The 72,089-nt window shown below is 36.2% G+C and overlaps 1 long non-coding RNA gene across 1 annotated transcript; it reads left to right on the top strand.

Moving 5' to 3' along the window:
- Positions 1-27,689: 27,689 nt before the first annotated feature.
- Positions 27,690-28,493, top strand: LOC149151286 (uncharacterized). The gene is made up of 2 exons (XR_016263715.1): positions 27,690-27,878; positions 28,078-28,493. It is a non-coding gene; the product is annotated as an uncharacterized LOC149151286 (long non-coding RNA).
- Positions 28,494-72,089: the final 43,596 nt, after the last annotated feature.

The raw sequence follows: 72,089 nt of genomic DNA, 5'->3' as shown, positions 1-72,089 counted from the left end.
CTCCATGACGATTGTGTAGCATGATGAATAGTTCTCCTGTGAGGTCTAGATGATGTGTTCACCATGACTATTGCGTAGCAGGATGATTAATTCTCCTGTGAGGCCTGGATGATGTGTTCTCCATGGCGATTGTGTAGCAGGATGATTAGTTCTCCTGTCGAGGCATCCTACCGATGCAGTCTTGGACTCATGGGAAGTACCTCTCATCTGATCAATGAGCATGGAAATGAGGATAGGGACCATAGTAGTACCAATGGACGCATTGTTGTATCTACCATACTCCCTATGCTAGGATGAACTTCATTTATCTAGGATCAATGATACTGGTCTGGGACTAGTGGTAGGAGTTGTACCCACTATGACACTGACTTTAGGTCGGTTGAGGACTAGTCTAGGACCAGTGGTACATATTCTGAGACTATCTTCGAGTCAGTAGAGTACTGGTATGGGACCAGTGGTAGGAGTTGTACCTATTATGACACTTACTTCGGGTCGGTTGAGGACTAGTCTAGGACCAGTGGTACACACTCTGAGACTGACTTTGGGTCAGTAGAGAATGGTATGACACATTCTCGATCAATTCTTCTTCTTCATGATTCAATAGAGCTAAGTTGAGCAGAGTAGAGCCAGCAGAGCTGAGCAAAGCTGAGCAGAGTAGAGCCAGCAGAGCTGAGCAAAGCTGAGCAGAGTAGAGCAGAGCCAGCAAAGCCGCGGAGAGTAGAGTAGAGCCAGCAAAGCTAGCAGAGCTGAGTAGAGCAGAGGAGAGCCAGTAGAGTAGAGAAGAGCTAGTAGAGCTGAGCAGAGCTAAGAAGAGTAGTGCAGGGCACTGATAGTAGAGATAGTACAATTGGACATATGGATCAGCGGATGGAGTTCTCCCTAGTTGAGAGGGAGTGTTAAAATTGGAAGCCAGGGCCAAACTCCATGTGGGTCATATTATTTATGGTCGTTGATAATTTTATTGGATCCCTCTCATTGAGAGGTGTAGGATTTATCTAAAGATCATCCGATTCTGATAAGTCTTTATAAAGTTATGAATTTATTTATGTTATGGACAAATTGTTAAGTCGACCAACAACTTATGTACACTCAGAAGCCCAATAGTCATGTCTATTCAACCTCTACGTTTTAGTATAAGTAGAAGAGTACTTCAAGTCATTTCTACGCAAACTTGGATCTCTTTCTCTCTCTACTTGTCTTTGGGGTTTAGTAGGAAGAGAGATCCTAAAGAAAAGCCAGAAAATCTGGAACTGCTGGAAAAGCTAGAATAGCTGGAAAAGCTAGAACTGCAGGGAAAGCTGGAATAGTCGGAAGATCCAGAAATGCTGAAACTACCAGAATAGCTAAAAAGGCTGGAAAAGTTGGAACTGCTAGAAAAGCCAGAAAAGTCAGAAAATCCGAAAAATTTGGAAGTACTGGAAAAGCCAAAACTGCCAGAACTACCACAATTATCAGAAAAGATGGAATATCTAGAACTGTTGGAAAAAGCTGGAACTGTCGGAAAAATCTGAAACTGCTAGAAAAGCCAAAAATGACAGAAAAGCTGGAAATACCGGAAAAGCTAGAAAAGCTGGAAAAGCCAGAATTGCCAGAATTGTCAGAATTGCCGGAAAAGCCAGATCTGCTGGAAAAGCCAGAACTATCGGGAAATGTAGAAATAGCTGGAACATTTGTCTCTGAAGGAAGGCCACATGATGTATGAGATCATGGGCAACATAGTAGTAGCATGATGATATGCGCATGGGCAGCATAATGATGCATGATGATATGAGCATGGGCAGCATACTGATGAATGACATCAAGAGCATGGGCGACTTGATGATGAATAAGACCATGGAAGATGCAGCATGAAGATGAGAGCAGCTCAGTCATCAAGGTTCAACACATGTGACAGTACAACAAGGTGTCACACAACAATGTGCAGCAAATAGACGAGATGCAACACTATGATAGGTGAACGAGTCACCTTAGAGAATCAGTTGAAGCAATATGTCTTCAACTGATCTCATGCTGATATCAAAATTCAAAGTGATTGCCTGCTATTATAAATGTACTATCTCTCTGACTTTCGTTGCTAAACTTTGAAGAACATAAAAGAAGAATTGTTCAGGGGTTTCCCCACATTGGGATTTGTCCCTGGCTAGCACCACATCTTGTGTCCTCTTGTCTTGGCTTGTCTTCTGCGATTTATATTTATGTTCTATCTGTAGTTTACTTATGCTGAAGTGATTGCTAGTGTGGAAAAGAAATTCAAATAAATTTCTCTAGCATAGAAGATACCTAAAATTAACATGATCCCAAGGGCTACAAACATCGTTTCATTGCCGAAATCGGACCCCATGTTAATGGGACTACCCTGTGCAAACCCAGCAGTTGTGACCTTATAATTGTTCTCTGACTTAGAATATTGGTTTTGCTTCACAGTGGTGACGACCTTCTGCTTTCCCTTCTGCCATTCCTTTCAGGTCTCAGCACAGGATGCAACTTCCAACAATTTTCTTCATCATGCCCCTCTTTCTCACAATGTGTATAGGAGGGCTTTGCTCCCCTTCTCTTGGCTGTTGCGGTTCTCTTTGGGTGGTCATCTCATCCATGTGTTCCCCTGTTTTCCAAATGAATGGCGTTTACACTAGCAAAGTCAATGGTAGTAGTTTCAAACAATAATAATGAATGTCTAATGTAAGTATGTAATGATCCAATATACTTAGTTACTACTTTAGGTGAGTCAAGTGCAATGCCTAAATTAAGTGCTTGTTTTCTAAACTCCTGGGTAAACCTTTCAACATCTTGACCTTTGCCTTGCTTTAAGTATTTCCAATCCATTAAGGCTTTTTTATTATAACCCAAGTGATAAAATTGTTCTTTTAATGCAGAAATGAAACTAGGCCACGAGGAAAGAAGATTACCCACACTCTTACTTATTCGCAATTTTCTCTCCTACCAGACGAAAGCGGTGCCACTCAGCTGAAGAGAGGCCAACTAAATCTTTTCCTCATCCTCTGCGATCTGCTGAATCTTGCAGTAGATCTTAATCTGCCTAATCCAGTTATTAAGCTTTTCTACATTACTTTCACTGTTATACATGGCAAGATCAAATTTTACATCTAGTTTAAAGAAAGGTTGCTTAGAAGCATCCCTTAAATTTCTATGATGATGGTGATGAGAGGAAGAAGAACTTTCACTTGTGGAAGGAGAAGGAGGGGGTTCTTCTCCATTTTCATGCACCGAACCTTGTTCTTTTGCCTTTCTCCCTTTTTCTTTCTCCAACCTTGAAGGTAAGTGGTCGACATTTGATGTCATTGTATAGAAGGTTTTGTAGAAATTGAGCTCCTCTTCATAATGAGCCTCTTCGTCTACCATGTTTATCCTTCGATGTGCACGCCCTGCTTCAGGATCGAAAGACTTTAGTTTCCCTTTGCCTCTTCGGAGCCTGTTTCATGTTAGCATACAAACATGTAATTCACATATACAAAGACCAGCTTTGATACCACTTGATCCCAAAAAATCTTTTCGTTATGATGCATTAAATAATTACATATTAAGCTTGCATTTAACCATGAAATTACAAGTGCATAAAAGAAGAGCAAGAGAAGAATAGCAAGTCATGCATAGAAGACACAGGATTGATATTGGTCTTTGTCCAGGAGGGACTACATCTCTAGGGCCTATCTGAATTAGTGGGGAGGCCTTGTTTCCATTAGATGGAAAAATAATGAAAGTACATCAAAAGTCAAAATGATGACCTTATACCTCCAAAATTGAAGAAGTTTGAAATTTCATATCTCTGATGGAGAAATGAATTGCACCGTTGAGTTCGTGGCATCGAGAAATGCTGAAACCATATCAAATTTGTCGGAAACTGACAAAGTGAAAATCTGGCCCCCTGCAGAAATTGCTCAGATCATGGTTCTGGTCCCCTCTCTGCGGTGCTCATGGTTCCACCTGCATGGAAATGCGTGCCCTCTCCCAGCCTCCTCGTGCACTAGGAAAAATGGGTTTATATGAATTTCATGGGCTGATATGTCAATGAGAAGGTTGTTGGCCTGTTGGTTAAGGCAGAGGTATTAAAGCGGCAGGTTGGGGAATCAAATCCCACCTGCACCATATGTAGCAAAATATTTTAGTGAAAAACAACACATATTTTTATGATGACTGTTACAGTTATTTTTCAGGCGCACAGTTTTGTAATGGTTACATTACATTGTTTGGTGTGCTGTTTGGTTTGGCGGTATGCCACATGGGGCCACTGTGTGGGAAGGGATGGAGGGCCCGTCAGATGTGGGTTCAACTCCCACCGGCTACATCCATATGTTTAATGTATATGGTAAGCGGTTGGGGTGTGGACTAGTCCATCGGAGGTGGCCTGACAACCCCTTTTTAAATGTTTAATGTAATACACTGGTTGAGGGAGGGCCGGTGGGGGTCATGGTGCATTGACCCATAATTAAAATTTTGGTTTTTGATATTATGTGCTAGTCCTTGGGGGTGGTGGGGTTGGTGGCCTGCCACCCTATAAAATATATTTTTTTTATATTTATCAAACAAGCACATTTTTTTTAAATTTGTCTAATATAGGGGATATCAGACAAATTAACGATCCAACAAATTTGCCCGTTTTTCGGAGCCAGGTTTCATGCCCCAAGGTCAGTCAAATTGTAGGACACTTAAACCTGGCCCACTACCCAACTTTGCCCAAAACTTTGACTGGCTCATTCTTCCTCATACGAGCTCAGACTTGAGTGTCGTTCACACTATTGGAATTAGGAAGATGAGATCTACAACCTAAACCTGGTTCGAGAAAATTTCGAGCACTTTGATTTTTGAGCCTTTGTACTAAAGTCACCTTCACTTTGACTTGTACAATCCACCTGGATCATTCCTCCCCATTAAAGAGCTTTTGGCCCCCAAAAGAATTTACACTTAACACACTATTTGTGTCCCTTTCAATCCACACTTTCAATCAAATGCATGTGAAACTGATACATCTTTTGCAATCATGCACACCACACATGACTCAAAAACCCTTCCTTGCCAAGAGTTTACAACACACACTCCTTGCCAAGGATTACATAAAAAGTAAGCAACACCTCAGCTACTGATAAGGAAAGGCCAAAATATCATCATTGCGTTTTGAAGTGATGGGAAACATGCCATCACTTTTACATTTACTTGCAACATATGATTTACAATGGTGGCCATAACAAGCTACTACCTCTAAAAAACCAACTTAATAAGGTAGACCACCTTAAATGGGGTGGCTTCATTTGTTTAACATGTTCACATTTGACTCCTCTAGCGATGTTTCCAGAGCATGGAGCATCGTACACGTGGTTTGTTGGTGTCCCTGTTTGTTTTAATGACTACAATGATTATTTTTCCTCCAAACTTTCGGGGCTACCTTCGGGCACTTTCCCCTGGTGTTCCTCCAATAAGTGTTCATGGAGCCCTCACTATCACTAGACTGTGAGGAAGGAGTTTCATTGTCTATCATTGGTTGGTTACTAGCTGTATTGGAGCTTTCTCACATTTCCTTTCTGACGTATCTGAGTCCTACACAACGTGGAAATTCCTTGACTTTGACGGGGTTTACAATGCCTTGGCCTTTGATGCCGAGGCACTTTCCCTGATACCCCATCCTCTTCAATAGTTTGGATGCAATCACTGTAGTATGATTTTCAAAAGTGGTGAATTCATCATCATGAAAATCATATGAAATCTGAGAATTTCTTTTTACCTCCAGATAGCTATGCTACCACTTTTCCAAGGCCTCATCCTCTGCTTGCAAATGGCGTAGTAACCTTTGTTTTTCTTCCCTTACCTCCTATTGAAGCCCCCTTAGCCCAACATTCTCTGCTTGGATGTGGTGGTTGATCTCCTCAAGTTCTTCGAGTCTTGCTGCAGGTAGTACCCTTTTCATTGTGTCTGTTGAAATCCTTGATTCAATGCTGGAATCAGACCCCAAATCTATGGGTCCTCCTACTCTGATCCTAAGGGTTGCAAATGTTGTTTCATCGCCAAAATCAGACCCATGGGCCTACCTCGTGAAAATCCTGCAGTTGTGATCTTCTCATCTTCATCTGACTCAGAATCTTGGTTTTGTTGCACGGTGATGATGGCCTCGTGATTCCCCTTTTTGTCATTCATTTTAGATCTTAGCTCAGGGTGTAGCTTCCAATAATTTTCTTCATCATACCCCTCTTTCTCACAATGTGTACAAGTGGGCTTTGCTCCCCTTCTCTTTGTTGTTGCGGTTCTCTTTGGGTGGTCATCTTGTCCATGTGTTCCCTTGTTTTCTAAACGAATGACCTTTACATTGGCCGAGTAAATGGTAGTAGGTTTAAACAATAATAATGAATGTCTAATGTAACTATGTAATGATCCAATATACTTAGTTACTACTTCAGGTGAGTCAAGTGCAATGGCCAAATTAAGTGCTTGTTTTCTAAACTCCTCGGTAAATATTTGGACATCCTCACCTCCATCTTGCCTTAAGTATTTCCAATCCATTAAGGCTTTTTGCTTATAACCCAAGGAATAATTTTTTTTCTTTTAATGTAGAAATGAAACTAGGCCACGAGGAAAGAAGATTACCCACACTCTTACTACTTCGCAATTTGATCTCCCACCAGACAAGAGTGGTGCTACTCAGTTGAAGAGAGTCCAACTAAATCTTTGCCTCATCCTCTGCGATCTGTTGAATTCTGCAGTAGATCTCAATCTGCCTAATCCAGTTATTAATATTTTCTGCATTACTTTCATCGTTATACATGGGAAGATAAAATTTGACATCTAATTTAAAGAAAGGTTTCTTAGATGCATCCCTTGAATTCTTATGATGATGGCGATGACAGGAAGAAGAACTTTCACTCGTGGAAGGAGAAGGAGGGGGTTCTTCTCCACCATTTCCATGTACTGAACCTTGTTCTTCTGCCTTTCCCCCTTCTGCTTTTTCCAGCCTTGAAAGAAAATGACTGCCATTTTCTGTCATTGTATAGAAGGTTTTGCAAAAATTTAGCTCCTATTCATAACGAGCCTCTTCATCTGCCATGTTTCTCCTTCTATGTGCATGCCCCGCTTCAGGATCAAAAGACTTTAGTTTCCCTTCACCTCTTCGGAGCCTACTTCTTGTTAACATACAAACATACAATTCACATGTACAAAGACCAGCTTTGATACCACTTGATCCCAAAAATTATTTTCGTTGTGATGCATTAAAGAATTACATATTAAGTTTGCATTTAACCATGAAATTACAAGTGCATAAAAGAAGAGCAAGAGAAGAATAACAAGTCATGCATAGAAGACACAGGATTGATATCAGAGTTCATCTAGGAGGGACTACGTCCTCGGGCACTTCTCGAATTAGTGGGGAGGCCTTGTTTTCATTAGATGGCAGAATAGTGAAAGTACATCAAAAGTAAAAATTGAAGAAGTCCGAAAATTGTAGATCCCTGATGGAGAAACAGACAACACCGTTCAATTCGTGGCATCGAGAAATGTTGAAACCGTATAAAATTTCTTGGAAACTGACAATGTCAAAATCTGGCCCCCTGGAGCAATTGCTCAGATCATGGTTCTAGCCCCTTCCCTGTGTTTCTCATGGTTCCACCTACATAGACATGCGTGCCCACTCTCGGCCTCCTCACGCATTGCGAAAAATGGGTTTATATGAATTTGATGGGCGGATATGTCAATGAGAAGGTTGTTGCCCTATTGGTTAAGGTGGAGGTATTAAGGTGATAGGTTGCGGGATCAAATCCCACCTATGCCATATATAACAAAATATTTTAATGATAAATAGAGTGGATTTTTATGGTAACTATTACAGTTCTTTTTTGGGTGCACAGTTTTGTAATGGCTACATTGTAGTGTTGGGTGTGCTGTCTGGTTTGGCAGTACACCACATGGGGCTTCTATGTGGGCGAGGCCTGCCGGCCATGGGTTCAACTCCCATTGGCTCTTTCCATATGTTTAATGTATATGGTAAGCTATTGGGGTCTTGGTCGGGTCCACCGCAGGTGGCTTGCCCACCCCTTTTTAAATGTTTAATGTAGTATGATGGTTGAGGGGGGGGTCGGCAAGGGTCATGGCCCGTCGACCCATAGTTAAAATTTTGGTTTTCGATATTATGTGTTGGTTGTTGGGGGGGTTGCGGGGTTGGTGGCCCAACACCCCATAATTTTTTTTTTTTTAATCAAACAAACATATTTTTTTTAAATTTGTCTAATATAGGGGATATTAAATAAATTAGCGATCCAAAAATTTCACCTACTTTCAGAAGCTAGGTTTCATGACCCGAGGTCGATCAAATCGTAGGACACTTAAACTTGGCTCACTACCCAAGTTTGACCAAAACTTTGACTGGCTCATTCTCCTTCATACGATCTCGGATTTGAGTTTTGTTTTGCACCATTGAAATCAAGAAGACGAGATATACAACTTGAACCTAGTTCGAGAAAATTTCGAGTGCTTTGATTTTTGAGCCTTTGTACTGAAGTCACTTGTACTTTGACCTGTATGATCCACCTGGATCAAGGATGAAGCCAAAATCAAGCACAAGGTTATAGGTATGATAAATCTAATGTCCAGTGTCGTTACAGTAAGAAGTATGATCATTATGCAAATGAATGTACAAAGAAGCAATATGACATTAGTAACAAACCAAGTGAAAATTTCACAAAGGAAAATCAGAACCATGATAACATGTTTTTAGCTTGTAATGTAGCACAAGAAAAGAAAGTGATATATGATATATAGATTGAGGGTGTACCAACCACATGTTAGGGAACACATAAATGCTTTCCAATCTAGATGAAAGTGTGAAATCTAAAGTGATGTTAGGGATCGATAGCCAAGTCTCTGTCATGGAAAAATGATGAGTTAATATGTTAATAGAGAAGGGAGAGAAGAAATACATCTCATATGTTTACTTTGTCCCTCGTTTGAAGCATAACCTGATAAGCATTGGACAACTCATGCAAAAGGGCCACAATTTTTTTTTTCAAAAATGATGAGTGCACAATTTTGGATAGGCCTCTAAGCAAATAGTTGGTTGCAAAGGTTCAAATGACAAACAATAGAATGTTTCACCAAAAGATAAGATCAGATTTGAAGGAATAATGTGCGCAAGCACAACTATCGATGAATTCAAAAGAGGATGGAAGAAAAGATGAAGTTGTCGTAGAAGTAAACTTTCAAGCAGAGGTCAAAGATGAAAATTGGTTGTGGCATTTGAGATTTGAACATTTCAACTTTGGAGGTTTGAATTTGCTGCATAGGAAAGGCACGGTGAAGGGATTGCCACTCATAGAAAAACCAGACAGCCTATGTGAAGGATGTATCTTGAGCAAGCAACATAGAGAGACATTTCTAGCAGGAAAGCTAGCAAGGGTAAAGGAACTTTTGGAGATCATCCACTCATATTTATGTGAACCAATGTAGACACCATCAATTGGTGGCATCCACTATCTATTGGCCTTTATAGATAACTACACAAGGAAGACATGGGTCTATCTCTTAAAACAAAAAAGTGAAGTGTTTGAGTGCTTTTGCCAATATAATGCTCTTATTGAGAAGCAAAGCAGATACTACATAAAAGTCCCCAGGACTAACAGAGGTGGCAAATACATCTCGAATGACTTCCTTCAATTTTGCAGGGAGCATGGAATTCACAAGTAATTTACAACAATATATATACCTCAACAAAATGGTGTGGCAGAAAGGAAGAATAGGACCATCATGGAAATGGCAAGGGGTATGTTGAAGGAAAAGCATTTGCCAAATTATTATTGGGTTGAAGTTGTCCCTTGTGTAGCATATATCTTGAATAGATGTCCAACCAAAAGCATCCAAAATGTAGTTCCTGAAGAGGCATGGAGTGGAAGAAAGCTTAGTGTCACTCACATGAGAGTTTTTGGATGTGTGGCATATGGACATGTCCTGGACGAGTTGAGGAAGAAGTTGGACAACAAGGGGGAGAAATGCATATTTCTTCAATATAGTGATGAATCCAAAGCATACAAGCTCTATAATCTATCAACCAAGAAGGTCATAATCATCAGAGATGTGCAGTTCATAGAAGAAGAAGCATGGGATGGAAGTTTAGAGAAGACATTGATTATCAAAGCCAGTATACCACATGAGGATAAAGAGGAATTTACGACAGCAAACAATTCCTCAACAATGACTCCCCCTACTCCTATTCAAGGGAAACAAAGCAAGAAATAAGCAACGCCATTAACAAATAATAGGACACTGTTGCACAGTGAAGCAAGTGATTCTGCAAGCACGCCACAATGCACAACACCAAGTGACATGTGAAGCCTATCTTCAACAAGCACAAGAAGACCAAAATTCAGAAATTTAAATGAGATTTATGAGCAAGATGAAGTTGATAGCAACGATTGTCTCAATTCCTTATTTGCATTATTTTATCATGTAGATGAACTAATCCATTTTGATGATGCAGTCAAAGAAGAAAAATGGGTTGCAACAATGGAGGAAGAAAAAAGAAACAATAGAAAAGAACGCCACATGGGATTTAGTGAACCTTTCGCAAGGAAAAGAAATCATTGGAGTGAAGTGGGTCTATAAGGCCAAGAGCAATGTCAACAAGAAGATTGAAAGGCATAGAGTGAGGCTAGTTGTCAAAGGATACAAGCAGTAACATGGAAGAGATTATGCAGAGAGACTTGAGCCAATTCCGAGGATGGAGACAGTGTGTATAGTTGTGGCGACTTCCACGCAACATAAATGGAAAGTGTATCAAAATGACGTAAAATCAACGTTCTTGAATGGAGTACTGAAAGAGGAATTGTATGTTGCACAACCGCCTGGTTATGAAGTAGAAGGCCAAGAAGACAAGGTTTATAGGTTGAGGAATGCTCTTTATGGGCTGAAGCAAGCACCGTGTGCATGGTATAGTAGGATAGATGCTTACTTGTTGGACAATGGTTTCGACAAATGTGACTGTGAGCTTACTATTTACATCAAATAGAGTGTCAGTAAGATTCTTATTGTCATCTTATATGTAGATGATTTGATTTTTACAGGCAATGATGATTTCCTCATCGTTGATTTCAAACAAGTCATGAAGGATGAATTTGAAATGGCTGACTTGGGGTTGTTAAGGCATTTTTTGGCCATAGAAGTGAGGCAAATAGAAAATGGAATTTTTATCTCTCAAACAAAGTATGTAGCATACATTTTGGAGAGGTTTAATATGTAGAACAACAGGCCCGCACCAACTCCAACTATCATGGGGTTGAAGTTGAGCAAAGAAGATTACAACAATAATGTCAATTTGACATTATACAAAAGCATGAAGGTCAGCTTGATGTATTTTACCACCACTATGCCGGGTATAATGTATGTAGTGAGTTTGGTGTCAAGGTTCATGGAGACACCCAAGGAGACACATTGTCAAGTAGCCAAAAGAATTCTAAGGTATGTCAATGGGACAAAACAATAGGGTATTTTGTATGCCACAACAGATGATTTCAGGCTAGTTGGTTACACTGACAGTGATTGGGCAAGAAGTGTCGATGATAGATAGAGGACGTCAGGATATGTTTTTCATTTGGGTTCCAGAGTGGTTTCATGGGCTTCTAAGAAGCAGCTGATAATTTCATTGTCAACAGCAAAAGATGAATATGTCGCCGCAGCAGGAGCCGTCAGGCAGTTTGGATGAGAAAGATGTTGAGGGATTTTGGCCACGACCAAGGGGGAAAGACAATTGTTTTCTACAACAACACATCTGCAACTGCATTGTCAAAGAATTTTGTTTTTCATAGGAGGACCAAGCATATTGATGCTAAATATCATTTTATGAGAGAGTTGATTAAGAATGATGAAATTGTTCTGCAACATTGTAGGGCACATGAATAGTTTGCTAATATTTTCACGAAGTCATTGCCACGTGAAAATTTTGTTTATATTAGAGATTGTTTGGGAACTGTTAATGGCGACAGTGGTTATTAAAGAGGAGTGTTAGAAATATTAATGTCAATCACCACCTTAAATACACTGACAACCACCATACTTGCCCAATGAACTTTTGTAGGCGGAAGGACGGAAGTTCTGAACAATAATACACTGATGACCATTCCGCAACACATGATATAGTTAAACCTCCATATATGAAGCGAATGTGTTTTCCTATATTTTGAAATATAATTTAAAGCATGCATGGTTTGGTACAACCTTTTTAGTTTTTCACTATCTATAAGTTAAATTTCTGTTTCAATTAAACATCTTAAATTTCTGTTTCATTTAAACACCTTAAATTTCTGTTTCAATTAAACATCTGTGTACTTGCGATATCCTTAGTGCAAGTGAAGTTGACTTTGCCACAACATATTTCTGAGCCAGACTCCTCTCCTCCGCCACTTGAAATTTTTCTAACACTCTCGTCACAAATGCTGGAATGTATGGTCATGCACGCTCATTCTATGATATATATGGTTCCTCAGCCCGACTCTCGACCTTCAGGATTCGGCTTATAACAGAGAGGATGTCAATGCTAAGGTTGTCGATCTTGGACCAGTGATGACTTCCCTGTATGGCTCCTTCACACTGGCGATTTAGAAGATCCACCGCATTCCCACTGCCACGGTCCACTTTGTTCACGATGCGCCCGGGTAGTGCGACCATATCCCTCGCCCTCAAGGCCCACACGGTTTACAAGGCGCCTCTGCAAAACGTGTTCAACACTCCAGGTACCGACCCTCGCAATCATAGCTGCGCTCCAGGTACTGGCCTCCGCATCGACTGCTCTTGAGACCAAGCGATGCTATCCATGTGTGATGATCGAGCCCACGATGCAATCTGGATGATTTCTTCAAAATCTGTAAGATTCCCTTCACTTTTGCGCTTTAATTTTGCAGTGGATTCCCACTTCACAGTAGGTCCATTCAGTGAGTGTTGAGTCCGATGCAGCTGCGCTATGCCGGACATCCAGAGCGATGAATAGTCACCGCACCTACCATGGAGAAACACTTGAGCCATAAATTGGAATTTTCCTTCCCTGCACACAGAGTTTGGCGTTGCAACAAATAATTCCAGTTTAGATGCGAGCCACTGTGAATACCGGACAAGTGAGATCTGGTCTGCGACTTAGGAATCCACAACCTCTCCTGCTGTGTGCTGAGACGTCCCTCAGTGCTCGGCCCTCTCCTCAACGAAATTTTCTAGAATTCCCAACGGTCGCTGGATCTGCTTTTGCGCATAGGGGTTTGGGCTATCGGCCTTACCACTAACCATAGAGAACAATAACTCCTTGATCAGCAAGACGATTTTTAAATACGAAGCATTGGGTTCCTCTTCAACGCATGGGAATCAGTCTGATGTAATAGTCTCCTACAACCTTCATGAAGCTGACGTTGTTCACCCATATTGCCTCATGGCGCCCGAGGGATGCTGTCAGACCCTTCTGCTTGGCAATCCTTTCTGCGCTATATTAATTTGCTTTGGTCTGCTAACAATGTAGATCTCGATCTATAGCTCGGCCTTTGGATATTGACGAGATCTGGGCTATAGATTTAACCTTCAAGGAACAACCTTTCGACTTTTGGATCTGAAAATTACAGAATGGATTCTCGGTTTCCACTAGAGGAAGGCTCTGAGATTACACCAAAATGCACTTAGCCTACTTGGGGTCTAAACTTCGCCTCCAAATATAAATTGACCCTTTCAATGATAAATGATTTGACGTTGCAAGGAAAAATTTACTCCGCGTACTTACAAAGTTAAAGTGGGCTTTTTTTATGAATATTTCAAATTTAATTCTACGCCCCTCTAAATAATTTGACTTTGGAAAGATAATAATATTTGGCCTAGGAAAAATAATAGCCAAAGAATAATCTTGGGCTGAATAAATAGTTAGCCAAATTTTCTTTAATAAAATATGGCCTACTTATCTGCAAAATGATGAACGCCGGAAGGATGATAAACTTATTAGGGTGGGTATAAAAAACCACCGAAATTTTAAGATTCTAGTTTGGGTTTGATAAACTTATTATGGTGGGTATAGAAAACAACTGAAATTGTAGATTCTAGTTTGGGTGATTATGGAAGATCACTGTATACTTTCTCATAAAATTTGTAATTTCTGATATTATGGTAAGATTTGAAATAACTAAATCATGAATAGATCTTGAACATTTCAGTGTTATAATTAAAATGTTAAGAAGGGAAATACAAAACACAAGGGTTAAAAAAGGATGCATCTTTTTATTTATATTATTAATTAAAGAAAATAGTACATGCCCATATAACAATATCAGAGTAGTTGCAATAGTATGCACTTATGTTCATCAAAGAGAAAAAAAAATACTATGGTGCATCTTTGATAGATCCACTAGATAGATTACAGCCATGAGGTTTTAGTCTTGGGAATCAAATTATAAATGGCAATGTCAAGTTCTCAACCTGGACAACCAAGGATGCTCCAAAAGCCTAACTCTTATTTCATTTTATAAATTTGATAAAACTTTATTTTATTGTTTTCTCTTGAAAAATAAAAACAAATACCATACACAGATACCAAAGAAAATACCATGAATAAATTTAGTACATTTTAACTATTTAAAAAAATATAGTTATTGAGAATAGAAACCATGTGAAAGACACCATAGCAACCTCGAATAACTGTAAGCAAGATCTAGTAATCAAGAATGTATGCTTTGACAAGTTCAAGCCGGTCCATTGCTGCTGCCGACTCTCTCAAATGCTCATACTTCCCCATCATCTACACTCATGTCAAATCTCTTCAGAAACTCTACTTCGAGGCATGATGTTAGAGTATATAGCAATATACATATTCCATGCAAAAACAAATAAAATAATTAATTTATGTGATGTGGTAAGAAAAGTGGCAATCAGTGTACAATAAATATACCAGCTGGGTTGGTGCGAACTGCTCCTCTGATGATATAGCCTTTGGTGAGGTGAACATTGATAAGCATAGTTACACGGGTACAGTTTCTATGCATTGATGTACTTGAAGTCTTCTTGTTTTTGGGAGTTTGGGGGCTAATTGGAAACACTTCAAAATTGTCGGGAGTTTCAACAGGTACTTTAGAGTTTTTAGGTAGTTTCACAGGTACTTTAGAGTTTTTAGGTAGTTTCACTGCAACCGATTTTTGACGTTTTGGGAGCTTCACTGCAATGAATAAGTGCAAACTTAGGTGTATTTGACATTGCAAGCTTGGGTGCTGCTTAAATTGATGGAACTGTGTGAAGGAAAGGGTATGCCACTGGGTTTAGATTTGTATATGTGTCTGGAACTAGATTTGTATATGTGTCTCGAACTGAGAGAAACAACTTGTTTATGGAAAGCCCTTCTATCCCAATGAGGATGAGTCATCTGGCCAATCTTGATCTTTGTCATTAGAAAGCTATTCATTCTCCTCATATACTCGGATGGCTGATGGATATAAAAGAATTTAGGAAGATTGTTGCCACTGGCAAAACCATCATTATTAAGAAGATTGTTGGCCAGCAAAACCATCATTATTGCCAGAGCTTAATGGACAAAAGATGTAATGCTAATAAAAAAAATTGAAATTATGAAATATAAATATTATTAAAAAACAATTTTTAATTTAATTTTCATATTTATTTAAGTATAAAATATATATTAATCTGGAAATTTATAATTTTATTATACACACTCTTTTTAAAATAACACTGGATTTAAACTCTATTGTTTTAATAATATTGGTGAGGCTATATCAAGGGTGAAGAATTGGACCATTGACTAACATACAACATTGTATAAAATCACATAATGATCCAGTAATAACAACATTTTTTTTGGTTTGGTAGTTCTGGATGTTTCTTTACTCGGAAAGAATTTGATTGAGAAATTGTTGATGGATTAATATTTTGATTTTTTTTTGGGCGATGTTTCAAAATTCAATCTTTTACATATTTATTTAAAAGATAAAATTTGATTGACAAGTTTTGATGAAAATAAATAAATTATTTTATTTTTATTTTTAATATATATTAAATTTTAATATATTATATTATTACCATTGCTATTTTGACTTTTCTTATAAATTTGACTTTTCTTATAAATTTGAGCAATACTTCTAACAAGTACCAGAGTACCAGAAACTTATTCAACATAGTAGTTGATAAGCCATGACGCAATGGAACACCCTGCAGCTGTAGCGCAAATTATTTTATCTCTTTTCAGATAGCATGGTTTATATCAGAAGCCGAAGGTCGAATCTCTGAGATGAATGGGATAAGTAGCGCAATGAACTGCGGAAATGAAATGGAGATGTAACATTTTAACGCTTCCTGGATGGGTAGGCGAGAGAAAATTTCAGTAGGCCACATCTACGTAGGAATAGACCTGAAATTTCAGTTGTACATGAAAGAAAAGAGGATAACCACGGAATTTCAGCCGTACAAGAAAGAGGAGGATAACCATGGATTTTTTTGTTTGTTGTTGTTGGAGTATTTCTCGCATTTAGTTAAGTGGGATTCTCGTGGGAATCTTGGATTGATGGCAACGTTGGGCATGTAGATCAGACAAGTGGATTAATGGCCATTTTGAAAAAATGGGATCTTAGAGGACAAACACGTGGGAGGAGCTGGACAACATCGGCCATTTACACGATGTGGTGAATAAATGATATCTACAAAAGTCTTATTTTCACGCCATGATATTCACGGAGTTGTGGAGGCCCATTGGCTGAGCTGTGGAGCCCAATTGAACAAGGATTTTAGCATGTAGCAGGTACAGATGTCAAAAGAGGATGAAAACTACACTAATAATTAATTTTAAATATTTTCAGTATAAATATATAACAATAAAAATAATATTAAAAAAAAACTTATTCCCAAAAATATTATTATTATGATTAAAAAAATAATTTTTATAAATTTAATATTTATTTAGATATTAAATTTAATGCATACATGTCATATACTAAAATGCGATACCAATTTCAAATTATATTTTGATGTTAAAATTATTTAACTATACATAAATAACAATAAATAAATAGAATGTGTTAGACGCATCAAAGAGATTACACTTACTTAAATATGGCTTTGAACAGTAACACGTCTCTGATGCTCTTAAGCATAGGGGTCTGTTTAATTTTCCATAAATTGGGTTCTCGAACTATTTTCGAGAATATCAATTACAATTAAGCTATGGTTGTGTGCATTATTAAATATCTCTGCGAAACAGATATTACATTGCAAATACCGGTTCTCACATATGACACGCACTAATTAAAACATTCATGAAAAGTTTTATATTAAAAAATATGAAAAAACATGGTTTATCTTAAAAAATTATAAAATTTCCGTATTAAAGATCTGCAGTTACATAATTGTGGATGTTTTTATGAAAAATAATATTTTTTTTATGAAAAGGATAATTTTCATATTTAAAATATAAAACAAAAATTTTAAAAGTATTTTTCTCACTGTAGCTATTATGGTCAACAGCAAAACAAGGGATCAATGGTGTGAGATTCAATTAGAGGGGTTAGTTTTTTGTGTTTTACATAAAAGATAATTTTTACACACATTTATAGATAAATAAATATCAATAAATTTGGATCTGATAAAAATAGTGGTTGGGATAAATTTCTTTCATATGCTGAGACTGTTTCAAACCTACTTTTAATATGGAGTGTCTTATTCTTTACATCAAATTTCATATTTGAGATTTTGTTTTTCATGTTATTAGATTTAATTATATTCTCTCCGATACTAATAAATTTAATACATTTTTCTCTTCATTATTTTTAGATCATCTTACATAAATATGAAATGTTAATATTTTAGATAAATAAATAATATATCAGATCATCTTACATAAATATGAAATGTTAATATTTTAGATAAATAAATAATATATCATTATGAGAGAGATTTAATTTTTTTTGAAGTTTTAAATATAATCATCAATCAATTTTTTAAAATTAAAAATTAAATTAAAAATTAAAAATAAATTTTTTAGATGTATATTGTTAATTTTTTATTATTATTGAATTTTATATAATTGAATTTTTTTGGTATCCAATCGAAATGGAGATTGGAATTTGGTTACTACGGTCGTAATGTCTCAATCAAGAAATCCTCAGCAAGTGATTATGCATGGTAATTCACACTATTGTGCTTGATAATTCACAATTTAAAGAAACTGAGGTGTGTCGATTATGGCTTTGCGCCCTACTGCTTTTTGTGAAAATCTGAATAAACTTCCAATCAGAAGATGGTCAAGTCTACTTGTGAAAATCATTTTTAATAAATTAAGGAGATAATATATGTTTGTGTCATTTAAATTTCAAAATTTGCAAAATCAAAACCAGAGCTGAAGCAAGAAACTGAAAATTATTTATAAACCTTAAATGATGTATCCAAAAGAAAATTTTAACTATTTATTTAATAAAAAATCAAAATTCTCCACATCCAATTCAAACACAACCCATTTTATAATGATTACAAAAATAATTTTTACAATGATTAATTATAAAAAGTTTAGTAAATATAAATAAAAATATTATCTTTATTCTACATTTCTAAATGTGCTTTTTTGGAAAGAATATAACCAATCACATAAATCAGCAATGCATTGTTTTCTATATGTATATGTAGGGTTGAGTTTAGAATTTTCCACTTATAAAATTGTGTTAATTGTTTTCAATGATTTGAATATAATTACACTAGAGAAACTATATAAATTAAATGGTTGATGAATGTGATAGACATCAATCCATAATAAGTATCAAAACACTTATTTCATCATACATTTGAAATTGTTAAAACTAGCAATTGCACCATATGTTGCAAAGGAAACGTTGTAAGACAATAGCATATAACACTAATTAATGCTTGTTTCAAAACTGTTGAAAGATAGGAAAATATCAACAAAAGGCAAGAACCATGCTACAATGAAATCTTTCCACTGCTTCCTTGAGCCTTACAAATCATGAGACCTATGTTCAAGTTAAAGACCTTGTCTGATTATGCCAACATGAATGCCTCGTAAATAAAGAAATAGATCGTGATTTTCTACCTTTGAAATTAGAGGTTGTTAGTACAATTCCTCCATATTTCTTCTTGAAATGGGTGATTGTGCTCTAGATTTGCTTGCTATAAAAGATAAAATAAATAGTTTTATCAATTACTTAAATCTCCAATGGAAAATCCCAATAGTGCTAATCAAAAGAGACTTAATCTGATAAGAAATGGAGAGACTCAAACTCTCGTCTCCTTAAAGAGAAATAATTTTCTAAATCATCTGTCAAACTTTGACCATGCTTCTAGCCTCCAAGAAAATGATATATATACCAGTTGGAAGCTAGCCCAACAAGCTTACATTGTCATTACCCAATTATCCTTTGCTTCTTATAAACCCTTGTAAAATGCAAGAGTTTAGACATTTAAAAAGACAATAGAAAGGAGTACCTGAAGTCATAATTAGGATATATGTGGTTCATAGTAAGAATGAGATGAATCAATGTCCTCTTACTAAGGCAGAAAAATTGGTTACTGTTAGTTGTTAGAAATTCCACCTTGTAAACCAAGTTTTGTAACTAGAATGAAATTTAACTCAGAAAAATTATCATAAAATACCTTGTTGTACTACATAAAGGCCCCATTGGAGAGGATGCACACTCATCAAGAGATTGTGCAAGGTACTCCAGGACCTAGCAGACCAAAATTTACATTTCTTGGTAAAACACTATGGCTAAAGGCTAGTGTTATAAAAGTCAAATTACTCCAAAAAAGTAGTCTAACATCCCTAATATTAATAAGATCTATGTCTATAACCTATCATATTGCTTGCTAAAGCTACCCTTGCTTTGATAAGTTTGTAACCTAGGATAATGGATAACATTGGACATCATAATGAACACAAATAGGTTCATGATAACATGAACTTATAAAATTTAGTCAAACTATAGTGCATAATAATGAATTGATACCAAATCACAACAAGAATAACAAACAACTTGTTTTTCCAAGCTATGAGAGAGCTTCCTATCTACCCCAACAAGTTTTCCTATAATACAATTAGGTAAGTACAATGCTCATACACCACAAAAAAAAGATGGAAAATGAAATTACACAAGATACATATTAATTTAAGAGAATTATTTTAAGTTTGAAATATTCCAAGGAGTCATAATGAGTTAGATATTTTTGTTATGATTATAATTTATTATGTATAACTCTAAAAATTTAAGTAACTTGCAATTTCATCCATTAATTTTTGTGTCAATCACAAGTTGGCTAAATGCACAAATCGTTATAAGATAATCAAATATGGCTAAATATCAAAAGAAATTTTCATGTCTTTTTTATAAAAGGTCATTCAAACAAATCAAATGTAAGGAAACTTGACCATTAATTAGCTTGTCGATACAAATTTGACAAGTAACAGTATTAGCATTCTACTTGCCATTAAACCAATGGATTCACAAAAAAATCTAAAGCTACTAGCATGACTACCCCATCTACAACCTTTATATACATGACTGAGTTGCTCCTAGTGTTGTACATGGTTGCACTAGGTTCAGACATGAATATAGAGTGGACATGGCATGGCAAGGGCGAAAAGTTTTAATAGGTGCAATGTAGATCAATTTTTCTTCATACAATAGGTCTTTAGGTACAAGTGTATGTTATTTACAACTTTCCAGATGCGATGTAGAAGGTTATAACCCTCATTTTCTGCAAACCACACTTGTAATTCATGGCATAAAAATAAATAGCATTAAGTTACTTGAACAAAATGTTTGATACATGCAAAAAAAAAATTAAAACAAAAAAAAACTCTACATGTGCATTTTTGTACCTTCCTTGCTTTAAGAAAATAATTTTCAATTTTCTGCTTCATGTTGTTCAATCCACACTTTTTGGAAAATTTATGAGCTTGTACCATGTTGCATGGGGGAAAAAATTAAAAGGAACAAAGAAAAAAAGTGAATATACATGGAATCTTTGTTTTACAACAATCTAAGTTAGAAATTTGAACCTTGAACACTTTCAGGACCACAGTTGGCCATCCAAGATTGATGAGGTAGCCTCTCTTTCAAATCCCAATAGTGTTAATCAAAAGAGTCTTAATTTGATAGGAAATGGAGAGACTCAAACTCTCGGCTCCTTAAAGAGAAATGATTTTCTAAACTGTTTGTCAACCTTTGACACCACTTTCAATCTTGAAGAAAATGATATATACACAGGTTTCCAACTCTCCCAACAAGCATACATTGGCATTACCCAAGTATTATTCCTTTCCTAACAACCCTTATAAAATAAATGAATTCAAGAATTTAAGAAAATATAAATGAAGTACGTGAAGTAATAATTAGGATATGTGTGGTTCATAGTAAGAATGAGATGAATCAATTTCCTTTGACTGAGGCAAAAAAATTGGTTACATCAGTTGTTAGAACTTTGAGCTTATTAACCAAGGTCTCTAACCAACATGAAATTTAACTTAGAAAAATTATCACAAAATACCTTGTTGTACTACATAAAGGCCCCATTGGAGAGGATGAACACTCGTCAGGAGATTGTGCAAGGTACTTTAGGACCTAATAGACTAAAATTTACATTTATTGGTAAAACATTGTGGCCAAAGACCTTTTAGAGTGTTGAAGTCAAATTACTCCAAAATAGGTCTATAATCTATCATATTACTTTCAAAAGCTACCCTATACTTGTAAAACCTAGGATAATTGATAACACTAGATATCATAATGAACAAAAATAGGTTCATGATAACATGAACTTATAAAATTCAGTCAAACTATAGTGCATAATAACGAATTGATACCAAATCATAATAAGAATAACAAACAACTTACTTGTTGCTCCAAGCTATGAGAGAACTTCCTATCTACCCCAACAAGATTTCCTATAAAGCTTCCTATCTACCCCAACAAGTTTTCCTATAAAATAATTACACAATGCTCATACACCACGAGGATGGAAAATAAAACTCCATGAGATATATATTAAATTTTAAGAGAATTCTTTTATGCTTGAAATGTTCCAAGGAGTCACAATTTGTTAGATGTTTTGGTTATGATTATTATGTATAAAGGCAGTTTACATGCATTAAAAAAATGAACTAACTTGCAATTTCATCCATTAATATGTGTCAATCATAAGTTCACCATAGTTATAACCAGGGGTTAGCTCAACCAGTTGTTTTTTTCATCAATGTCACATATTTTATGGAATTGCAATTAGAATATACATGATGTGATGGGATCCTTAAATCTCCAATACATAATCCCAACAATGTTAATCAAAAGAGCCTTATTCTGATAGGAAATGGAGAAATTGAAACTCTCGTCTCATTAAAGAGAAATAATTTTCTAAACCATTTGTCAAACTTTGAAAACACTTCTAATATCCAAGAAAATGATATATAAATGGGTTGGCAGCTATCCCAACAAGCGTACATTAGCATTACCCAATTATCCCCTGCTGCTTAGAAACCATTATAAAATGCAAGAATTCAGACATTTAAAAAGAAAATATAAACAAAGTACCTGAAGTCATAATCAGGATATATGTGGTTCATAGTAAGAATGAGATGAATCAATGTCCTCCTACTAAGGCAGAAACATTTGCTACTGTCACTGGTTAGAAATTCCACCTTGTAAACTAAGTTTTTTAACCATAATGAAATTTAACACATAAAATTTTTCATAACATATCTTGTTGTACTAGATAAAGTCCCCATTGGAAAGGATGCACTGTCATCAAGAAATTGTGCAAGGTACTCCACGACCTAGTAGACCAAAATTTACATTTCTTGGTAAAACACCGTGGCTAGAGGCTAGTGTTATAAAAGCTAAATTACTCCAAAAGAGTAGTCTAACATACCTAATATTAATAAAATCTATGTTTATAGCCTATCATATTTCTTGATAAAGCTACCATTCCTTTGATAAGTATGTAACCTAGGATAATGGATAACATTGGACATCATAATGGATACAAACAAATTCATGATAACAAGAACTTATAAAATTGAATCAAGCTATAGTGCATAATAATGAATTGATACCAAATCAAAACAAGAATAACAAACAACATGTTTCTCCAAGCTATGAGAGAGCTTCCTATCTACCCCAACAAGCTTTCCTATAAAAAAATTAGGAAAATACAATGCTCATACACTAGAACACAAAGATGGAAAATAAAATTCCATGAGATATATATTAAATTTTAAGAGAATGCTTTTATGCTTGAAATATTCCAAGGAGTCATAATCAGTTAGTTGTTTTGGTTATGATTATAATTTATTATGTATAAAGGCAGTTTACATTCATTAAAAAATTGAACTAACTTGCAATTTCATCCATTAATTTGTGTGTCAATCACAAGTTTTCCAAATGCACAAATCATTATTAGATAATCAAATCCTGCTAAAATCTCAAAAGAAAATTTCATCTTTTTTATAAAAGGCCATTCAAACAAATCAAATGCAAGGCACTTGACCATTAATTAGCATGTCGATACAAAGTTGACAAGTAACAATATTATCATTCTACTTCTTCCCATTAAACCAAAGGATTCACAAAAAACTCTAAAGCTGCTAGCCTGACTACACCATCTACAACCTTTATATACATGATTGAGTTTCTCTCAGTGTTGTACATGGTTGCACTAGGTTCGGACTTGAATACAGAGTGGACATGGCATGGCAAGGGTGAATTTTTTTTAATAGGTGCAATGTTGATCAATTTTTGATTTTACAACAGATCTTCAGGTAGAAGTGTATCTCATTTGCAACTTTCCAGATGAAATGTAGAAGGTTATCACCCCCATTTTCTACAAACCACACCTACAATTCATGCAATAAAAAAAAACAGATTAAGTTACTCGAACAAAATGTCTAATACATGAAAAAAATAGTAAAATGAAAAAATAACTCTACATGTGAATTTTTGTACCTTCCCTGCTTCAAGCAAATAATTTTCCATTTTATGCTTCAGATTGTTCACTACACACACTTATAGAAAAGTTACTATCTTGTACGATGTTGCATGGGGGCAAAAAATTAAAAGGAACAAAGACAAAAATTGAATATACATGGAACCTTTGTTTTACAACACTCTAAGCTAAAAAAATTAACCCTGAACACTTTCAGCAACATAGTTGGTCGTCCAATACTGATGAGGTAGCCTCTTTTTTAAAGCCCAACAATGTTAATCAAAAGAGTCTTAATTGGATAGGAAATGGATAGACTCAAAATCTCGGGTCCTTAAAGAGAAATGGTTTTCTAAATTGTTTGTCAACCTTCGACACCACTTCCAATCTTGAAGAAAAGGATATATACACGGGTTTCCAACTATCCCAATAGGCTTACATTGGCATTACTTACATTGGAATTACCCAAGTATTCTTTCCTGCTTAACAACCCTTGTAAAATAAAATAATTCAAACATTTAAAAAGAAAATATAAACGAAGTACATGAAGTCATAATCATGATATGTGTGGTTCATAGTAAGAATGATATAAATCAATTTCCTCTGACTGAGGAAAAAATATTGGTTATGATAGTTGTTAGAACTTCGAGCTTATTAACCAAGCTCTCTAACCAGCATGAAATTTAACTTAGAAAATGATAACAAAATACCTTGTTTTGATGCAGAAAGGCCCCATTGGAGAAGATGAACACTCGTAAAGGAGATTGTGTAAGGTACTTTAGGACCTAACAAACCAAAATTTACATTTCTTGGTAAAATGTCGTGGCCAAAGAATTTTTAGAGTGTTAAAGTCAAATTACTCCAAAAGAGGTCTATAACCTATCATATTGCTTTCTAAATCTACCCTAAGTCTGTAAAACCTAGGATAATTAATAACACTGGATATCATAATGAACACAAATAGGTTCATGATAACATGAACTTATAAAATTTAGTCAAACTATAGTGCATAATAGCGAATTGATACAAAATCATAATAACAATAACAAACAACTTACTTGTTGCTCTAAGCTACGAGAGAACATCCTATCTACCCCAAAAATATTTCCTCTATAGCTTCCTATCTACACCAACAAGTTTTCCTATAAAAAATTTACAAAATCCTCATACACCATAAGGATGGGAAATAAAACTCCATGAGATATATATTAACTTTTAAGAGAATGCTTTTATTCTTGAAATGTTCCAAGGAGTCACAATTTGTTAGATGTTTTGGTTATGATTATTATGTATAAAGGAAATTTACATGCATTAAAAAAATGAACTAACTTGAAATTTCATCCATTAATATGTTTCAATCATAAGTTCTCCATAGTTATAACTAGGGACTAGCTCAACCAATTTTTGTTGTCATCAATGTCAGCTAAACTAATTTATATTGTCACTACCATTTGGCCAGTTCACTACTCAGCAGAGAATGCCCTTGGCTCTTTGCTAAGGGCACACCAACTTATTCAAGGTTCAATAAGGATGCCCCCCACCAATGCAATAAGAGGTTTTCCAAAGGGACAAATAATTTTATTAAACATACCTCAAAACAAAAATAAAATAAAATAAGAGAGTTGTGGATTTAAGAGATCTGTGGCTTGTATCTTTTGAATCAGTGACCGGAGAATCCACGGTATGAACATTTTTATACCAACGTTTCAAATCCCAAATGGGATCCATCATCACTACCTATAAAATGATTCTAATGGATTATATTTGATCATATTCTATAAAATGCTTCATTTGGGACAACACATAATGAAAGCTATGAGATAAAGGTACATTGTTGCTTGATTCAAGTTCATGATAACGAAGCTAATATAGTGTTTCTTTGGAATATTAAGGTGTAAAATATTGTAGCTATATGGGGATACATTTACTCGATACACAAAGTGAAATTTTGAAGTAGATGTCCATAAACCATACCTAGGATGTCATAAACATGAGACCAAAACCTTAATTCAATTCATTCATGACATAACATAGATAACGAAGCAATATAATGTTTCTTTGGAACATTAAGGTGTAAAATGTTGTATTTATAAAGGGATACATTTACCCAATACATAAAGTGAAATTTTGAAGTAGATGTCCATGAACCATACTTAGGATGTTGTAATCATGAGACCAAACCCTTAACTCAATTTATTCTTGACATAGCATAAAAATCAGGAAAGAATAAGGGTACAAAAATTCTGATTTTCCAATGCATTTTAGATTACGAAAACCTACGAATCCCTATTCATTTGTTGAAAAATACTCCTAAAAAACCTAAGGTCTGAGACCAAACCCTTAGTTCAATTCATTCATGACATAGCATAAAAATAAGGAAAGAATAAAGCTACAATACTTATGATTTTCCAATGCATTTTAGATCACTAAAACCTAGGAATCCCTATTCATTTGTTCCAAAAATAACCCTAAACAAACCTAAGGTATCTAAATTGCATTCGTGGAATCGAAAATTATTTTTAGACACAAGAAAATCAACTACCTAAACAAACCTAGGGTTTGTGAAATGCATTTGTGAAATTATCCTTTAAAAATATATAAAAAAAAAAATTATAAAAACTTTTAAATATAATTTAAAAATATAAATTTAAAACGAAAGAAATAATATTCTTTACTATTTCCTATATATTCATTTTTAGATTTCTCAAAAGTTCCTTATAATTAGTTTCCTTTTAAGAATATGAGATGTTTAATAATATGAAAACTTCCTTATGATTAGTTTCCTTTAAGAATATCATATGTTTAATAATATGAAAATGTTATTTTAAATTTAAAATGTAGATATGATTATGTTGAATGTTATTTTTATTTTTTTATTTTATTTTATTTTAAATGAAAAATTTGATAATTAATATGAAACATAATATGGGATTTTGCAGATATCTTTTCATTTCTATTTATAGTCAGTATCCTTAAAAACATTTTCAATTCTATTCACAATATGATTATTAATAAATGATTTTTAAAAACTTAGTGTAAAAATATTAATGATGATGGAACTTTATACTGCTATATATATAATACGGGGTAAATTTTACTACCCTACCTAAAATGTTTGTGGCCCCACCTTCCGACTGACACTTAACCCCGGAATCCGCAGGCAGGTGGTGGAGTCGAATGATGGTGTATGCTGGACGAACTGAACTCTCAAGTACTGCCATTTTCTTCTATATTGATAGCTAGAGGCACCCGCCAAGGAAAATAAGTCCGCCAAGTCTGTTGTTTGAAACTCAGAGCCTCATGCAATGGTGCTACTTCCCATGGTCTTGTATTTAGATGATGTGTAATTCAATTCATATGCAATATAATGAATTTTTTTTTTACCAATAGTTATAAATAATATAATTTTATATCATTTTTATATAAAAATAAATTTTAAATATTTTTTTTCCAAATATTATATATAGATATTTTTTTCCTTCTCTTTAATTTAATTTAAACTATGATAGAGATTTTTAATTCTTTCAATATTTAGCCGGATAGGTCTTTCTATGCATCAACAATCGTCAACACTTTTACCCTGCGCCGTTGGATCAAGTGAGACACTTTCAACCGTTGATTTGAAGTGTCATTTGAAGTGTCATATAGCAAGCATGCACTGCACTTTGACTGCTTTTTCCAAATATAAGTTGAGTTCCCTTCTTTTCTGTTGTGCATTGAACCTGGCCCTTTAATTCTGCGTGCACTGAGGACAATCCTCCGAAAATGCCGATAATTCCCACCTAAGACCATAACAACCGCAAGCTGCAAATCAAAGGGCCTGCGATAAAATATTCGAAACTATTAAATTCTTAGATTGCCTTCCTTCCTCTACTCTGCTTCTGTTCGAGACATTCCTCACCAGAACCATGGCGGAGCCGAAGCAGCTAGCTGATTGTAACGGTGTCAAGGTAAAGGCAGTCCCCTCACATGCGTTTGGGTTCTCTTATTTTAAGCTCAAGTTCAGTGTGAGATTACTGACCAGCCAATTTGTTAACACTTACTCTGCTAAATGAGAGTGAAGTTTTCTTTAAATTTGTTCATTCTTTACTTTTCCTTGTATTTCAAGATTGTGCCCCAAATTTGACGTGAAATTTATTGTTTATCAAGGATGAATGTTTACAGACAGCCTGCACAGGCTCCAACAAGTGGAATTTCAGTCCAAGTGATGTCGTCATGGGATGTAACCATAACATGTTAGGAATTCGAGGTGTTCTGGACTATGTGATGTCGCATTTGAATCCTGACGGTCATTTTGGTTTAAATTCTGCTTCTATGTTTTGAGCGATCGGAGTCATTTCCCCTGTTTATTGCTGCATTTTGAGTTTTGCAAGGCATTCTGGTTTCCTCTAAAAATAAGGTTTCATTAAATTTACGCTTTCTGGTAGTGATTTTTGAGATGTTGGGGTAAGGGTTTGGTAGATTAAGACATGCAGACAAATGTGCTTTGTTTGATCTTTTCTGATCTATTCGCAATTTTTTCAAAGGTTTTCAAACACATTGAGCTTCCTTTCATTGTGTAGAAATATTATCCTTCAGATCTCTATATTGTCTTCTAGGTTTTAAGTTAGTTTTTAGAAAAGGCGTATATATTTTGATTATAATTCGCCCATAGGCGTATATATTTCAACCTGGGGATGGATCAAGGCTTGGGGAATTATATATATATTTTTTAATCAACGAACCGGATTGAATGTCCTGGGAATATCCTACGAATATTCTTGGAAATATCTTACGAATATCCTTCGTCTGAGTGTGCAATGGACGGATGCGATTTCACATAGGGTAGTCGGAAGGGTTACTCTTTTGCGTTACAATCTGTAGAAATTAATTTTTAATTAATTAAAACCCTGAGTTGAAGCGTTTCCATTCTCCCCCTAATCGTTCCGATTATGTTTCAATAGCAAGTCCCAAGTTACAATGAATTTACCTGACTGTCTGTTCCAATTCATTCATTCATCCGTCGTTTGAGGAATTAGTGCAAATACGAAACCATTATTCTCATTGTTTTGTGGTAATAGCAGTAGTGGCGGGAAGACCTCTCTGGGTTAACCTTTTGGCTCAACTTACCCTCCAATAGCTCATGCTACAAAAGAAAACCCTTTAGTGATAAATCTGGAATCACAACTAAAATTTCCGATTACTATCATCAGGTTGATGTTCAAACTGTGGAAATTTCATTACGGTAAGTGGTTTACTGCATGTGTTTTGTTTCATCTTGTGTTTTTAGTCTCAAAGACTAGGGTTTAATGTTTTTTTTGGTTCATGGCGTCTCCTTTTGTTCTAAGAACAACCTTCAGCAAAAGTGTTGTCTGCGCCCTGAGGAGGATCATCGCTTGGGTTTCTCCTCGGAGAGAAAAATTTAGAAGAGTAGTGTTTTATATTTATATATATGTGTTTGGGGTAATAAAGAACTTATAATCTACGTTTATGTAGTTAGAAGAACTAGGGTTTCTAAATTGTAATACGAATCGTTGATGGAATTAAAGTTTGACAAATTGTTTGCCGTGGTTGATATGAATAGATGTAAAATAAAGCCGATAATCTCCTCACTCGCTGTTGTCTTAGGTTGGATATCAATTCTTCTCATTTATCACACTCATCTTACCCTGGAATAAAATGTATGACTTAAACAATGGTCCTTGGAGGATAACTTTTTAGTTTGAGATTATATTTGACACAATTTTTTAATCTCGTGGCAATTATAATTATCAAAATTTATAATTGCCATGACATTGCCTTTGTTTCTTTCATTTTAATAAATGTTTACATGCTTATCATGACAATTAATGATTTCTACGTGAAAATGCTAGAGTATGATGTACAATGCATGAGTATCCATTCTACAATCAGTATACATTATTTTTTTTTTGAATTAAGAGTGTCTTTAAAAAAAAAAGGTGGAAAAGAGATCGCTTGTTTCCTTTAAATCACACTCTCTTTAAATAAAATAGAGCTATAATTCATTGGGGATAGGCATAACTGTTTAAAATGCCGAGGATAATGTATATATTCTACAATCATATACATAAATTTATTTTGAATTAAGAGTGTCTTAAAAATTATACAATGTTCATTGGTTGTTTCGTTTCAATTGCCCTGCATTTAAAAATAAACTTGCAATTCAATGCGATTGGAATGAGTCCACTCAGACACTTGTAACTCTACGCCAAGTGAGGTATGACAAGCCACCTATGGTATAAGCGGAGAGTATGACAAACCACATATGGTATAAGTGGAAGAGGGCATACATTAAGTCATTCTATTACATTGGGGTTAATTTCTCTGCATTCGAATGTGTGAACCATCACCCTTTGGCCACGTGTGAAGGAATAGTACATCTTGAGAATCCATCGCCTTGTCTACGTTACGGTGGTTAAGTAGTGATGAGCATGTTGCAGTATTGGTGTTATTTGGCTTTTTGAGGGAAACAAACTTACCATTGTTTTCTTTTCTTTGGGTTGTGTGGCCGCTTTTGGTGCCATAATAAGGTAACAACTCTTTTCATTCTGTTCTGGGTGAAACTTTCTTTTTCATTTCTTGGTTGGAGGGTGTGTTGTTTGAAGAACTAGCTGGTGTAGCGGTCTTTGATCTAGGTGAATACGTTTTTTGGCACTCCAGCTGGTGGTTTACATTACGAATTTGAATACGTGCACGGTGGTTATCATTGACCTTTTTGGTTGGCTTTTGAGCTTTGAACTTACCGGGATGTACACTAATATGAAGGTGAGGACTTTGAGCAAAAGATAATGGAATATTTCATCAAATTGATCAAGAAAAAGCACGGAAAGGATATTAGTAAGGATAGCATAAATGAAATAAGACATTCAATGTGTTCCTTGTAATATAGATATAAACAAAACATCTAAAGAAAAGTAATTGCACAATGATCCAGTCCAAGAAAACAAGGTTTTCCACAAACCAATTAACTTTTCTAGAAAAATTCAACAATTCCAATTTAATAATCCTATTGGCTTCTCTTTGTACCTTTTGGGACAATTGCTAGTTAATACATAATTGCCATGTATTATTTTAAAAAATAATACATAGAAAAATAGTTCAATATATAACGTGTACATGTGCGAAAGTATATATATATATATATAGAGAGAGAGAGAGAAGCATATAACATTTAAAAAAATATTAATAACAAAATTTTTTATAACAAATTTTTCTACATATATGTAACATTTTTTTAGTGTTGTTCAAATTTAGCAAAGACTTATCAAATCTCTCAAGATAGAAACCTTTATTTATGTTTTGGATGGAAAAAAAATTACATTTTGAAAATTTTAATTCCTTTAAACAATTAATAAAATAAATCTAGAATTACAATAAACCCAGTTTAATAATCATAATAATAATAATAATAAGATGACCTTCAAATACTAAATGAAATATCTATTGTAAATGGTATCAAAATTATAAAAAAAAACTCGTCAAAATTAAAAAAAAAAAAAAAAAAAAAAAACGTCAAAATCTAAAATACAATATCAACATATTCCTAAAAATAAATACAAAGCTAAAGCATTTTGGAGAGAGAATTGATATTCAAAAACTGAAGCAGTGACAGTGACAAAATTGATGGGTATGCTTTTCATGTCAATGCCAAAAAATATTGAACATTCTAAAATAATGCAATATAATCAGAACAAAATCAATGGCTCAAACTATATTTCAATTGTCTAACAACAAAATCAATGGCTCAAAATGGCGTAGGTGGTATGGAAGGGGAGTTGTTTTCAAAGGGGACATATAATCAGAACAAAATCAATGGCTCAAACTATATTTCAATTGTCTAACAACAAAATCAATGGCTCAAAATGGTGTAGGTGGTATGGAAGGGGAGTTGTTTTCAAAGGGGACACCTTCGACGTAATTAAGTAAATTACAAATTTATTTAATATAATAATAATTATTATTACTAATAAAAAAATTAATATATAAGTTAAACATATATACATTTAAAAAAAATGTAACAAAATTCTTAACTATGGAGATTCATCTCTATAAATAGACCTTGAGACAATACCTCAGTGAACACCATGACTTATCAATACCAAATTCCCAAAAATCTATAACTTATTTCACATGGCACATATTCATATCACATAATTTTTAATTAATAAATTTAATTAAAGGGAAAAAGAACCATAATTTTTTAAAAATATTCTAAAATATTCTATCATCCACATAATAATTATTATTATATTGATAATTAAATTAAATTTTTGTGAACCTTATTCCAAAAAAAATATACCTATGAGTATATAGCTTGAGTGGGCCTAATGGTTAAGGGCATGTGTTTCATCCTAAGAGGTCGCATGTTCAAAATCAAAGTGGGGTAGAGTATGTATGCCTTCGTAGACTTAGAAAAAAACTACCACTTAGAAAAGCATCTCCCACATCCTTGAAATAGGTTTGGGAATTGGTGTATCTTTGTTTTAAAATTGGCCTCAGCCTTGAAATATGTTTGGGAATTATTGTATCTTTCTTTTAAAATCGGCCTCAGTCAAATCGCTGTGTGGAGGTGGGTCTCTTGTCCCACAAACAAGGGGGTCTCATACACCAATTTGGTATCTAATTGTATGACTTTTTCTTATTAATTAAATTTTATAATATTTTCAAAATCTAGAATCAACATAAAAAAAATTACCTCTTAGAAAATCATCTGCCACATCCTTGAAATAGGTTTGTGAAATAGGGCTTTTTTGTTTTAAAAATTGACATCTTCTTTCAGTGTGCTCGTCGATCACACATAATCTAGATTATTACTTGGAAATAATGGAGAAATCTAGTTAGTTCTAGATTAATTTATTATTAGCCACTTGTTGGAGAGTATTATGATTGTGTGTTTATTTAGGATTCAGATGCTATTTATTAGGGAGTTGTTGAAACTCCGCAATAGACATGTAATCATTTAAACATATGAGCTTTCTTCCTGGTGAATTGTATGTGGTGAGTGCAGGCACTCTCCAAGTTGAGTTCGTCTTACCTAAGAGGTGCACATTTCATTTCATATTTTTTTTCCTTATTTTTATGTTTGTATCATAGCTCAAGAGATTTGTTGGCATTATGAAATAGTGATTGTGTGGCCCTTTAAAGTTGTGTTGTGCATTATTGGAGCATTATAGTGTTGTTACATATGTGTTGAACTGTCGAGAAATGGCAACAAGAAATTCTAGTTTAATTTGTCCTTGAATTAAATAGTGAATTAAAATCAAATTCTATTCTCATAGAAACTTGTAAATAGTTAATTAAGTTCAATCGACTTAATTAGCTTAGGAATTTAGAGTTGGAAGTCTTTATGTAGTCATGTATATGTTCTCCCTAAATTTTAGTGGTCCAAGATGAGTTTATTTGAGTTGTAATTAGATAACTTAGTTTGACTGAGTTATAGTCAGCTCAACTAATTCTAACTGTTTGTGGAACTAACAAAAGTATAGTAGTGAGTTGGTGCACTGGTGAATCCTCAATGCTACTCCATTTAATTGAAGATTCCCTCATGATAAACTCATGCATGTCAGTTCAGAGAAAGACCCAGTTGAGACTAGAGTGTGGGGATAATGTATTATCAGTTGTAGAATGATATGAGTTGTATAGATCATGCATGAAATCAGAAGAGGACCTAGATTTGGATTGCACGGTTATGGAAGAAGGAATTCCCAATTAAATATGGGCTATTCCTCATAAGAATTTCTCAAGGAAATAAGGGCTTGATAGGAAACAAAAATTGGCTAAGTGTTGGTTAGTGCAAGCTTGTGAGGCAGAGAGTTGATTATACTTATGCAGGAATTTTTCTTGTGAGAACAAGCTTTGTATTATCACTCAAATTTCTGATTAATGTAATAGATAGTAAGTTTTGAGTAGTGGATTTCCCTATAGAAATAATAAATTGTGTTATGTGTCTTTGATTATCTTTCTCTTGTCGATTATTGTTTTCATCGATCATTGGTTTTTGTTGTTTAAAGAGTAGAATAGATTCTTGTCTTGTGTTTTAGTACATTGCATGAGGTGTGAATATACAGGAAAATCTACATAGTATTAGAGTTGAAGACATTATACTAGAGGAGATTTCTAAGTTTTGAGTTTTGGGTTACATGTGAAATTCGAATTTGCAATACATACTTCAGGATCGACAAATTTCTTTCTATGGTTTGAGGCTCATGTATGCCTTGGAAGGAAACTCGAATTATATAGCTTGGAATGATAGGATGGAGGTTTTTCTACAGGATAATGGCCTCAACAAATTCATTGATCAAGACATTCCTAAGCTAACAACATCGGATGCATAGAATCTGGCTCAATGGAAGAAGTGTGTGGTGAAAGTGAGACGGATAATACTTGAGGGAGTTTGAGACCACATTGTCTCAAGTCTCCATGGAAGGGAAACTCTGTATGATATGTGGAAAGCATTGACAAACCTATTCCAAAAGAACAGTGACCATAGGTAGTTGCATTGAAAGACAAACTTCGAAAAATCAAGATGGAGAAAGGCGAGAGCATTTGAAAATACTTGACCAAGTTCACTCACTGTCGTGATGAGCATGGAAGTGTTGGAATAATTGTTGTTGGGGATGATATGGTGAGCTTATCTCTCATAGGCCTTCCCAAGAGTTGGAATAACTATTAGGACTCTATCAATGGGAGGGAGAAGCTGCTAGATTGGGAAGGTCTATGGTCAGATTTGATGGAGGAGGAGATCAGAAGGAACACTAAAGATGGTTCCTCATTAAAGAATGATGATGAAGAAAATTGTGCCTTAGCGACTAGGGCATGGAAAGGGAAAAGGAAGGTGTCACATTCCAAATCATATTCTCACCATGGAGGTAAGAAGAAAGACATGATGAATGTTAAGTGCTTTCATTGTCACGATTTGAACCATTTTGCTACAAATTGTTTGCTCAAGAAGTCCAACAAAAATTCCTTGGGACGAGCAGTAGGTGAGGCCTTGGCCTCTCAATTCGAATTGGAATTTACTCTGATTTTATGCATGGTGTCATCAATGATGGGTAGTGTATGGTACCTTGACAATGGAGCTTTATTCCACATTATTAGTGATAAGGATTTGTTTAGTGATCTCGAGGAGAAGGATCTCCATATGCATATCGAGATGGGTGACAATGGGAGGTATAATGCTACTATATTAGGCATGGTTACTTTTTATAAGGATCAAGGTGCTCCTCTCACCCTGGGTTGAAGAAGAAATTAGTATTAGTCGCCATGCTTGAGGATAGAGGATATGATGTGATTTTCTCAAAAGGAAAGGCAATCCTTTGACACATAGCCACAGGTCAATTAAAGAAGATACATATTCAAGTTAAGAATCTCTATAAGTTGGAGGTAGAGGATTGTGCTGCTTTGAGCACGAAAGTAGAGAAGGTGAAGAGCTGAGATGTTGGCGAGTTGTGGCACATGAAATTGGGTCACTCGCATCATGGGGCTTTGGAAATAATGCAACATATCTCTACTAGTCTTTCCAAAGGTACGCTAGAGAAAGTTGATATATGCAAGGGGTGTATTTTGGGAAAATACACCAAGGCTTCTTTTCATGAAAAAGAAAATTGAGCAGAGGCGATTCTAGAGTGAGTCCATTTAGATGTGTGTGGAGCATTCTCAACAGAATTCATGACCAAAGACGGGTATTATGTTATATTTGTTGATTAATTTTCTCGTAAATACTCAATATTTTTCATATAGAAGAAGGATCAAATTTTCACAATTTTTTTTTTATTTAAAGCATTGGTCAAGGAAAGTTTGGCAAGAAGGTTAAAGCTCTGAGGAGTGATAACAGTGGTGAGTATGTCTCAAATAAGTTTAAGAACTTATGTGTAGAATAAGGGATTGAATTAGAATTGATGACACCCAACAACACACAACAGAATGCGGTGGTTGAGAGGAAGAACAAAAGCATTGTAGGGGTAGAACGAATGATTTGCATGATCAGAGCCTACCACTACACTTGTGGGTTGAGGCATGCAACACAATAGTTTATTTGTAGAACCGTAGGCCACATCGGATACTTGGGATGAAGACACTAGATGAGGCTTATTCCAGTAAGAGACCAAGATTTGGTCACTTCCTGATTTTTGGGTCATCAGTATATTTCCATGTGACCAAAGATGCACGTAAGAAGCTTGAGTCGAAATTAGAGTTAGGGATATTTGTGGGGTACATTAATACACCTCACAACTATCGGGTGTGCTTGCTGACCAACAGGATGATAGTGGTTTGCAGGGATGTCGGATTCGATAAGGAGAAGGCCATGAGAGTTCCCCTTCAGATGGAGTTTGAGCTTCATGCGGTTGAGGAGCTTTTAGCTCCTAATGTTGAGGATCCTCATATTGATGTGGAGTAGCCACATGCAGAGGATCTGGGAGTGGAGACATCCACTTAGGTAGAGTCTTCCAGAGATGAGACAAAGTGCACCAAAGAGGCTGATAGGTTATTACATGTTGCACGAGAGAATGTGGGAGCACCCACATCTCAATGCGGAAGGAGGAGTTCACTTGAGGTACAGTGGATACATGGCTCTTATGAGCAGATGTGTTAAGACAGATCCATCCTCCTTTGAGGAGGTAGTGCAACAACTAGTTTTGGGTTGACACCATGGTAGAGGAGTATGACTCCATAGTTCGCAACAGTGTTTGGGATGCAGTCCTGAGACTGGATGACAAGTCAATGGTAAGCTCTCGATGGCTTTACAAGGTAAATCAAGTTGTTGATGCTAGTGTGGAGAAGCATAAGGCCAGGTTTGTGGCCCATGGATTTTCATAGGTATAGGTGATTGACTATGATGAGACCTTTGCTCTTATTGCAAGGTACTCATCGATCATATCTATATTGGCATTATCACCGTAGATGGCTTGGAAGATACATAAGATGGATCTAAAGACAACCTTCCTTAATGGAAAAATTGAGGAAGAGGTGTACATAGAGAAACCTAAAGGTTTTGAGACCTTCGACTGTGAGTCGCATGTGTGCTGAAGCAAGCACCCCATGCTTGGTACACTAGGATCGATAACTACTTCACCGAGTTGGGATTCACGAAGACTGAAGTGGATGTGAACCTGTACCACATAGTGATGGGAGGTAAATTTTTTATCATTGTATTATATGTCGACGATTTGATTTTGACAAGGGATGATCAGTTGATCAAATCTTGCAAAGAGGACCTTGCAAGAGAGTTTGAGATGAAGGACATGGGGCTCATGCATTACTTTCTAGGCATGGAAGTATGGCAAGGTGATGGGGAATTATTTGTGTCTTAGGGCAAGTATGCCAACAAGATACTCAAGAGGCTTCGCATGGAGAGCAACAAACCCCTGGAGACTCCTCTAGCAAGTAACTAGAGGAAGGAGGATGTTACTTCAAGGTAGGTATTGGAAGCTGTTGTTTACAGGAAGCTTATGCACTCACTCATGTATTTGGTAAACACATGACTGTATATGTGCTATCAATTTAACAAACTTAGTCAAGCAATGTTTAGGCCTACCAATCTATATTGGAAGGTGGCAAAGCATGTGTTGAGAAACTCAAGGGCACTACTAAGTATGGATTATGGTATAGATGAACAAAGGGAATGAAGCTTCAAGGCTTCACCGATGCATATTGGGTGGGGATTCCATCCAGCAGGAAGAGCACGTTAGGATGGATCTTCAGTATTGGGTCAGTAACAATTTCCTGGTATAGTAGGAAACAAAGATCGGTTGCACTTAGTTTAGTAAAGGTAATGTACATGGCTACAAGTCAGGCAGCATGTGAGGCCATCTAGACAAGGAAGATTTTGGTTGATTTGTTTGGTCAACAGATGGATCCAACTGTGATTTATTGTGATAATTATATTTGTATCAAACTCTTTGAAAATCTAGTTTTTCATGATCTATCCAACCATATTGATATCTGCTATCGTCATCTTCGAGATTGTGTATTGAGGCAAATTATGTTGTTGGAGTACATTCCCACAGATAAGAAAGATGTTCACATTTTCACAAAGGCATTATCAAGATGTAAATTTGAGTTTCACAGAGATAGGATTGGGGTAGCTGCTAATCCCTTTCTTTTTGAGAGGGAGTGTTGAGAAATGGCAACTAGAAATTCCAGTTTAAATTGTCCTTGAATTAAACTATGAATTAAAATCGAATTCTATTCTCATCGAAACTTGTAAATAGTTACTTAAGTTTAATTGATTGAATTAGCTTAAGAATTTTGATTTGGAAGTATTTATGTAGTCATGTATATGTTCTCCCTTAATTTTAGGGGTCTAGGATGAGTTTATTTGAGTTGTAATTAGATAACTCAGTTTGACTGAGTTATAGTAAGTTCAACTAGTTCTAATTATTTGTGGAACTAACAAAGGTCTAGTAGTGAGTTGCTGCATTGATGCATCCTCGGTACTACTCCAACTAACTAAAGATTCCCTCATGAGAAATGCATTAATGTTAGTTCAAAGAAAGACCCAACTGAGATTAGTGTGCAGGGATAGTGTACTATCAGTTGTATAATGATAGGAGTTGTACAGATCATCAATGCAATTAGAAAAGGACCTTGATTTGGATTGCGCAGTTATGGAAGAAGGAATTCCTAACTAAATATGGGCTATTCATCACAGGAATTTCGCAAGGAAATGGGTGCTCAGCAGGCAACAAAAATTGGCTAAGTGTTGATGAGTGCAGGCTTGTGAAGCAGAGAGTTGATCATACATTTGGAGGAATTATTCTTGTGAGAACAAGCTTTGTATTATCATTCAGATTTCTGATTAATGTAATAGATCGTCAGGGTTTTGAACAATTCCTTTCCCGAAAGAAACAATTGTGTTATGTGTCTTTGTTATATTCCTCTTGTCGATTATTGTTTTCATCAATCATTGATTTCCTTTTTTTAAACAGTAGAGTAGATTCTTGTCTTGTGTTTTAATACATTACATGAGCTGTGAACCTACATGAAAATTTACATGAACATTGTGTGCAGGTGGTGTTGAGCTTATAGTATGCAATTGAGAACCAGTCGAGGGAATCGTTTGCTAAGGTGTCAAGATTGTCTATTCTGGTGAGGAGGCATTGTTGCACATGTGGATGGGGGAGAAGTGTTTTCATTATATTTCATTGAATAGAGAATACATCCAATCAATGATTTTTGCATGATGGCAACTTGGGATAGAGCATTGGTGTCTATCCTGCATGTGTAGCGACCTCATTAGAACTATGCAATGGTATTTGGTGAACATACATCTAGTATAATAGAGTGTGGGAGAATGTGAAGCCATTGTCATGTTGAGTCACTTGTGGAAGTGCAAAATAGGAGAGGAAGTTGAGGTTGTGTAATGTTTTCAATACAAAGGCGATTGGTGTAAAATAAAAAGTGTTTCTTATCTGTGAAGCATTATTGAGCAGCATGTACAACGGTGGAAGAGGATTGAACTCACAAATTTAGAGGAAGCATGGTGTGGTATGTTTTTGGTGCCTTAAGGAGTCCCAGACATTGGAGGAGCTTGATCTCATGTTAGAATATTGTCTATCCATATTCTGATTACCTCATTCAACTATATTTACTTGGTTGGTTGTGGTTCCATTCTGATCTTTTTTTACGTGTTGATTTGTAGCATGGAGACATGCATCAGTATGTCCAAATAGTTGACTGTTGTGAGTGGAGAAACATAGCAATTCTATGAATTTTTTGTTTTTGATAGAACTTGTCAAATGATCAATCTTGGGAGGAGAAGACAAACATGAGATATTGCTTATGTAATGTTGTGGTGTGCCACTGTGTTGGAGATTCGCACAGTCGAGAGAGAAAGAGTGTGGTGTATTGATTTGTTTTTCCGAGACTTGTGTGAAAAAACTGGCCAACACAGAGTTTTGTGTGTGTGAAGCTACTAAGTTCAACGTTATAAAGAGCCATGGTTCTTGACCTGTGTAGTGACCTGTAGATGGAATATAGAGACCAAACTCCATCCAATTGGTGACTTGTATAGGAGGGAACTAACAGTCAATAGTTGAATTGTGTTGTTTACATGAGCTAATGGCTATAAGTTGTGCACCAAGGATGGCATCATGCGAACCGAGCCAAGAAAGATCAAGGTCATATTAATAATCGACATTAGTGCGATCATCAACCAAATAGTGAGCCAAATATAATAAACTGGTACTCCTTGGCACGCGGTGATTTTGTCACATCATCAATGCGAAGTTAAGATAAACACACCAATCATATCGTGATATGGTTGTGTTAGAGCAATTATTTTCACATTCGCAGCTCTAAGTTAGAGAAAATTAAAAGCGTATGGCCACAAAGGGTTGATATCAAGTGGTTGAAAGGAAGGAGAGTACCTCCATCTGTGATCATAGGATGAAGATGAGTTGTATTTGTTTTCTACTATGTAGAGGAAACAAAGGCTATGTGGTTTGTTGTTGGTGTGGTTGTTGGGATCGTGTAAACCTGGATAGGAGTTGCATTAATGTCCATGACTATGTGAATTTGGAAGGAACCTGTAATTTTTAATAATCCATTGGAGCTTGCCAACGTGATTTTTTGTTGGTATTGTTGTTGGGATCGTGTGAACCTGGATCGGTGTTGCATTAATGTCCATGACTATGTCAATTTGGAAGGAACCTAAAATTTTTAATAATCCGTTGGAGCTTGCGAGTGTAGCAAAGCAACAATGATCCGGTCACCTATCCAGTGTTTGGAGGCTGAGCCTGGTGCATTGTGATTAGAGAATTTTCAAGTTTTGAGCTTCAAAGTCAATGGAACATGACCAATTCCTGAAAAATATTCCATATTTAAATTGAAAAGTTAAATTTATGTTGCAGATCCACAATTTTAGGTTGTCTGTGCCAGAAGAATCATTCCATTGCTGCAACAATACGGTGTCCATGTTCAATGATTCATCGGAGCATTGTTGGAGTGCGGAGCATTTGGTGACCAATTTTCCCAACATTTGTTGTTGTTGTACATCATTTGTAAATCCTAGAGAGGGAGAATCACATGGAAGAGTGTGTGATGTTGAATTCTTGTACCAACGTTTGTGAGAGTTCTGAGAGCATAGTGAAGATGAAATTTTTCCTTCATCCTACTGTTGGATAGAGTAGCACAGTGAAAGCAGTGGAAGTGTGAATTTATGGGAGATGATAGAAGGAACATGCATTGTAGCAATGGGTTAGCAAAAAGAGACTCAAAGAGTTCTAAAGATAACTCAAAAGTATCAAGGGAGAGAATAAAAAAGAAAAGGTGGAATATGAAAAGCCAAATTAGCATGAAGAATTTGAAGACACCGATACAATATTGAAGCAATTAATGTCATTTTTGCCTATTATAACTTGAAGACTTACAAAGTGAGCTTGTTTATCTCATCACCCATCACCATTATTTATAAATCCATGAGCTGGATAATTTACAGTGATCTCCACAGACTCCTACCAACTATTTATTTCCCTGTTGACTAACGCTGAACTTGTTGTCATATGAATAGGGTTTGTTGTCACATGAATAGTCACAGACAGGTCATGATTAATACTCTAACACCTCCCCTTAGTCAGGACCTAAAAATTAACTTGAATTCTATTCATAGTTTTAGCTAGGCTTACAACAGTAAATAAAAACAAACTTGATAACAAGGCTGTCTTATTGCTAAAGTATAATGATGCAACTTTTTCTTTAATGGGATCTCTTATTCAGCCTCAATATGGTTCCACATAACAAATATGGTGTGCTCCTTCGTTCGAGCTTCAAATGGTGATGTAGACTCCTCTTTACGAATAACTAGGTGCGCTATCAACAAATATCAAACATAGAGACTTGAAAGGTGAAGAGTCACACAAACAATCCTTTGCACTCGACACAACATTCTCAAGCTTCAACTCCACATTGAGAACAACTCCACATAGCAACTGGTAGCATAATGCGGCCACACCAATACGGTTGGAAATAAAAACTATTGACTCCTTTGATTCACAAATAACAACTTCAAGTGGTGCAACGGTACTGCACGTGGTGTCATTCTCCACACATGGATACCACACTTCAAATCACAACTTCGATCCATGGTAGCCACAGGCTCCCAAGTCCATGCACGATAAATCCAAACTCCAACTCCATCTTCTAAGCTCTATGCTCACCGCACCACTCTGTAGGGAAAGTGGTTAGAGATTAGAACAACTCCTTTCGGTAGACTCACTAGAATGACTACCTCATCAATCTGCAACTTTCTAACAATAATGGTGGTGTCACACCATTACACTTCTCCTAAGGATCTAGCACTCATGACTTCTACCAACATCTATAGGTGCAAAAAATTGGTGTGCTTCTTTAGACATTACAGACAATGATCACTTCTCCCACTCTTCACAACTCAATTCCACGCGTGCTGGGCTCACTCACACTGGCTCCACACATCCTCAACTTGCTTACTATTAGTAGCCACTCACAGCCAAAGGATAACACCCAACACCCAACACATAACACTTCCTCTTTCATACCATGCAGCTCCTTAGTGGGTAGTTGGACAAAGTTGGTTTCACATGATCCCAGTAGCTACACCAATTCTATTTATCTAAATGTGCCTCAAAAAATTATTCACACAGAACGAGTAGATTTCGACCATAGATTAAACGGGATTCAAACAACTTCATTTAATTCTCCCCGCAATAATCCATTTCCAAACTTACATTGGCAGCCTTGCGTGATTCAATTATACCAGTCAATGCTCTAATAGCCTATTTATCTTTGCCAACACACAACTCACTGCGTCTTTCATGTTGGGTTCATCAATTTTAACACATTCCCAATGCTAGCAGATCTAGTACTTAGTCTCACAATTATGACCAATACCTCTTCCCTTTAACAGATTGACTCCACAAAATAACTAGACCTTCAAATCTTTTGCCTCCTCCACATGCATGGCTCAAATGAGCTAGAATCTCAGTATCTTCCTCATTCCTACTCTAAACTACTACAAGCACTGACCATTCCAAGCTACATGCCCATCTTACAATGCTACCAATCCACTCACTAACGTTGAAAGCAAACATATCGACTAAGCTTGGTAAGATTTACATTGGCCCAATTTGCTTTGTAGTACTCCATGGCCCAGATAGTGTCCTCGTAGCCCTTGCAAGCTACTCCCTTCTAACTAGGGTGGGTTGTCACTGTTTCCACCTCACAGAAAGCCCTAAGAATCCCCTCAACAGGAAGAACCAGAAAAAAAAGGGGGAAAAGCTCCAAGTGAATATGAGTGCACTATTCACAATAGCTATCACAACTCCTCCAATGGTGCACTATTCCCAACAACTATCACAACTCTTGGAAAACCTCTTTACAGATCCACCAGAAAAGAAAAGCATGCCAACTGACCAACATATATTTTCAAGACAAGTCGATTCCTATTCGATCTCAACCACGCTATGACAGGGACAGATTGCAACAACATCGCCTGGCCACAACAACATCACTCACCTAAACTTTCATCATAACCTCAACACAAGCCTTCACACCACCAAGTCCTCAACTCTTCACACCATCGAGCTTACAACTTTGGCTCTGAGCTCACATGCTCCTATGCTCACCCTTATGCCCTCTTATGGACAACGCTGGAGAACACACAGCTGCAGAGGGTCTAGTAGTGAGTCTCACCACACAAGGTGGCCTCTCAACAACTCTCCTAAGCTTTGTCTCCTCATAGCTCACCTGAGCTTTCATACCATATCAGAACTAGAAGAATAACAAGGTGAGCTTACTTATTTCATTATCCATCACCATTATTTGTACATCTATGAGCCAAAGAATCAATTGTGATCTTCATCGACTCCTACCAACTATTGATTACCCAGCTGACTAACATTGAACTCGTTGTCATATGAATAGGGTTTGCAATCACATAAATAGTCACGAATAGGTCATGATTAATACTCTAACACCGATGAAAACTAGAAAACATTAGGAAAACGTCACACCAATTCAAGAAAATGGACAAAAAATTCAAGAACAAGAAGGACAACAAGTGGAAACTGATGAAAATCAAGAAGGAGAAATCTTGCAAGAAACTTTACAGGATATTCAACTTGATAATGCACCACCCTAATTGGTTCAAAAATATTCTATGCCTCATAATCCTTCACAAAGGTATCCTCCTTCAAACTATATTTTATTGATTGATGAAGGTGAGCCTAATTGTTTTTAAGAGGCTTGTAAAGTTGAACACAGTAAAGAATGGAAGAACATGATGTAGGAGGAAATGAATACTTTGCTGGAAAATAAAACTTGGGAGTTGGTAAATCTCACAAAAGTAGATGGTATCTACAAAACAAATGGGTTTACGTGATTAATCATGAAGGTGACAAAAAGAAAGAGAGGTATAAAGCAAGGGTAGTGGTGAAAGGATTTTCCCAAAAGGAAGGTATTAACTTCACTGAAATTTTCACACCTATTGTTAAGATTTCATTCATTAGATTCATTCTTGGTCTTGTTGCCACTTTAGACTTAGAATGTGAATAGTTATATGTAAAAATTGCTTTTCTTCATGGCGAATTGGAGGAATAAATTTTATATGGAGTAGCCAAAAGGCTTCATAGAGAAAGGAAAATAAGACCTTGTTTGTAGGTTGAAGAAGAGTCTTTATGGGTTGAAAGAAGCACCTCAACATTGGTACAAGGAATTTGATTCATTTATGTTAGAACATGGTTATCATTGATTGGAAGCTGACCATTGTTTCTATATCAAGCGATGTGATCAAGAAAAGTATATCATATTATTTTTATATGTGGATGACATGATGATTGTTGGGCATGATAAGAATATGACCAATAGGTTGAAGAAATATTTGGGCAAAAAATTTGCAATGAAGGATTTGGGTCCAACACAATATATATTGGGCATGAGGATCATGTGTGACAGGAAAACAAAAGGTTGTGGTTGTCACAAGAATAATATATCAAGAAGGTGCTTAACATGTTTAATATGAAGGATGCCAAGCCTTTTTGTACACCCCTTGCAGTTCACTTCAAGATGAGCGCTGAGTTATGTCCCAGTGATGACAAGGAGAAGGAGGAAATCAGTAAGATTCATTATTATTCATCATTTGGAAGCTTGATGTCCTCCATGGTTTGTACATGACTAGACATTTCATATTTAGTGGGAGTAGTGAGTAGGTTCCTTGCCAACCCTGGAAAACAATAATGGAAACAAGTAAAATGGATTTTGAGGTATGTTAAGGGTACTATTCATTATTGTTTATGTTTTGGTCATAATGGCACTGTCCTTGAAGGATTTGCAGATGAAGATATGGATCGAGATATGGACACTAGAAAATCCACTACATGTTATTTGTATACATTTGTAGGAGCAACAATATCTTTGGTGTTAATGCTACAAATAATAATAACTCTCTCTACAATAGAGGCAGAGTACATATCTTCAATAGATGCTTGTAAAGAGACGTTGTGTATGCAAAGATTCCTACGAGAGATAGGAATAAACAAGGACAGGTATGTGCTATATTGTTATAGTTTGAGTGCCATTCACTTGGCTAAAAATGTAGCATTTCATTAAAAAACCAAGCACATTGACTTGAGATATCATTGGATCCACCATGTCTTGGAGGAAGGGCAGTTATCCTTGGAAAATATCCATATAGATAGGAACCTTAATGATATGATCATTAAGATTCTACCAAGAAATAAACATGAGTTATGTAGAGGCATGCTAGGACTTAGTGTGACTTGATTCAGGACTCTTATTTGACTTCAAGTGGTAGAATGGTAAATTTGAAGCCAAATACAGAAGCTAATGCACACTACTCTACAATGAAAAAATATTTTGGAACATTCTTGAAACAAAGTACGGTGAGAAAATTGATGAAGATGAAGGTGAATCTTTAGTAGAAGATCTAAATCTAGGTGCATAGATTGTAGAGGAAAGAGTCGTGGATGACTCAACAACAAATGGTGAATTGAATAAATAGGAATTTGCAATTGCATTTGGTAATGGATATTTTTGTTATGAAAATGAATTGTAGGTTATTTCTAAAAAGAATTTAGTTGATAAATTTTTGTTTGCTTTTGATGGTCAAGTGGTTGATAAGAACTTTCTTACAATAGAAGAAGTGGAACAACATGATGAGGAAATTGTAGCAATGGTTAAAGGGAGAAAAATGTTTGAATATGTCAATCTTGATCATGATCCATAGATAAAACTTATTGAAGAATGGATTAAAAAACTTATTAAACAAATTGATGCAAGACTGAAAGCAACAATTGTGACGATGAAGAATATTGAAACTAAATAGAATGAAGAATCAATGAGGTAGGCAGCTGACATGGAGGTTGAAACAATAGTTAACTCAGCTGAAGAAGTTCATGGTATCTTAATGCATTGGATCCCAAAGGAAACAATATTAACCAAAAGTGAAGTGGATACAAACCTTAATCACATCTTGGTAGAGGTTAAATTGCTTATTATTGTCTTGTATGTTGATAATTTGATTTTAACTAATGATGAGCATTTGATCGGATCTTCCAAGGGAATTTGAAATAAAGGACATGGGTCTCGTGCACCACTTTCTTGGGCTGGATGTATGGCAAGATGATGGGGAACGGTTTGCCTCTCAAGGAAAGTATTCAAATGAGATATTGTAGAGATTCTGCATGGAGAGTTGTAAACCCATGGAGACATCTCTAACAAACAACTAGAGGAAGGAGGATGCCACTTCAGGTGAAGAAGTGGATGCTACCATTTATCGACAGCTAGTGGGTTCACTCATGTATCTTGTAAACACATGACCATATATGTGTTATGAAGTCAACCAGCTAAGCCAAGCTATAGTTAGGAAAGCCAAATTATTGTGGAATGCAATTAAACATGTTTTACAGGACCTTAGAGGCACTACCCAGTTTGGAATATGGTACAAACAGGCAGAGGGAGTGAAGTTGTGTGGCTTCACAAATGTAGATTGGGTGCGAAGTCCATCAGATTGAAATAGTACATTAGGTCAAATTTTGAGTGTTGGGTTTGCATTTGTTTCTTGGTACAACAGGAAGCAAAGTTATGTGGTTCTTAACTCAGCAAAAGTAGAATACATAGCTACAAGTCAAGCAGCATGTGAGTCGATATGGATGAGAAAGATACTTGTTGGATTGTTTGGCCAGATGGTGGATCTAACTGTGATCTACTCTGATAATCAGAGTTACATCAAACTCTCTGAGAATCTTGTATTTCAAGATTGATCAAAGAATATAGATATATGGTATAACAATTTACAGGACTTTGTTCAAAGGCAGATAATGTTGCTACACTACATTCTGATGGAGGAACAAGATGCTGACATTTTGAAAAAGAATTTGTCAAGAGGGAAGTTTGAGTTCCATAGGTGTAAGATACGGGTGGTTGATAATCCCTTTATTGCCAAGAGGGAGTGTTGAAAAATGGACCAAGAAATTCTCAATTTGATTTTGCCTTGATTAAATTGATAAAATTTGAATTTCCACATCAACGGACAACTTGGATGTAGTTAACATGTGTGACATGGCTTGTGTCACCTGATTTACTCAGTAAATTTGAGTTGGAGGATTTAGAGTTTAGTTAAGCATGTGTGATTGCTAATTTGTAGCAACCAAAGTTAGTTATCTCAAGTTCCTTTCAGTTAAACTAGTTCCAAAGGTTGGAGGAACTAGCAGAAGGTCAATTCTATAGTGGTACTTCAATTATGAGACACATGTGGATGGTGACTACAAAGTGAGTTGTGAATTGATGAATCCAACAATAGATCTTGTTGATGATGGTGAAGGTTTCAATAAAAAAGTGAATAACATGTGTGATCTAGTTGGTATGATTGTAGTTGATGATGACCTCTTTGCATCAGAGTTTGAGGCATTTATGTTTGAGAATAGAATCAAAAGATGATATTATTATTATTGATTGCACCTTATTTGGAGACATAATTTGTATTGTATGGGTTGGTACTTTTCCATTGGATGTGGTTGGTGATGTGAAGACTACTCAACTTCTAGTAAAGATTCATATTGAATATGACAAGCCTATGGATGTTTGTTTGTAAAGGGAGATCCCTCTCGACTCAACTCATTGGATTCTTTATTTATTCATGCTATTTTGTGTTCTCAAATTTTATTCTCTAAGGGGTTGAGACTATCTGTTTCATTGATTTTACATCGACCGGTGAAAAAAGAAGAATGTATTTTGTATCCATAACTTTTCCATTTCGCTAAGTTCCAAATAAAAAGAGTCCAACTCTATAGCCAATAGAATAATAACCTCTTGATACACCTTTACTGAGCTATGAATACCTCTCACCTCTCATTGTATCTCAATGAAATGACATCTAATAACTCTAGCAGGAAAGAGTCAAATTTTATGCCCAAGACACAAGTAGAAATGGAGTAGTTGTGAAGGCAACAATCTCCATTGGGGATTTCCATTTTTGTTGTAACATACAAGAAGAATCTTGTCATTGGAAGAAGAGATAAAATATATCTGCCAAAAACACAATATCATCGCTCTCCTAGTGCCATTAATTTTTGTTAATTCATTCGAATGCAGGTAATGCATAAGGATTCATTAGTATCTATGAAATTTTCTCTCTTTCCAATAGAAAAATAGGTTCATCCTAATATTAATATATAAAATAAGGTTCATTAATATGTATGGTTCAATTTTGTTTGATGATCCTATTTCTCCAAAGGATATCCTTTTTTGAATTTTTTTTGGTATAAGATATGGTGATACCTTTAAATATGAGGTAATTTTGGGTAAAATTAGAAGTGGAACAACAAGTTGGGGTTTGAATTTCCTTTGTAGTAGTAGGCTACATGAAATTTATATTGAAATGTTTTTTTTTGGCCCAACATAGCATATTCTTTATATGGAAAGGTTCGTTATGGGTGGTATGTTTTTTAGTACTTCAACTCATTAGATTCTTTGTATGTTCATCATATCTGTCTCTCTCAACTTTCCTTTTCGAAGGGGTTGATACTATTTTCTTTCTTCATTTTTCATGGTCCAGTCAAAGAAGAAGAATGTGGTTTGTCTCCACTTCTTTTCCATTTCGCTAAGTTACAAATAAAAGGAATCCAATTCTATAGTGATTCGATAGATCAAATTTATGCTCAAATTTCAAAGTTGTTGGAATGGCTCGAAACCTAACTGATCTGTATATGAAACTACTCGAGGATTATGATAAATTGCAGGTAATTCAATTATAGTTTTAAGCCTCTTATGTCAAATTCATAAACACATAATTAAAAGTTCAGTTTTATAGAAAATAGCAGAAAACATCACCATAATAGCAAACATAATACAACAAAATGATGAAGAAGTTCACCCCTCCTGGGCTACATCTCCTGGTCCAAATTCCAATTATTGGGACTCTTGCATTATTCTCATAAAATTAGCTTTTATATCAAGTTACATTCTTCAAATGGCTTCAATAATAGCTCCAATGGCTTCATAATTGTGAAAAACCCCTGTTTAGCCTCTTTATACTCTGCAAAAGACCAAAAACTGAGAAAGTTGTGATCTCTCCAAGTTTTTCTCCTATTCATTCTACAAAACACACTTGTCTGCAAACCGTTCTACAAATTCACCCCAAAAATCGCTAACATAGTGACAATTTGGCTAATTTGTCGGCGCAATTTGTAGGACGGTTTGTAGACAGGTTTTGTTTTTGCAGAAAATAGCAGACAACATCACCATAACAACAAACACAATACATCAAAATGATGAAACAGGAATTGAACTTTTCCACATTAGATTTGTTTCAAAGAATACCAAAATTGACACACTATTTGATAGTGGGTCACAAGAAAACCTTATTTCTGAAGACTTAGTCAAGAAGTTAAATCTAGAAACCATTCCACATCCAAGACCTTATCGTTTAGGTTGGACATGTAAGAATGCAAGACCGCCCTAAAAATTCATCCCAGAAATCGCTAATGGAGTGACAATTTGGTTAATTCGTCGGTGCAATTTGTGGCCTCATTAAATTCACCATTAGGCTCTTATTCCGAAAATCTCGGTCACATGGTACTGATGCAACCAATTTGGAGGGCGAGTTTTGGGGGCTCTGTCTGCCTGCGCATGCCCTCAGTCATGTGGTTGCTGCATAGAACTTGGGGCTAGCCCCTCTTTGCTTATCCCCTTACCTCCATGTCCTTGGTCACATTAACCCCATGCGACTCATCGTTGGAGCATAACACTACCTCCCTCCCCAATTTAATGCGCCAACATAAAGTTAAAATTTGTTTTGTTCACAACATTAAACAAGAAACATTCATGGCACGTTGGTGTGAGATTTGGTTGATTTGAATGAGGTCACAAGTTCAAAACATAGGGAGGTGAAATTCCACCTTTAGCAAATTTTATTGGCCACTGGGTTGCCACGTGGCAACCTCTAGTTGGGCCATGTCACAGCCTTTGGTTGGTCCACTTACCAAACTAAAAACCAATAAAATTAACCCATTACTTAGCTAATCAAAATTTTCCATGTGTCAATCTGTCATTAGCCGATGGAGCCTAGTCAATCTGCTAAGCCAGTAGACCTAGTTAGCTGTACAAACTGCTGACTGGGCAATCCTGCAACTTCATTTTTAAAATTTTTGCTATTTCCAAAAATGATTAGAACACATTTCTAGGATCATATGGTGTTCGTTTTCTTGAAAAAAATTGAATCGGATTCACAATGACGAGATCTACGCAATCGTTTAGGTTTCAAGCCATTTTAACAACTTTGAAATTTTAGCATAAAATTGATCCAGTGGATCATTCATCCCCACTAGAAGCTTTTGGACCTCCAAAAGAAATTTATTACTAAATAATTAGATGAGGATACAACCCCCTTACCCTTCTAGTCTCAACTCACTGCAATTTGCTTGAATTCAACAGTTCGAGCTTTTCATGAAAACTGATCTTTTTCCTTGATTCTGGAGGCCCTGTTTTGTTATTGTAGATACCATCTTGCTGCAATTTCCCATATTTTTTAGAACATAAAACTATCCTTGAAGGAACAAACATATTCCCTCCCTGATCGTCAATCAGAGGAAACTTAAACAACTTGACTTTCTTCTCACCTTGTACATTGTCAACAAGACGATGCTTAGCTTGTCTTCCCTTGCACTTGGCTCGACGCTTGACCAAATGTGATCGTGATCGCCATGCACCATCTCTTTTTGATTATAATAAATTCTAAAACCCACAAGAAGAACATGTCGAAAAAATTCCCTCTTTGTCAAATTTCTTTGGCACTTTCTCTTTGACCTTTGCACTCTTTAGCACTCGCATCTTGTTCACATTATTGTTCAACAATGATGCTTGCTGCTGCAATTTTACCTCATCTTGTTTACTTTTTTTAGGAGCCAACATATTAGACTCTAGAAACATCTTATCACAACCATTAGCAACCTCAATGAAATCATATTTTTCATTTAATTCATTTCCTTGAAAGACCTCATTCACAACATTTTTATGTTTGAACATTAACAAAGAAAAATCCTGACTAGCATTCACAATTCTCTTTATTTGTCCAATATGCATAAGAGACAAAATCATCTTCTTATGATGCGCTCTAACTATGTAATCAATCGCATTCTTGAAAAAGTGATATTTTTTCTCATGGTGATGAAAAATAGCTCTCCTATCATAAAGATATGGGCTTCCCAAAACAATACCAAAAATCTCAACTGGAACTACATCAAGTTCAAATTTATCAAGAAAGTTTGCGGTTATTACAAATCCAAGTATGCACTTTGTCACCTGAAAATTTGCATTCTTACATATCCATCCTAAAGGATAAGGTATTTGATGTGGAATGGTTTTTAGATTTAACTTCTTGACTAAGTCTTCAGAAATAAGGTTTTCTTATGACCCACTATCAAATAGTGTGTCAATTTTGGTATGCTTTGGAACAACTCTAATGTCGAAATGCTCAATTCACATTTAATCATTTTGAGTATCATTGAGACAATTTGATGAACTATTACTTTCTACTTCCTTACCTTTCAAATCCATTGTTTTTATCTTGGTTTCATCCCTAGAATCAGAACCTAAATCATGTCCTATAGTTGCAGTTGTTTTGTGTTTGTTGTTATGGTGACGTTGTCTACTCGTTTCTGCAAAAACTGAACCTATCTGCAAAACATCCTACGAATTTGCCCCAAAAATTCGTCACATTAACCCCATGCGAGTTGAGGCAGGATCTTAATGCTCACTCCCTCCCAAAGTAAATGCAGCAACACAAAGTTAAAATTTATTTTGTTCACAACATTAAACAAGAAACATTTATGGCACATTGGCATGAGATTTGGTTGATTTGAACGAGGTCACAAGTTGAAAACTTGAGGAGGTGAAATTCTACCTTTAAATTTTTTTTATTAGCCACCAGTGTGTCACATGGCAACCTCTAGTTAGGCCACATAGAAGCCTCTGGTTGGTCCACTTCATCAACCTCAAAACCAATAAAATTAACCTATTTCATAGCTAATCGAAATTTGCCAAGTGTCAAGTTGTCATTAGTTGGGGGAGCCTAGTCAACTTTCCATGTTAGTAGGCCCAATCAGTTGTATGAACTGCTGACTAGGTAACTCTGTAACTGACTTTTTGAAATTTTAGTTGTTTCCTAAAACGATTAGAATGTGTTTCTGGGAGCATACAATGTCCATTTTTCATGAAACAAATTGCACGAGATTTACAACGAGGATACAAATGTGTTTGTTTAGGTTTCTATCAAGTCTGACAACTTTGAAATTTGAGCATAAAATTGATCCAATAGATCATATAGCCAAGAGACTAATAGACTCTTTATACACCTTTAGTGAGCTATGCATGAAGACCTTGGATGAGGGTATAACTACAATCTAGGTTTTTGAACTCAGGAGTTTGTTTTTACACACATTTAAGATCTACTCGTTTTCCCATTTGATCATTGTTTTCATATTGATGCTTTATATTCTAGATCATTTGATTAAAATTTGTAGGTGTTGTTAGAGTCCTATAGTGATAGGATTCACAATTTTGAATTGGCTGAGGTTAACTCTGGCAATATTGTACATACCTTTGCTTTTTTGCAAAAGTTTTTCATATTAAAATTAAAAATTGTAAAGATGGTATGTCCTAAAAGAAATATCAGAGGACAAGAAAAATAAGAAAATATCAAAAAAATGAAAAAACATGAACCCCAAACAAAAAAAAGATCATGAAAGTGTGCAAGTCCAAGTGCCATGACTTTTTATTATTAATGCCTGAAATAATGGTTGTGTGTAGCTTGTCCTATATGCCAAAACCCGTGATAGTCAAACTATTTAATCTTCACTATTTCATGCTTTGCATTTCATGTTTATAGTTAAAAAATAAAATATGATCAAACATTTTAATCTTGGAAGATCATTAGATAGGTAGAGAAATAAAAGGAGCTCATTAGTTTAATATGAGCCCTTGGAAGATATAAGATTAGAAGTAGATAGTTTGTTTTATAAAAGAAAAGGAAAGAAAAGGGTTTGCTAGCTTAAGTGCACCCACCAAAGTGAAGAAAAAATATTAGGGTAGGTAAAAGGGTAAGTAAATAAAGGTTGGAGAAATACAGGTCATTTGGAGCATAAGCACTACTATCATACTTAACTATGTGTTTCAAGTGTGCAGGAGCAGTTATCAATGAAAAAAGCATTCCCATAAACAGATTTGCCTAACTCCCCCTTCATAGTATCTCACCCCCACTATATACTTAGTAATTTCCCTTTTACCCCTTCATGGCTTATGAAAACTCCTTCCCCCTCATTTTTACTCCTACCCCTTAGTTCCACACATTTCCCTAGTCAATTACTCCTAAAATCCATTCCCCTAACTGTGAAACCCCCTTCCCCCCTTTTAAAATCATGTTTTCACTTCAATAATTACCCAAAACCCATGTAAACCCTTTATCCTAACTCTAAAAACCCCCCGCTTCACTAACTCCAGCACTTAACCATTTTCTCAACTAAACTCGTGTTTAACTTGCCACCCTGGTGAGGTAAACTAACCTTGCTACCCCTAAAACTCTGCAATTTAATTGATGTGCACTTAAACATGGGTTAATTACTCTAAACTGTAATTAAAACCCATGGTTCCTGCTAACCTCTGCCTCATCGCTCGACTGGCCAACTTTCCCACACCATGGTCGCTCGATCATCTACCCCTAGATCCAACATCCATCACACATAACGCACTCACACGCTGTCCGACATTTAATGGCCCGATAGCATATGATATGGGCAGTTTTGCTTAGGGCCTATTTGCCTACGTGTCAGCCTCTAGCATAGATCATGTTCCCTGAAAAAATACCACCCAACCCCCATAAGCAATGCAATGGAATCCAAAACCACCTCCCCACCAAAGTGAAAACCAGCATTTTTCATAAAACATTTTTTCCCTGCCATTTTTCCAACCGTTCATTGTTAAAAGCCTTCCGACGCCCATTTTCACCATTCTTCGCTCAAATCGCACTTCTGAACCTTTGATGCACATGCGCCTTCTAAATTCCTGTGACCAACTATCAACTATTAGAGCCTTTCAACGCCACCACTGCACACCATCCTTGTTGTCGAAGCCCTCTACAAACCCTAATTGAAAACTAGTTACAGCCTCGACTATAAATTCTAGGTATTTGAATAAGAACCAAGAATTACACTCTCTTTAAAAGAAAGAACATTAAATTCTTAAAATAACTTAAATAATTTGATTAATTTCAATTTAATTCAGAGTCTCCCATTCCCAAAGTACCAGAACCCAAACCTGCAAATTGCTAATACCATACTCCTGTTACAGAATTGTCAAAGGCTTCACTTCTAATAACCATATAAGTCCAATTCCCGTGATCTATTACAAAGATGGCTGCCCCAACCTCTCTGGATGTCAGATCAGTGATAACCCCTCATTTAGACATTAACCATTTGGCCCTGGAAGACATGGATTTTAAAATCAAAGACACGGCCACCCAAGGCAACCTTATAAGAATCCATTGTTGGGCTAAAGATAGGTTCCTAAACCATTCTCATGACATAAACCTTTGGGAATCAAGTTTTCGCAACTATACATTCCCAGAAGTTGACCTTTTCCTAGACATTGTACATTTCTGCCATGCATGTTACGTCCCTAGCCAAAGGGCTATAATTTTCCCAAACCGGGACTTCTTGTTTTCAATTACTGTTGAGTCCATCAACCAGATGCTACAAATCCAGTCTACTCCTAATCTGACTCCTTTTTCCATTGCAAACCTGGTGGACCTGTATACCACATTGGACCCAGCCAAGATCAAACAAATATTTTAGAATTTCATCGTTGAGGAGCTCCATACTCCTAAAAACATTCCACCCTATGCTTTTGCTATTTTTTCAAAGACTGACAAGAGAATAATCACCATGATCTCAAGCATCCTAGGATTCACAACAGACGAGTTTGTAGATGTGATAATCATGGCTTCTTGTCCATTTTCACTACAGGCCAGCCCCCTACCACTATGTATGATTATGCCCAGTTCATTGCAAACAAAGTCAAAGAAAAATTCACTAGATTTCCCACTCAAAGAGTCTTCAAATACTCTTCAGTGTTGTTCCATATGTTCTTGTATTATCAAACGGATAAGTTCTCAGTGAAGATTCAGAAAACATATACTAGGGGAAAGGAAAGATCAGTCATTTGCTGGACACCCTTGGTCTAGAGGTATAACATAACATTCACATATAAATATTTCATATATTGTTTTGTTCACTCTGTCATAAACGTGCTCACTTCTAGCACAACCTAGAATCAATACTGAGATCAAGAGAGTATCACAAGTGGAAAAGAATAGCAAAGTAGGAGATTGGTACCTCTACCAAAATCATATTGAAATCAGGATCTATGGCTCTGACTTACCCACCTACAAATTTCCTAATTATCTCCCAATGAGAATATTTTCCCTGGAATACTTCAGGCAAATCATAAGTGCAGATGAAGTCAACTTCCTAGCTGCTAGGAAGAAGACACAGTTTAAGATGAAAAACCAAATGGGACCTTTCATCTGCAACACCATAGAGGCTAGACCTAAGGCTGATAAGATGCTTCAAGACATGAAATTCCAACATAGTTTCATTTGGAATTATGGCCCTCATGGGGTTATAAACAAGCTCAAACAAAAGGTCAAGTCGGGACCTTGCATCCACTACCCAAAACCTGACATTGAACAATATGCTAACCAGTTAGAATAGGTAGAGAATACAGTGATAGATATGGACAACACAGTGGTGGATGTGGAGAACACGATGATTGAATTGGAGAAACAATTTGACCAAAGCTCTTTCTTGCAAGTCCCAGAGTTGGATGAGCCAATGAATATCCCTCCCATCATTCAAACTCCTATCAATGAGGAGAGGAATCCGAAAGAAACAGGGAGGAATCATCAAGCTCTTCCATGGAGACAACTGATTAGTAGTTACAACTAAGCAAAAATCCCAAATTGACTCTTGAGTCTGAACAGGATGAAAACATTGCATCAAAAGAAATGATTGATACTAATACAATGGGGCAAAGGAGTAGACAAACAACTGAGACTGTTGCATCAGCGGAAACACAACAACCCTCTTCTTCAAACACCAAGATTATACAGAGACATAAGAGTGTGGAGGTGTCTTCCTTTGCCAGGCTAGTTGATAAGGAAGCATATATCAAGGAAAGATTCAAGGAGATTAAAATGAGGAATGAAAAGCTCAAGGCAGACACTTATGTCAAGTATTTGAAGATGACGCCATCGAATCAAAATAGATTGATGTCAACTTTTGATATCAAAGAAGGAAAGATGTAGGTGTCTTTCCTACAGCTTACTATGCAGTAGCCTAAAACCACAAAAAACTACAAGAATACCAACTTTTAGGTCTTAGCTAGGGATGTGCATCCCATAGATCAAATAGAATTTGACAAGTAGGCTGGGGAGATGATCTAATCCACCCTCATATCAAAATAAATGGCAACATTCAAGCTCAAGGACTCATTAGACAATGTGATAACCCTCTACAAATTGGAAAAAGCATCTTCCAGCACCAAAGACACAAGGATGAAATCCTTCGAAGACTTGATCGTTGAGCTGGACCATGACCCAAAGGACATCAAGGCTGCTGAACAGTTAATTAAGAAGAAAAATGAAGACATTGCATCCCTTAGAAACAACTCAAGCTACCTCAGTCATATCACCCTCAAACAAAAGAAGTCCTAGAAAACTAAACAAATCATGAAGAAATCATAAACTTGGTGTTGTAACTCAATGACTAGTCGAAGGAAATGCAAAAGGAACTAGATAGATTGATCCATCTCAAACAAGCTAGTCTAGACAGTGCTCCTCCAACTGTCATTCCTACAGTGACCACAGTTGTGCCATCCACATTGGTAGTAGCATTAGCTCCCACTGGTCTAATGGCCACTGCATTTCCAGCAATAATAGCAACTACATCAATAACGACATCAACAACAATAGGTACCACAGGTGATGAGGCAAACAGGTTGGTGAAGGAAATGGAAGAAATGTCCATCCAAACCAATGAAATGAACAAGTTAAAAGAGAAACTTACCAGCCCAGATACAGATTGCAGGTTAGCCCAGATCATGCATAAGGAAGAACAACAGAAGGCTACCAAAATGAATGAGAGAGTGAAAAGCATGTAGAAAGAGTTAACACTAAGTGAGCCTTTGGAAAAAGCCAAACAATTATTATGGGCCAATATCATTGACTCTATCAATGAATTTTGGCCATCTATCTAGGTCATTTTTGAGCAAATATAATTAATCAAACAAGCTATAGAAGCCATCCAAAATGTCAAAGAAGAGCTTGGAGAAATGCTAGAGGAAGCAGTAAGAATTATTCAATTCCTCAACTCCAAGAACAAATATGAGCTACAAGAACTTGACATACTTGATAGGACATGTACCATTTTGGAAGTCAAGGGGGTCCTAGCCAAGAGAAATTAATGTTAAATTTAGAAGATACGTGTCAAACCATGCAACTAGCCATTGATAGGTTTATGACCAAGTTTGAGCTTTTGAGAGAAAATGGACTACCTAGTCCCTTAGTCATAAATGATAAATTGATGACATAGGAGGACTACAACAAGAAAATCAGAGAAGTAGCCAAATAACAAGGAAACAACTCATCAATGAGTGTTATACCAACTGGCAGAGTATTATACCAGACTTTTGAAAATTTGTTTTACCTCCAGCGTGAGCTGAAACACTTATTTATCAATAAGCCTACTTTTTCCATAGGAAAATGCTCAACATCTAGTTACTAGATGAAGAAACATGGCAAAACTTTCTGATTTACTATATTAAAAGGAACATGAAAAATATAAGTGTACATTAAAAAGTAAATGAGCATGGTAAAAGGATGAAGACAGATAAGCACAGTCAAAGTGTATCAGGTGAAAGAGTATCATATGAAAGATGAAATTCAAACAGATTATCCAGCATGAAAGACAAACAACCATCTAGCATAAAGCGATAAAAATCAAACCATAAGAGCCAACAGAACCAAAATAACAGGGCTAGCATGATACAGTTCAATAGTTGTCTCTATCTTCTTGCAAGAATATATTTTCCTCTTCCTAGATTAATTCTCAAATTAGTTTGAGATATTTTGTAATAAAGTTTTTGTATAAATAATTCACATTTCTAAGTATTGTGGTGGATTATTTTGCATTTGTAGAGTTATTGTGATCTTGAACCTAAGTGTCATTGTACCATTTTCAAGTCAACAAACTGGAGCAAGTAATAAAAGAATTTCGCTACACGATTCATGAGATGAGCCATTTGCAGTGAAGTACTTTCTTTGTGTGATTGTTTTACCTTTCTTATGTGTTTTCACAATCTTAAATGTGTTCTAAAATCTAAATGAATTAACTGGAAATATCACTCAAAATTTGTTTAATTACATTCTGTTTTGCACAGTAATTTATTTAGATGTTTTCTCCTGATACCAGGATTTGAGAACCCTTGATTGCTCTCCTATCTTGGTTGACTTCTTTCATTCCTTCCAAAGTCTAGCCTAGGGAACCCTTAATTGCTCCCTAGATCCAATTTGAAGTCATTCACCATTTAGCGTCTGAGATCTACAGTAACTCATCTACCTTGCCTTGTAGACCTTGTTTTTAGAACTGAATCTAGTCTTGTTTGTCAGACATTCAACTCCATATCCCAATGGTATAATCCAAAACTCTATCCATCTAAGTAAAGTGATCCCACCACCAAATTTTCAAAACAAAATCCAAGTGCAAGCAACAACTAGCCTAAAATCATATTAACTAAAACAAAGTTAAATTATAAAGAGAGAGCCCTCTCTAAGCATCAGGAAGGCTAGGTCCTGATCTCCAAAAGTGGTTTGTGGTTTCCTTTGGTTTTTCTTTCTTCTTACTTCAAAAGAATTATTAGAGTGATAACATTTATCGCGACCATATTGGGGACATCGATCCTCAATCTCATTAAACTTTAAGGAAACCTTAAATTAAATCTGAAGCCCCTTAAGGTCATTATCTGAAGTAAATTTTCAAAAAAAATATTCATAAAAATAGTTTAAAAACATAAAATTCTGGCTCCTATGAAGATTCACTATAGCAGGGAAAACTCAGATCCAAACCCTGCAACTATAGTTGATGACCCAGAAAGAATTATAAGAAAACCAAAAAATGAAGAAACTCAGGCAAATGGTAGCCAACTAGTCAAAGCAAACTCACTCCCTAGGGACTTATCAACTTTAGAGGAAATCCCTTTTGATTTGTCATTTGACCTCTCATTATTTAGAACTAAATATGAGAATGCCATCCATGAAATTGTCTTAGACCCTAAGTTTACTCAACTCATTGAATCAAAAAGGGTTGTCCATCCAGATTTAGATAAATTTGTATTTGATGCTTTTGACAAGTTAGAAGCTTTGACTTCTACATTGATTAGCAATATAGATAGTGCTTACCTTCAACAATCTATTGAGCTAGCTTCCCTTACTGCTACTACTTATGAAATTTTTGCACAATCTTCACTCATTGTGAATACACCTTCTTTTACCACAACTTCACCGATTGTATCTACTACAATCTAGTCACCTAAACTAGTTATTAATGAACCATCTTCATCATCATCTAGTTCACCTCCATTAGCTTCAGGCCCTTCCTCAAGCACCACAACTTTACCCCTTAGTCAAAGCAGAATTACAACAATGGCAAACTAATATGCTCCTCTTGTTTTACCTGCACAACTCCATGCCATGCCTGCAGATTAGCAGAGTAAGATTTTCTTGTTTGATGCTATTGGTCATTACACTACCCGGTAGCATGTAAAGAAGATGTCTGAGATTTTTGAGTTGCATGAGATAGATGGAGCAGATGTCCAAATGAGGTTGTTTGCCCAAACTTTAACTATGGATGCCAAGAAATGGCTCATAGCCTTTCCTGCCAACCATATTGTAGACTTAGCCAATTTTCATAGGTTATACATTTATAGATGGGAGATAAAGAAAAACTCATTGCAAATACTTTCTGAATATGAGAATATTAGAAGAGCTCCTAATGAGTCAGTTCAGGACTATTGCACTATGTTTAATAATATCTACAATGAAATTCTATCCAATATTAAGCCTCCACCTAACCTAGCATTAAGTAAGTTCCCTGATGGTTTTGATGCTAACATGTCATACCATCTAAGGGAAATAAACCTTGAAACACTTGAACAAATGCAGAGCAATGATGTTAGTATTGAGGACAACCTATTAGCTAAGAAAGCATGAATGATGAATGAAAATAAAGTTGTATTTAAAGAAGAAGTTGCCACTTCAGATGGAAAAGTAGATGTTTTAGCTAAAATTTTAGAAATAATCATGGATAGGTTAGAAAACATGGAGAGGAAAAATGAATGGGAGAATCAACAACAACAACCCCCAATAAGAACACAAATTTTAGGAAGAACCCTAATGTTGGAACGAATGCTACACTAGACCAATAGATTAGGCCCCCCTTCCAAGAGAATCATGTTGAGGATTCACAGAACCAAGAAGCAGAGGATGATACCTAGATTAACTTACTGGAAACCAAAGAGGAAGACACTATTTTTCTTACTCTAGAAGAACAGGAGCTATATATGCTGCAGTAGTTGTAGTTAGGATCTGGTGAATCCTTTTATTTTAAACAGGGATATGAGTCTGCTATATATGAGGTACATAAACAATATAGCTTGAGAAGTAAGAAGAATAATGAGACTCCCATTAGAATATCCATCTAAACCCAAACTAATATAATAAAAGAATCTTCAGTGAACAAAGTGTTGCAAATCCTCCCTAGGGGAACACCAGAGACTTCAACCCCTAGGATTGTAGATATAACCTCCATTGATACCCAAATAGAGACAATTATTGAAAAATATCAAAATAAGAGAAATTAAGGAAAAACAATAGAAACACAGACTAAAATTCCTACTACTGAGAAACTGAATAAGGACACTCAAACTGTACACATTAAGGAAGATCTAAATCAAAAAAACAAAAATCGGCTCCCTTTCAACATCAAAATGAAATAGCAAAATTAAAGATATTAGTTCCTTTGACCGAACTAGTAAAGAATGAATCTTATAGATCACAAATAACTAAGACTTTGAACATAGGAGAGGGAGAGGATTCTGTTAATTTGAATGATGACCAACCTGAATTATTGTTTGGCCCTGAGGCCAATGGTATTGATTAGCAAGGGGTAGTTCCTCCTTTTTACATCAGCCTAAACGTTCATGATAAAAAAAATTCATAATGCTATGTTGGACTCAGTGGCATCCCACAATTTGATGCCGAAAGCAATACTGGAAAGATTGAACCTAGACATTACTAGGCCTTATAAGGATTTTTTTTCTTTTGACTCCAGCTAGGTTAAATTCCTTGGTCTAATCAAGGACTTATGTGTGACTCTTGTCCAGTACCCTGCAAAAAGCATTATAATGGACATTGTAGTTGAAAATTTCCCACCAAAATATGGAATACTGCTATCTCACTCATGGGGAGCAAAACTGCAGGGATCCTTGCAGTTGGATATGTATTATGGTACAATATATGTTTTTGGCCAACCGAGGAAATTATATAGGGAGACCTTGATGAAATACATGGTCAGTAGTGAGGAAAGCCACAAAAATTTCCCATATACTCCATGCATTTAGATATGGACTCTTTCATCTTATACAATGTAGAAAATGATAAAAAGGAAATAACAACCAAAGACCTAAAATACAGAATAGTTGATAGTGAGAGCATATTTCATGAGTCACTGGCATTTAGACTTTGATGGGTCAGTCAATAGGTTAGGGGCTGGTGCAGGAGTGTGGATCCATAATATAGAGAATAATCATGCTAAGGGACATGCTTTTATATTGAACTTCAAATGTACCAATAATATGGTCGAATCTGAAGCCCTAATTCTGGGGTTACAATTGGTTAGGAAACTGGGAGCCAAACGAGTTTCCATCATGGGAGACTCATAGCTGATTATTAAATAGATTAGTGGTGAATACTTTGTCAACAACCCTAAGCTTGGTTGATATAGGGATATTGTTTTAGACTCGATCAAAGACCTCTTGGAATCAAACTTCGTTGCCATTCCTAGAAAACAAAACATGCAGGCTCACAATCTGGCCACCTTTGCTAGTACTTGTAAATTGCCATTTCAACTAAACCACCAGTACACTGCAGAAGTCAAACATAGGCCTATTATACCAGACAACCAGAAGTATTGGTAGATTTTCTCCTAGGATTCTCAGATCTACGATTTCATAAAAAATGAAGGAGAGTTTTAGAATTGCAAGATAGATACTAATTGTACAATAGACAATAATATAGAAAGTAGCTTAGACATAAATATTTTAGATGTGGTTAAACCAACTAAATTTACTAGAGTAAAAATAGATAGTTGAGAAAATGTAGAGATACATGAAATAATGGATGATGATCCAGAGATTCTTAATTTGAAGAAAAAAAAATTCCCAAGGGATTAGTCCATTTAGAGGATTTATTTGACTCTAATGATATAGCTAGGAAACCCAAAATGGAACCCCTAAGAGTATACAAAGAAGAGGTTAACATAGGGACTGAGGATAAACCAAAACTCATTAAGGTATCCAAAGCCTTACCTCCAGACGAAAAGGTAAAATATGTTAATCTATTGAAAGAGTACCAGGATGTTTTTTCCTGGATTTATGAAGACTTGAAGTCTTATGACACTAGCATAATCCAACACAAAATACCCCTAAAAGAAGACCATAAACCTTTTAAATAGAAAATTAGGAGGATAAACCCAGTTCTTATGCCATCCATAGAAAAAGAGGTTAAAAGAATGTTTGATGCCCAAATAATAGCCCCCATTACATGCTTTGTCTGGATTTCAAATTTAGTTACCACTAGGAAAAAGACTGGAGAAATTAGACTTTGTGTAGATTTTAGAAACTTAAACAAGGTCTCTTTAAAAGACAACTACCCCTTACCAAAAATGGACCATATCCTTCAGAGGGTAGTGGGCTCTTCTAGAATCTCCCTACTTGATGGATTCTCTGGCTATAACCAGGTCTTGGTTCAACCAGAGGATCAAGCCAAAACTACATTTACAACTCCTTGGGGTACCTTCATGTATTTGAAGATGCCCTTTGGACTAATGAACACAGGTGCCACATTTCAGAGAGCTATGGATATAGCCTTTGCAAAGGAGATCCATGATTTCCTAGTAGTATACCAAGATGACATTACTGTCTTCTCCAAATCTGACAATCAACACCTAGATCACTTAAGGAAAGTATTTATCAAATGCAGGAAATTTGGGATTTCTTTAAATCCTAAAAAGACACTTTTCGGTCTAGAAGAGGGAAAGATGTTAGGACACATCATATCTAAAGATGGGATTAGGATAGAACCTGCTAGAATAGAAGCCATTTTGATCATTTCCCATCCCCGAAACATTAGAGCCTACAGCCATTTCTAGGCAATATTAATTTTCTTAAGAGATTCATCTCAAATCTAGCAGAATGAAGGGAGTTGAATAACATGCTAAGAAAGGACACAACAATTAAAAGGGCAGTAGAGGCCAAACAATCCTTTGAAGCTATTAAGGAATCTTTGACCAAAAATCCAGTCCTGATAAGTCCTGACTTTAACAAAGATTTTATTATTTTTTCTTTTGCTTTAGGACACACCACATCAGCAGTCTTGCTGCAAAAGAACAACCAAGGATATGAACGGCCAATAGCATTCTTTAGTAAATCATTAAGAGATGCCTCAATTAAATACAATACCATGGAAAAACAAGCATTAGCTTTAGTTAAAGCAATCAAATACTTCAGAGTGTACATTTTGTACTCTCACATTATTTCTTATGTTCCAAACTTTGTAGTTAAGGAAATTTTGACTCAAAATGGGCCTGAAGGAAAAAGAGGCAAATGGATTGCCACAATATTGGAATATGACATAGAGATAAAGCCAACTAAGCTTATCAAAGGCCAAGGTTTAGCCAAACTTATGGATGAATTGAACTGTTAAGCCCTTGATATCAACTTCATCAGTGTCCTTGATGATGAGGAGGAGATGGTGTCTCCATAGATCAATGAACCTTTTACTGATTCACCCTGGTATGCAGATATTAAATTTGTATTACTAAACCTACAAGCTCCTCCTGGATTGACAGGAACTAAAGCTAGATTCTTAAAAATGAAGTCATTAATATATTGTATTATAGATAATGCATCGCTTTGGAAGGACAATAGTGGTATTCTCTTAACCTGTTTATTGAAATATGAAGCTGACAAGATTTTACAAGAGTTTCATGCAAGGGATTGTGGAGGACACTTATACTTGAAGAGTACTATTGACAAAATTTTGAGGGTTGCTTTCTATTGGCCTACTTTTTTTGCAGATGTTAAAAAACATGTGACCTCATGTCATAAATGCCATATTTTTGAGGGAAAGAGAAAAATTTTACCCTTGCCACTTAAGCCAATTTCCACTGAAATTCCATTTCAACAATGGGGGTTAGAATTCATTGAAGAAATACACTCAGCCTCCTCAACTCAGCACAAGTGGATTTTGACGGCCATAGACTATTTTACCAAATGGATAGAGGCCATACCTTCTAGATAAGACACATACACTGTCATAATCTCCTTTCTAGAGAGTAATATCCTGTCAAGATTCAAATGTCCCCAGAAGCTCATTATTGATAATGCAGCTGCCTTTAAATCCAAAGGATGATAGACTTCTGTAATAGATACCACATCAACCTCGGCCACTCCACAACATATTACCCTCAAGGTAATGGGCTTGCAAAATCCTCCAACAAAAGTCTGGTCAATATTATTAAAAAATTGCTGGAAGATAACAAATAGACATGGAATAATATGTTAGTCAATGCCTTATGGGCAAATAGACTGACTACTAAGAAGTCCATTGGAACATCACCCATTCAGCTGGTTTATGGGATGGATGTAGTTTTCCCATCATACTTGGGAATGCCAATGATGAATATCATCTAGGAATTACAGGTGGAACCAAATGATATTCAGAGAAGAATAAATCAGACCATACACCTACAACAAACCAGAGAAGAAGTATATGTAAAATCACAGCTAATCCAAGACAAAATTAAAAAGGTCTTTGATAAAAATACCAAAGCAGATGACTTTTACATAGGAGATAAATTTCTCAAGTGGGATTCACGGAGAGAAGACAAAGGGAAACATGGAAAATTTGATTTTTGTGGCAGGGCCTTATGTCATTTATGGCTACAGAGACAAAAATGCCTTTTTCTTCACAAACATAGATGGATTAGATCTACCAGGAGGGCCTGTTAATGGTAGAATGCTGAAGCATTATTTTTCCACTGACTCACAATAGTTCACTTTACATTGCATCATTATACATAACATTGTAAAATGTAGATTAGATTTGATGGTAATCCTTTGAAGTTGAAGCTCAGAGAGAAGGCCCTGTGATTTGAGGGATTTACTGTCATAAGTATCAATAAAGTATAAATCTCAGAAGTACAATTCACAAGGTAACTACAGTCACAATTCAAAGGCTAATAATCTTCATAGTTCTTGATATTTCACCAAAAAAATGCCATCCCCATGTGGAGCCCCTGTTAGAGTCCTATAGTGATAGGATTCACAATTTTGAATTGGCTATCATTAATTCTTGTAATATTGTACATACCTTTGCTTTTTGCAAAAGTTTTCCATATTAAAATTAAAAAATATAAAGAGGGTATGTCCTAAAAGAAATATCAAATGGCAAGAAAAATAAGAAAAGATCAAAAAAATGAAAAAACATGAACCCCAAACAAAAGATGTAGAAATTATGTCTACAAATCCAACTCTATAGATCTATTGCAGGTTAACTTGATAATGCAATGTAACCAAAGAAAAATACTATAACCTACTTCTACTATCAATTAGTGGAAGCTTAAAGATTAAGCAAGATCACACTGAACACATAACCAAAAGGAGAATCAATGCACATGAAGCACAAAAAATACTCAGGGGAAAGCCTCAGCTAAAAACTCCACTATATGTATTATCATACAAGTTGGAAATATCTTAGAATTACACAAAGCCTTAGTGCGCACAGCTAACCAGCTCTCAGTACAATCCTCATAGATGCTCACAAGAAAGATAGACTTCTCATAAACCTTCTCCTCTTCCCTCCAAGCTCCAATTTCCTTGTGCAGTGTCTCCTCAATGATCCTCATGTTACCAAGTGTAACACTGATCTCACACACTGCTCTAACACAATGCCATAACTGCGCAATCCTCAAGGAATGACGCCTTGAATGCATGCATGAGTTTTCTTTATAAGAGAACACATGCAATTGATAATACATTGTCCCTGTCTTTAATCTCAACTAGGTCTTTCTCAAAATAGACATACATGAGTTACTGATGAGGGAATCTTCAGTTATATGGAGTGCACTAGTTGAGTGCATGCATGCATCAATTGACTGATAACTCACAATTAGTTCCTCAAATAGTTTGGAACTAATTTAACTGGACTTAACTCAGTAAATTGAGCTAACTAAGTACAACTCAAATATAACTCAATCTTATCTCCTTAATTAAGGGATAATCTCCTTAATTTAAGGGATAACTATTGCATGACTTTAGAAAGACTTCTAACTTTAATTTCTCCTACTAATTAACTCAAGATGAATTAACTAACTATTTTCAAGCAGCTGGTGAGACTAAATTGGAATTTTAATTCACAATTTTAATTCAAGGACAAATTAAAATTGGAATATTCTTGTTGCCACATTACAACGCTCCCTCTAAACAAGAGAGGGATTATCTACCACCCCGATCCTCTCTCTATGGAAATCGAATTTACACTTTGATAATGCCTTTGTAAAAATGTCAGCATCTTTCTCCTTGGTCGAAATATACTACAACAACATGATCCTCCTTACTACATAGTCTCTAAGATGATGGTACCGGATATGGATGTGCTTGGGCCTATCATGAAATACTGGATTTTCAAAGAGTTTGATACAACTCTGATTATCACAATAGATCAAAATTGGATCCATCCTTTGATCAAACAAGCCAACTAGGATTTTCTGCATCCAGATGGCCTCACATCCTGCCTGACTTGCAGCCATGTATTCTGCCTCTATTGTGCTGAGAGTAACTGACCTCTGTTTCCTGTTGTAGCAAGAAACTACCACTAACCCAAGGTTGAAAATCCCTCCTATTGTGCTCTTTCGATTTGATGGACTCGCTGCCCAATCTCCATCAGTGAAGCCCTGTAGCTTCACTCCTTCTGTCTGTTTGTACCATAATCCATACTGAGATGTGCCTCTGAGGTATCTCAATACATGCTTTACTGCCTTCCAAAACATCTTGGTAGGCTGAACCATCGCTTAAATCAGCTGGTTCACTGTATAGCACAAATCTGGTCATGTGTTCACTAAGTACATCAGTGAACCCACAAGATTCCTGTACATAGTAGCCTCTACTACTTCTCCTGAAGTAGCATCCTCCTTCCTCCAGTTACCTACTAGAGGAGTTTGCATGGGCTTGCACTTCTCCATGTGGAGTCTCCTAAGTATCTCATTTGCATACTTGCACTGAGACATAAACAAATCCCCATCCTTCTGCCACACTTCCATGCCAAGGAAGTAATGCATGAGACCCATGTCTTTCATATCGAATTCTCTTGCAAGTTCCTCCTTGGAAGACATCATACACTGATCATCACCTGTCAATATGAGATCACCAACATAAAGTGCAATGATCAACGGCTTACCTTTCACCATGATGTGGTACAGGTTCGCATCTGCTTCACTCTTTGTGAAGTCCAACCCGGTGAAGTAGTTGTCTATCCTGGTGCACCAAGCAGGAGGTGCTTGCTTCAGCCCGTACAATACTCTCTTGAATCAACACACATGTGACTCACGATCGAGGGTCTCAAAACCTTCTGGCTACTCTCTGTAAACCTCTTCCTCAATCTAGCCATTGAGGGTCGTAGTCTTCACATCCATCTGATGGATCATCCAACCCATCTGCGCTAATAGTGTGAACATAGATCTGATAGATGAGTACCTTGAGGCAAGAGCAAAAGTCTCACCATAGTCAATCCCCTTGACTTGTGAAATGCCACAGGAAACAAATATTTTCTTATTCTTATCCGCACTACCATCAACAGCTTGCTTTACCTTGTAAAGCCAATGGGAACTCACAACTGACTTGTTCTCTGGTCTCGGAACCATGTCGCAAATGCTGTTACGAATTATGGAGTCATACTCCTCCACCATAGCATCAACCCAAATTGGCTACTACATTGCTTCCTCAAAGGAAGATGGCTTGGTCTCGACACATTCCCCAACAAAGGTCATGTATCTAGCATACCTCTCAGGTGACCTCCTCTGACTGCGCTGAGAAGATAGTTCTCCCACATTCTCTCTCACATCCGTGAACAATCTGTCAGCTTCTCTTGTGCACTTCCATCCATATCTGGAAGACTCTACTTGAGTGGATGTCTCCACTCCTGAAACTTATGGATCCGCTACTACGCATTAGTTTTAGGCTCCTCCTCCTTAGGAAACAATTGTTCCTCCAGAACCTATAGTTGGAGCTCCCTCTCAAGGGAAAATCACATGGACTTCTGTTCATCAAACTTTAGATCTTTGCAAACCAATATCTTCCGGCTGGTAGGAAAATACACCCGATAGTTGTGGGGTGTATCAGTGTACCCCACAAGTATCCCCAACTCTGTTGTCGGCTCAAGATTCTTCCATGCATCCTTTGTCACATGGAAATATACCAATGAGCCAAAGATCCTGAAGTGACCTACATCTGGTCTCTTACTGGAGGAAGCTTCCTTTGGTGTCTTCATCCAAGTATGTGATGTGGGCTTCTATTCTGCAAATAGACTGCTGTGTTGCATGCCTCAGCCCACAAGTGAAGTGGTAGGCATTGGTCATGCAGCATTGATCGTGTTGCCCCTACAATAGTTTTGTTCTTCCTCTTAGCCTCCCCATTCTACTATGGGTTATGAGGTGCCATCAACTCTCTTTTAATTCCTTCTGCTGCACAGAAGTCCTTAAACTCTTGAGAGACATATTCTCCACCATTGTTGCTTCTCAAGGGCTTGATCTTCTTCCCTGACTCTTTCTTGACCAAAGATTTGAACTCACAAACTTTGTGAAGGTTTGGTCCTTCTTTTGCATGAAATAAATCCAACGCTTACAAGAATAATCATCAATGAAAATCACATAATACCTTTGTTTTGGTATGGATGCTGTCGAGAATGGTCCACACACATCAGTATGAACTCGCTCTAAGATAGCCTTTGCTCGACCGTCTCGATCATGAAAGAAAGACTTGGTGTACTTTCCCAACGTACAACTTTTGCACGTGTCAACTTGCTCAAGTTTACCTTTGGGAAGTCCTGTAGATATCTGCTGCATTATCTTCAAGGCCCCATGATACAAATGGTCCAGCCTCCTGTGCCACAACTCACCAATGTCTTGGCTTTGCACCAATTCTATTTTCATACTCAATGCTGCACAATCATCAACCTCTAGTTTATATAGATTCTTCACTTGCATCCCAATCCTCTTGGTCTGACCTGTGGCTATGCTTAATAGGAACACCTTTCCTTTACTGAAGACAACATCGTAGTCTTTGTCCTCCAACATCGCGACTGATACCAAGTTCTTCTTTAGTCCAACCACATACTTCACATCTGTCAAGCTGAGAGGAGCTCCATTCTCCCTTTGAAAAGCAACTGTACCCACTCCTAAAACATTATACTTTCCATCATCAACCATCTCTATGCGCATCTTGAGGCCTTTCTCCTCCAAGGTACTGAATAAACTTTTATCACTGGTCATGTGGAATGAGGCTCCATTGTCAAGATACCAAACACAACCCACCATCGATGATGCCATGCATGTGATGAGGGTAAAGTCCATTTCAAATTGAGAGGATAATGCCTCACCTTCTGATCCTTTTGTGGATCCCTTCTTGGATTTCTTTGATGGGCAATTAGCCGCATAATGTCCCACGTCGTACAATTAAAGCATCTCACTTAAGACTTCTCACCCTTTTCCCTCCATGAGAAGGATTTGATTTGGAATGTGAAGCCTTCCCCTTCCCTTTCCTTTCCTTACTTGCTAAGGCCAAATTTTCTTCATCAACATTCTTTGATGAGGAGCCATATCATGTGCTCCTCCTAATCTCCTCCTACTTCAGATTTGACCAAAGTCGTTCCTAATCCCACAGTTTCTCCCTTCCATTCACAGAGTCCTGGCAGCTATTACAACTCTTTGGAAGGCCAAGGAGAGCAAGGCTCACCATATCATCATCGGCAGTAGTTGTTCCCACACTACCAAGCTCATCTCTACAGGTTGTGAGCTTGTTGAGTTATGTTGAAATAGTATCACCCTTCTCCATCTTGATTTTTCGAAGCTTATTCTTGAGTGCCAATTTCCTCTGGTTGCTACTCTTTTGGTAGAGGTCCTTCAATGTCTTCCACATTGAAAATGGAGTATCCTTCCGATGGATACTCAAGACAATATGGTCTCAAACTCCCTCCAAGATGATCCATCTCGCCTTCGCCACACACTTCTTCCACTCAGCCAACTCTTGTGCATTAGTTGTAGTTGGCTTTGGGATTTCATGATCAATGAAATCCTTCAAGCGATTGTCTTCTAATACAGCCTCCGTTTTATCTTTCCATGCTATGTAATTCAAGCTACCTTCCAAGGCATACTCGAGTCCCAAGCCGTAGAATGCCATTGACCAACCTGAAGTATGATATGAATTCAATTTTCACCCACAACCGCAAACTTCAAACTTCGAATCCTCTTCTTAGTATATTGTTCATAGCTATGATAATCTTTGCTTTGATACCATGTAGAAATTCTGTCTACAAATCCAGCTCTTTAGATCAAATACAAGTTAACCCAATAATGAAATATAATCAAAGAAAAATACTATAACCTACTTCTACTATCAATTAGCGGAAGCTTAAAGATTGAGCAAGATCAAGCTGAACAAATATAACCAAAAGAAGAATCAATGCACATGAAACACAAAAAATATTCAAGGGAAAGCCTGAGCTAAAAATCCCACTATCTATATTATCATATAGGTTGGAAATATCTCAGAATTACACAAAGCCTTAGCTCTCACAGCTAGCTAGCTCTCAGTACAATCATCAAAGATGCTCATAGGTAAAATAGACTTCTCATAAGCCTTCTCCTTTACACTCCAAGCTCCTATTTCCTTGTGCAGTTTCTCTTGGGTGATCCTCTTGTTACTAAGTGTAATGTTGATCTCACACACTGCTCTAACACACTGTCAGAAATGTGCAATCCTCAAGGAATGATGCCTTGAATTCATGCATGAGTTTTCTTTATAGGAGAACACATGCAACCAATAGTACATTGTCCTTATCTTTAATTTCAACTGGGTCTTTTTCAGAACAGACATGCATGAGTTACTGATGAGGGAATCTTTAGTTATCTGGAGTACACTAGTTGAGTTCATGCATGCATCAACTGACTGATAACTCACAATTAGTTCCTCAAACAGTTTGGAAATAATTTAACTAGACTTAACTTAGTAAA

This window comes from Pinus tabuliformis, chromosome 9, assembly GCF_031772625.1.
Source record: "Pinus tabuliformis cultivar Carrire ecotype Pingquan chromosome 9, CPIR1, whole genome shotgun sequence".
NCBI classification, from domain to species: Eukaryota; Viridiplantae; Streptophyta; class Pinopsida; order Pinales; family Pinaceae; genus Pinus; species Pinus tabuliformis.
This window is presented reverse-complemented; position numbering and strand designations above follow the sequence as displayed.